At 41.2% G+C, this 72,089-nt stretch overlaps 2 protein-coding genes across 2 annotated transcripts in view; one reads left to right on the top strand and one right to left on the bottom strand.

Moving 5' to 3' along the window:
• LOC134875687 (homeobox protein aristaless-like 4) overlaps window positions 1-14,397 on the top strand; it is an 18,671-nt gene extending 4,274 nt beyond the window's left edge. The window contains exons 2-4 of the mRNA XM_063900284.1: window positions 4,753-5,066; window positions 10,589-10,717; window positions 11,319-14,397. Coding sequence (XP_063756354.1) covers window positions 4,753-5,066; window positions 10,589-10,717; window positions 11,319-11,639 — 764 coding nt within the window. The 3' untranslated portion in view covers window positions 11,640-14,397. The remainder of the gene's footprint in view (window positions 1-4,752; window positions 5,067-10,588; window positions 10,718-11,318) is intronic.
• Window positions 14,398-26,869: 12,472 nt separating this feature from the next.
• LOC134875171 (tetraspanin-18B) lies at window positions 26,870-56,934 on the bottom strand. Its single transcript, XM_063899634.1, has 9 exons — window positions 56,657-56,934; window positions 39,911-39,991; window positions 31,994-32,089; window positions 30,698-30,892; window positions 30,347-30,421; window positions 30,146-30,244; window positions 29,721-29,897; window positions 28,800-28,883; window positions 26,870-27,829 (listed from the first exon to the last, which is right to left on the bottom strand). The coding sequence occupies exons 2-9, from the start codon at window positions 39,911-39,913 to the stop codon at window positions 27,782-27,784; spliced, it is 777 nt and encodes a 258-aa protein (XP_063755704.1). The 5' UTR covers window positions 39,914-39,991; window positions 56,657-56,934; the 3' UTR covers window positions 26,870-27,781.
• Between the last annotated feature and the right edge of the window lie 15,155 nt (window positions 56,935-72,089).

The following is a 72,089-nucleotide window of genomic DNA, read 5'->3' as shown; positions in this document are numbered from 1 at the left end:
TGTCACAGGATATACATGTACTGATGACTAACACATTGTGTCCATGTTAACAAAAAGCCTGAATGACACCTGTGATCATGCCGCGAGTGTCTGTGAACCATAATAAATTTGAATATAAAATGAGAAAGCTTGAAAGGATGAATTCTGGCTTGTATAAATGTAAGGGTTTGTACAAATGTGTGACTCAGGATGTAAAGCTGCAAAAAACCTGACTTCCACTGAATGAAAAGACATCTAAGTCTTAAAACGGCTCTCATTTCCACTCAAAAACATGCGTATCTCAAGCTGTTTTGCAGAAAACAGCATGTTTTTCCTTATTTTCTGCTACCTCCCCGCCGCCTACCTTGAAACTGAATGCTTTGGAAACTTTAACCAGCTGGTAAACATTTTGACCTGTGCATTTCATTTTGAGGCTAGCACTGGTTCTTTACCTTTCAATTTCTTGATTCTTATCAATGACTAAATCTGACCTCTGCAGGAGTGAATAATGCAAACATTTGGTCACACAGTACTATGGGCAAAAAAGTTAAACTCTTTGGCCAACATGTAAAAAACTAAACTCTAAAAAGCCGACTTACAGACTGACACACAACATTGGAAACTATTGGGCAACACAGAAGCATTATGATCCCTTATTTGGTCCAAGACTACAATAGTTATTTTCTCGTTCTCAGCTCGCTTTCAGCAGAGTGAAACAACTAAATTCATTTGTTTGTAATTAAAGCCAGGGATGAAAAGTAGCCCAAGTCATCATTGTGTGATACCGCCTGCACCACAAACTTTCTTTATGCTTCTCTCTGAACAAAAGAGACAGAAATACCTCATAAATCTGGGATTCAAGACAGTATGAATGTGGTAATGGAACCAATTCATGACAACAGACAGGGAGAGACTAACACATGATTAATTACATAACGTATAATTGCTTTTGATTTCAATTTCTTGTTTCTAAACACTCCTCTTTTTACTTAATCTATATCACCAAATCTAAACTGAGTTGCAACCTTAAAAAGGTTAATGTTTTTGCTGAGGAAAGTCAAATTAAAAGTATATAACGTCATATTTCAAGGACAAACTGCTTGAAATATGAGATGATGTACTTTTAATTTTGGCACATACATTTGATGGAAACACTGAAAAAAAAACGTTTAAAATGAAATCTTGTACCATTTTACTAAGATACTCTAGAAGTTTGTTTTCCCTTACATAAAAAAAAAATGAATCCCAAACTATTTTTGAGCTGTTTGATATGAGACAGTGACAGGTATACCAAGGTATCCTGACAGTAGTGAGGTCATGATCATGTCAATATTTCAGGAGCTGAGGCTGAGCAGAGAGATTTTTTGGTTTCCCAGGGAATCTACATTCCTGCGTGAGCCGCTGGCATAGATCTCTCCTCAGGAACATCTGGGAGCCTCCCTTCCACTGAGGAAACAACAGTCAACATCAGGACTGTGCTCCGGGAAAAATAATCCAGCCCAAAGCGTGTCTGCGTCCAGCAATAAATACAAAATTGATTGCCACCAGAGCCAATGGCATATTTGACTTGATTTGTACCATATAAGGTGTGATGAGCGGAGAGCCATAGTTGCAGACTCCTGCCAGCCTCCAGTGTTTTGAGAGGACATTTTGGAGCACTCTGTTTAAAAGCATTCCCTTCCCTATTTAGTGTTTGGTCATTAACCCTTCCCCAGGTTACTAATTTATAGTGTTTCTTTTATTTGGCTTCACTTGACCCTCCCCGTCCTATTCCATAAAAACTGAGAGGGTGCCCTGTTGCTTTACAACCAGTTAAATTACACTTTGATGTTTTCTCTCTGTTTTCAGCAGTGATTAAATTGCTGACCCTATAAACATCTGACCTCGGCTAACTGAAGAGGTCTGCAGCTTGTCACAGAGTAGCTTTGGCAAATTGCGGGATCAACCAGTGGCATTCGCTGCATCTATATATACAGTGCATTGATGAATACTGAGGTAAGAACAGTCAAAAACACATTCCTATGAATGCCAAAAAAGTGGGGCCAATCCAGTGGAATCTTGGCTCCAAAAGAAAGTGTGTGATGGCTGTGTTTTCCAGAACAGCGTGCAGAAAAGACAGCTCAGCATGCGAGTTATTGGAAGATGTTTGTGGCAAAGGACTGTGTTGTTAGCGTGACAGAGAGAAATACGTTTGGAGTCCTAGACAAAGAAAGATGTTGATTAGAGCAAAGTAAATTCTTCATTGTGGTGACATACAGAAAGGCTGTGTAAGAACGAGAACCATAAAGAAATAGTTTAAATAGTTAAGACGTTTGAAAGCACTCTTGATATGTATATGAAGCTGCTTAGCTTAGAACAAAGACTGGAAACTGGGGGAAGCACTAACCTGGCTCTGTCTAAATATAAGAAAGTCTGACTACCAGTACCTTAAAAACTCACTAATTAACACTTTATGTCTTGTTGATTCAACTTTATTACAATTTTTATGGTGGGTTACTTGCCAAACAATTTTCTAAATCAAAACCAGTAACTACATTAAGTATCCGGGACAATAAAAAGTCACATAATGACAAAAATAGAAAACTATCAGCTATTTATGCTAAGCTATTAAAAAGTGGCTCAAAATAGCATCCATATTCACTGTACTGACATTAAAGTGGCATAATTCTTCTCATCCATCCAAATGTATTTCCTAAACTGTCAAACAATTCCATTAAACGTAACGATGCAGGTTCCAACTTTAAACATTTGCAACAACTATCCCACCATCTTCCCTTACAGGATACATGCTCAGGGGCATAACTGCATTTTCTCTCACAGATGCACATGCCAAGCAGGAACCTGCAGTTGACCTGTCTTGTTTCTCAACATTGCATGCTCCTGCCCAGGGGTGAAAAGAAAATATTGCACGGTGCTCCAGCATTAGAGGCCAGTGCAGGGGTAGAAGGTGATGTCAGTACATCTGCCTGCGTGGAGACTGTAAGAGGGTCTGACAGGTGGGCCACAACGATATGAGGTCATGAACTCCAGCTGGGCGAGCTGTGTTGTTCCATTAGCGTCTCTGTCGGGGAAAGTCTGAGCCGGAGAGCAGGGGGGGTGCTGCTGCAGTATCGAGAGGATGACTATTGACATCCCATTGTGGGACACATATCCAAAGGCGTAGTAATCCATGAAAAACAAACAGGCATGCTGTAGACAGCCACCGCCTAACTTCATCACCCTAAAACTATTCAGTCGTCTTACTAACCACTAAAACACTTGGCTCTGAGAGTCACCAGCGCCACAAGGTGTCAGCTCTCTTTCCCTTGCTGCGCTGCGTTTCTGAGAATGACAGCAGGACATTACTGACATTACTCATAACAAAAATGCAAAGCGACAAAGTAAAATGCCATCACTATTAATTTAATTATCTTCAAGTTGATAGAACTCAGAGACAAATGTTTTTAGAATAAAATGATGCTTGTGTTGCTCAAGACTTGCAGTCTGTTTATGTGGAGGAGACCATTATGTGCTGGTTTGGGACATACAGTTAAGACGGGCGCTCCCAGTGCCCAGTTGCAGGAAAGGCAAACAGAGACAACTGACAGAGCACACTGTTCCCACTGGCCCGCAACCAGACCCCTTCAGCTTATTTATTCATACAGCTGTTTGTTTATTGAAGGAGAAGGGACAGCTTTCTTCATCTCCTTAAAGGAAACAAAAAAGCAAGCAAGCGCTGACAGGAACAGAGCAAGGTCTGTCACAAAATGGACTCTCTCGAAATTGAAGGTGACAAACACAATGTTGTTTACATCTCAGGGGCAAGGCGGCGGGGCAAAGGCGGTCGTACACAAGGCCCGCCATACACGACTCGAGATGGAGCGGGTTTCAGCGTGGCTCGGGTTTCAGGTGGCGTGATTGAGAGATGTGAGGGAGAGGGCTTCAAGGGTTGTGTCACAGGTCAAGCCAATGTGTAGTGACATAGCTTTCAAACAGAAATAGACATTTCTTTTCTTGTTGCAAACAGACAGGGATTTTGAACCTTAAAGTAAGACATAACAGAGGTGATGTAAGCTTTAAGTGAATGTCATTTCGTGGGGATGTTGTAATGGGATGATGAGCAGACACACTCCCTGGATTCAACGTGAGGCACCATGAGATATTCAGACACTTTTAAAAGAAAGGACTGCTCTGCTGAATAGTCCGAGAAGTAACTCTGATTATAATACTATTACTGACAAGAATGTGGCCTTCTTGTTCTTGTTGTATCTGAAGCCACACTTAAACTGTTGAGTAAACTGCAAAGGTTGTTTTGATTTTGAAGGCTACATATGATTATAATTAGGCACACTTCAACTGAAATTGCACAAAAGGTCTTTTTCATATTTGAAACACAGTGTCACAACTAAACTTTCACATCTCAAGTGTCTGGTCTGAGTTTTTAGAGCAGTACTGTCAATCCACAGGAAATAATTAAAGGGGCTCATCAGTGATACAGATCAAAACTGATGCAGCCTAGACAAAATGTCCTGACTTTCATTTTCTAGCAAAGTCAAACTCCAGAAACCCTAAATCCTACATTTCCCACAAGGCAAACAGACAGGGTCATTCATTAAAGTCGCTTCTTTTAAACACCACATCTTCAGTTGGTAAAATAGGAAGTCTAGAGACAAGCTGAGGCATTTTTCAAACAATGGTCAAACTTGTAAACTAAACTTCCTGTGTAAAGTTAAGAGAACAAATTACAACATTCCACACTACCTTTTTGACTATTTCTTTATCTCATATTTACAGGAAAAGACAACAGTGGCCTGACAGATTCTGATTTACCCCCGAACGTCGACCCTCCCGGGATGGAGGGCAGCTACCTGAACCTGAAAGCACCAGGCGAGAAGGGGCTGAACGAGCGGCCGGGCTCTGACTTTTCCAGCCCTATGGACAAAAGTGAGGCAGAAAGCAACAAAGGCAAGAAGAGACGCAATCGCACCACATTCACCAGCTACCAGCTGGAGGAGCTGGAGAAGGTTTTCCAGAAGACACACTACCCAGATGTGTATGCCCGCGAGCAGCTGGCACTGAGGACAGACCTGACGGAGGCTCGTGTGCAGGTGAGGAAATCAGGCTACATGTGAAACTCCTTTTTGCTTGGATTAAAGCCTAAGCTTTAATCCAAAGCTGAAACATCAAAAATGTCGATGTTAAATGTTGTTGATCTGACAAACCTATGATTCAGTTTTGGTTAGGTTTTGGCACAAACACACATTGATAAGAATTATGGAAACATGGTGGTCTGGATTAAAAGTTACTACTTTGTAAAGGTTAGAGGAGATTTGCTGCCTTGTTTACAATAATTACCATTACAAACATGTGGTAAAGGAATAGGACAAACTGCATCATCCAGTGCATAACAGTCTGATTTCCTCCTTTGGTATCATCAAAATTACTTCAGGCACTCAAGAGCTTTGTCACTTCGTACACGGTATAGACGTAAGACATTTTGGTTAAACAACAAAAACTGTTGTTCCTTCATGGGAAGACTGTCTCCACAAGTTGTTTTGAAGGACTGTAGTTATTAATGTTGCGTGCTAATAAGCACTCATGAAAATGACAAAGAGGGCTGGGAGAGTAACGACTGGCATGCTGACAGAGATTGTTCGGAGCTGCAGACAGCTAGGCCTATTGTTCTTCCTCTCTCTTTCTGCCTGCCAGTTGTAGATCAGAGTGGGATGGGTGGGACTAAGGGAGTATTCTGCTCTTAGCTCTTACATGCTGCAGACTCTGTAAAAAAGGTCAGAGGCCAAGGGTTTCTCCCCAGCACAACCATGTTTAAAATACTTCACCGCACAACTCATGAGGCAGGGAGGGGGAAACACATGCAGAGGAAAAAAAAAAGAGTCATCAAAGCTATTTGGGGAGGATGTAAAAAACACTTTGAGATGCCACTTTCAATTTCCCAGCCTGGACCAAGACATAGTAAGGGACAGAGAACCTGGTCTGGTCCACGTGGTGGTACAGTAAAATAAGTACATTCAGGTTGCATTCACACAGACCCATCTATTCCCCAGATGAATGTAATTAACTTCCTTATATGACAGGCCCACAGCAGACTCTGTTGAGTCACTGTGAGGTTTGACCCATACTTTTAAAATCAGAACCTAAATATGTACGCAATCAAGACTAAACCCCACAATTTCAACCGAAGGTCTATCAAGACAAAGTCCAGGGATATCCAATTTTTGAATACCAAGGGGCACTCGAGGCTTGGCAAGCGCTTGGAGAATCCTTTTCATCTTCATAACAACAGCCATTGAAATACAAAATACAGATGTTTTCTGCCAAAATGCCAATGCCAAGGTCCTACAGCTTCATCCTCAGCTTAACGATAAATGTCTTGATAAAGTTGGGCGGCATTTTTCCATAATCACATCTGTGACTTTTGCTGCCACTCGTTTATTTAGTACAATTAGCTCTCAACCTCAGAATTGAACTTCACCACACTGCCTACTTTCTACTGAGAGGGAGACTGCGTGTGAGTGACTGCTGAGGCAGTCTATCAATCGCCATGGTCCTGGATGACAGAGATGAGGTGAGACGGCTGGACTTCAAAGCTGCTTTTGGAGTTGTGCACTCTGCCCTCCCTCTCTCCCTCTTCCTTTCTCTCTCCGCCTGCTGGCTCTGGAGCATAAATAAAGCTCTTTAATGGCTCTGTAAGCTGCCTTTTGCTGTCAACGTCTTTAGCAATTACTGTATCACCGCCAAACACTTTGAGCTCCGAAGAGCTCTGAGCCACCTTACTTGCAGATGTCTGCTAGATAAAATAAAGAAGAGCAGTAAGTGTTTGCAGTTGGCAAATATCCTTTTGGGCTTCTTATGTGGGATGCATCAGCGTTTACCATTTTTGAAGAAAAAAAACGTTCTGTGTTAATTGAATTTCTGCTTGTGAAAAAAAAAACACCCCTAGCTTTCCTTTCTAATGAACTTAGAAGTTGGGGAATAAGAGACGTGGAGCCACAGAGGACACATCTGACTTCATAATGTTCCTCGAATGATCTTCCTGCCAAACTATTTGGCTTGAGCCTCATTCAGTCTGCCGTTCAAAGGCAAAGCTACGTAGAGCAAACCCTCTGTGAAACATGACACACTCAGTACACCAGAAACCGGGACAAGGTCTATTTGTGCACTCAAACATTGTTTCCTTGTTTATAAAATGCTCCAGTAAGTGTGTGAGAGCGTCCAGGTTAAAAGAACACATTTGTAACTGACCGACTGGGAATCTTATATATACATATATATAACATTGTATGTAAATGCATGCGTTTTCTGTGAGTGTCTGTGCGCTCGGTCCGCTGCTCTCATCTGCACGCCTCCCAAAGGTCAGAGGGGTTAGCTGCGGAAAGCCAAGGGCTTAGGCGTCAGGAAATTAAACATGAAATGAAAACAAGCTCCAGTTTGAACATTCTCCCATCTCACTTTCAAATATCCCCACTTCCCCTTGCTGACTTAAAAGGGAGGAGGGAAGAGAGAGACATGGAGCGAAGGGTTGGCGGTGTGTTGGGTGAGGGGCTGGAGAGGGAGAGAAAAGAGCTTCAACAGAGAGGTGGGAGTACGACAAAGAGATTAAGAGTAGAGGAGTAAAGTTGGTCTATCACGGTCCATCACAATTAAGAAGACAGCTCGGTAACTGATACAACTTTACATTAGAAAGAACAGTGGAGCAGCTTTTAAATACTTGTAAATGTACATTAATCTTACAGACATTTACTTCATCCACAGTTTGCGTCTTTCATGTATGACAATTTCATTTGTGTTCGAGAGCTAATGATGTGACTTTCTTTTAAATACATTCCTGGTCATCTTTGAAAGAATCCTAAAAGACTGAATATAAAAGAAAAATCCATCAGCTACACAATAAAATACAATTCAGGGAGTCTGATATAACCTGTGCCTATGTCTTTTTTTTTTTTCAAACACAGGCATAAAAGTGCATAATAATAGCTGTATTTTAATAATATTTAACATTGAAAAATAAATCTCAATATATTTTATAATAAAGGTAACACGTTTTAACAAATTGAGCAAGGCTACCATCTTTTGTCTGGATTAGGGAAAAGAGTTGTAAACATGATAAAGAAATATGTGTTTGAGGATGGTTTTGTTGTTAAACCACTTTTCAAATGTTAATGTGTTTTTTGGGGATAGATAAGATGCTAAAATTGTTGTCTTGAAAGTAATAGTAAAACATTGGAGGCTACATTAACCTCTGACAAGTCAAACCCTATCGTAAGTTTCATAAACATAAGATAATGACTGTTAGTGAGTTTTGAATTGATCACTCTCAACATGGCCCTTTGTGTTGAGGATTATATTTAGAAACTTGTGATGTTATGAGCTCACATTACTGATGAAGAACCAAAGGAAATACATGACTAAACCTCAAACAATAATAGATCCCCAAATCCTCAGGGGAGCATAACATAGACTGTGAGCCCCCCTCTAAACATATGATATAATTCAAAGGGCAGCAACCCCTCACCTTGACATTGGGGTTCAGCCACAAGCTCGGATATCAGTTTACCACTTTTCAGGCGTGAGCTGTCCTCTAATCTCACCAGCTGACCTGAGGAATGTCGGAGTCAGACGGCATTTCTTTACGTCACCTTCTTACAAAAACAGCCAGCGGCTTTATGGAGGCAATTTATGGTCCTCTCTTTAATGACCCAGCTATATGTTTGTTTCCAAGAAAATAGAGGTTTGTGTGCATGCTGTGGCGCTAATAGTTGTGGTTACCTCATTTGATACAAATTCTCTCCTGCTCAGTTTAGAAAAGCTCATAATGGAATAATATCTTGGTACGACATTGCTCATGTTTGTCACTTGATTCCATTGTGTTTTACTTGATTGGGAGAAATGGTGAGAGAGAAAAAAGAGCAATGAGGGGGGATTTGAGGAGGTTGACTGAGGGGAAATTGCATGTCAGGACTGTGAAAACCACAAGCTGATTGGGCTGGGAATCAACCCACAATCCCAAGTTCAAACCCCCGAGTCGAGGCAGGATTGCTCTCTCTTTTTCTCTTTGAAGACGTTTGCCTTTCCCTCTTGGGAGGATAAGATTCAGACAACCAACAAATTCGTACAAATAAACATGTGGAGACATCCAGTACCCCCCGTAAGCTCCTCTATTCGCCTTTATAGAAATGTGAGAAAACTGTTGAAAAAAGCTTAGCCATAGCTACAAGTAATTATATAAAGGAGCAGTAGAGATGCATGTTAAGGAAAGGAAGATATAAAAAAAGGGGACACTACTGGCCCCAAGGAAAAAGCAGCGAACTCTCATAATTCAGATGTTGAAATAAACAAAAGTACATTTTTTCTTTAAATTCATGTTTGGCCACTTAAGTGTACAAATAGCTAATATTGAAAAAATATAAAGCCATTCGACACAAAGAAGAACTGAAACTTATGAAATGGCTTTTACAAAGCAATGCATTGTCGACAAGCTGGTTATATGTCTATATACAATATCCCAAAAATGTGTAATCGAGTTTATAATGTTACTGTTGCTCATTTTCATCTTAGTCAAATCAATTTTGTTTTGTTGTTTCTGCCAAAGCAGCAAATTTGCCTCAGAAGGATGAACCTTCTTTACACCATAAGAAACCCTCTACTTAAACCATGGACTTGAAAACTGGTCCAGAAACTTTAACATTAAAAGAAGTAGATATCTTACATACAGCAGCAGAGGGTAATACCTCTTCCAGGACAGTGTACTCCGTATGTAGGAGTACACATAAAAAAGAGCACAGTAAAGGACATTATACAGCATTGATGGAGAATATCAAGACCGCAGTAAAAATATTTCATTGTGTTTCTCTCGGGACGCACACTTAATCTTTTTTGCTCATAACACTCCTTTCACCATTTATTCCTGCATTGCCGTCCACTTATAGGTAGCAGTGGTCCAAATATACCTGCACCTGGTCTGTCAGCAGGTACTGAGAGCAGCCCACAACCTTCTGCAGGGTAGCAACATCCTTCATATAAACCACAACAAATACTTAATAATCTCAAAAGAAGGACAAAGAAAAAACATATTCTTGGTCAAAAGTTGAACTTTAGCTTCATGGATTATGAGGAGGGATTCCCCACTGTATCCCACTGCGCTGACATGTGGGGGAGAGCACACCTCTCTCAGAGTGATTTATGAATGGCTACAGGCCCAGATGTGGATCTGTCGACGCTGGCAGCCTGAAGGGAGGCAGACGCCTGCGTATCAAAGGGAGGAGCGGATCCGTGCAGCACCAGGGGAGACTCACCATTTTCACATCAATTGCACCATGTGGACGGCACTTTAAAGACACGTCAAGTCTTAAAACCTGGGCATGGACTTTCATGTGCAGCAGAATTTATTTGCTTCACTATCTTTATTTTATGTGGCCCAGTCTCTTACTTTGTCTTGCTGAGGGGAAGAGGATAGCTTTGACTCCGCCAAAAGAAAAAGTACTTGTGTTTGCACGTGATGTGAGATATGAGAGCTGTGTTTAACAGTTAATAATAATAATAATAATAATAATAAAGCATAAAGTCTGGTAGTGGCTGGTCTGTATATTCCTGATGGATTGTTTTCTTGCAGGTGTGGTTTCAAAACCGCAGAGCCAAGTGGAGGAAGAGGGAGCGCTACGGTCAAATGCAGCAGGTCCGGACTCACTTCTCTACTGCTTACGAGCTGCCTCTACTGACTCGGCCCGAAAACTACGCTCAGGTAAAAGGAACCACGCTAACTGAGCATAAGTTTATCCAAATCAGAAATGTAGTGTTCATTGTTAAACCAAAAATCCCAAGTCTAATATTACCTGGTCTCTCTTGAGAATTATTGAGAATAATATTGGACTCTTTATGCACTAAATGCACAACTAAATGCTCACTATAAGGACACACCTTTATCTCATTTCTTAGAGAAGCAGCCCATGTTACTAAGTCCTAAAGGCAACAAACCAAGTTCCAATCTCACTGGCAGCGATATGGTGTCGTCTCCTCCCTATCATGACTATACTAGCCAATAAATGCAACATAGCCTCTTTGAATGCACAAAACAGCCAAGTTTAACTGTGTTTAGGTGTCGAGCAGGTGATGTGTATTGAGTTATTAGCGCTTTTTTATTGAAAACAGTGACAGAAACATTACGAGAGTAGACAGAATGAACTCAGATTTTTAAGTTGTTTTCTTGATAACTCAACAATAACCTGAAACTTGCTATAATTCTACAAAAAAGGGTGAAACTGCAGATTCAGGTGCAGATTCGCTGTTCTTCACTCAAAATGACTCATGTAATCTTCATTGAAATCCCTTCTGTTCTCCTCCAGATCCAAAACCCTTCGTGGATCGGGAGCAGCAGTGGGGCATCTCCAGTGCCGGGTTGCGTCGTGCCTTGTGACACCGTCCCGTCCTGCATGCCGCCTCACCCTCACGGCCCCGGAAGCGTCTCTGACTTCCTGGGCGTGCCGAGTCCAGGCAGCAGCCACATGGGACAGACGCATATGGGCAGCCTTTTTGGTGGTCCCGGGATGAGTGGGGGAATCAATGGCTACGATCTTAATCTTGATCCAGACCGCAAGTCTTCCAGCATAGCTGCGCTGCGTATGAAGGCCAAGGAACACAGTGCAGCCATCTCTTGGGCTACATGATGTGTCAACCCAAGTCCACCCAGACCCCATTGGCCTTCTTCTCTGGAGCAGCCATCAGCGTGGGGGAGGAGGGAGTTTTCCTGAGAGCACTAAAATGATAACACAGGTCAAATGAACAGGGGGGAGACTGTGGAGATAACAGAGGCCATTACAGCGGCCAACACAACCAAGATAACAACTGTGACAGTCAGCAGATGTGAAGTGAGAGTAATCCTGAGGTGTGACGAAGAAGATGTTACCGAGACTTTGTGTTCATTCTTGACTCCTTGATTTCTCAGGTCTCATTGAAATATGGGGTTTAGTCCCTGATAAACTGGCTATCATTCACGATAGATATATAGGTTTCAGTAGAATAAGCAATCTAATAAATATGGTTTACAGGACTTGTTCATAAAAATACAAAAATTCAGTGCCAAAGAAAGCCATAATGCAGTATTTAAAAATCACACAAGCTTGATTTAAAACATGTAGTCCTTTATTTTATACCACCCATCCTGCCCCGCTCATTTTGTTAGTTATACTTTATAATTATTTGTAGAAATGAGTTCAAGTGCATAGCTGAACTTTAGTTTTTAAAAGCCCTTCAAAAAGTCCAAGCTCAGACCAAAACTAATAAGCTGAGAGTTTCTTTTCTGTGACTTGCCATTGCATCCAAAAATTGGTTAATAAGAAGCTTTAAAAGTTGTCTAAGGCTCCACTGGGTAGTTTATTTGCCTGTAAAGAAGGACAGAGGTTGAATGCAGTAAGTGAACAGAGACTAACTGAGTGAGAGCAGACATGGCCTGTGCCAATTTATTCTAGGAGGAGGGCAGGCACTGGATTGGCAGCAGTTTCAAACCAACGTGTCATTTCCTCCCCAGGGCTGCCTCCACAGGTTCCCCTGCTAGGCTCAGGCCTCAGGTTACAGGAAACACCGTCTCCACTGGCAGACAAGGCACAGCAACGCACAGCAGCAGCCTTCAACACCAACTAGCTCAGCCAGCTTCAATCAGCCACCAACAGAATAGACACACTTAATTAGCCTCAAAGTAAGCGGTAGTACATCACAGTGAGGACACACTGCACACAAAGTTCAAAACGCTGTAACAATCAAGTCATGCTTAGACGAGGGCTCAGCAGAGATGACTCTTGGATTTGTGGCTCGCTCACAGATTCGTCACATGCCAGAGACTGCAGGTCTGCATCAGCAGCGTTCTGCCATGTTTAGGTAATGTGATGACTTTAGAACTGGGCTGCAGGAATGTGTTGAATATGTCCCGTGATTGCATGGGTGTCTCTGTGCGTTACTCTGCAGGAATAAGTTTGTGACCAGAGCTGGGTTGCAGGCTGAGGCTAGAGACGGGATTCATTAGTCTTTTGGCTGATCTCTGTGTGACGCCCGCTTGGCTACATATCTGTTTCCGTTCCCCAGCAGCATGATGGCAAGAGAGTCTGTTTCTGCTCCTCAAAAGGTTGTTGATCATTTGTGCCCTTCTGCATGAAAGTAGGATTGCATTTAATGACTATTATTAGTATAGATTAAATGTGTGTATTTCCACCATTGATAGTTTGGTCTATAAACTGCCAGATAAACAGTGAATAATTACATTTTATCCAAGAGGGGACATCTTCAAATGTATTGTTTTGTTGCACCAATCCTCAAAATATGCTGTTTACCTTAAAAAAATTTTTAAAAAGCAGCCGAAATAAAAGGTTGGACAAGAGAATTTGCGCATTTTTGCTTGTAAGATTATTTAAAATTATTATAAATATTGTTGTTTATACATTTTCCGTCTACCCTTTATTGCAGCTCTACAGTTCCTCATTTTTTTCATAGGAATAATTCTGCTTTTTAAATAACTTATATCATCCAGTGTTAAAATGAATTGTTGTTGCCTTCAATTCAAGTTGTTTTCTGTCAACAGTAAGTAAATAAGGTCACAGATAACATGATAGTTATCATAACATGAGTGTTCATGCAGTTAATATAATTTCCAGAGAGGGTTTATTAAAAGGAAAAGACAAAGGCCATTAAAAATAAACCTTTGTTTGATGTGACGACTCAAAATCAAATACAATATCAGAGAGATGTTTAAGATAAAAACAGGATGTGGTCAAAATAAATGATTGCATCACTACGTGTGGGTGACTGAATTCCTACTTTGTGGAGTTGAGTTCGTCTCCTCGCTGGCTGGCCCTCAGCGCTCCACTCCTCTGCAGCTCCGTCCGTGTTGATACTACTGAAATAAAGCAATTGAAATCCATAGTTATAATGTTGTGTGAATGTGAACAATATAAATGATATTGTTCTTTTGCGTGTACATTTGTTTTGCTTATTTGTCAAATAATGGACCTCCAGAGATAAACCATTGAAGTATTACAGTAATGTTGCCAAGAAATGTAAAAATATGTTTTGTGTGTTAATCTTAAGAGTTGCTCTGGACTTTTACCGAGGTTGATATAGCTTTCTAATTTTCTTATGGCTTTAAGTAGCTTTTTGTATATTAATCAAGTATTTCCACTTCTGATTGTGACTTTATATAATGTGCCATTGCAATAAGTTATTGCACTTACAGTGTTTTTTCATTTTTGACTTCTACTGAGACAGTTGTCCTAACAGTCAAGAGCTGTCTCTTAAACCCGTCCTTATTTTTAGCACCATGAACAGTTTCACTAACATCTGTTCAATGTGCCCGACGTGTGTCTGTACAGAAGTAACTTGCTGTTTCTGTTGATTATGGTTTTAAATACATTTTCAAATAAATGAATCCCCAATGTTTGAACGAGTTCAGTTAGTCTTTTCTTTTCCAACTCTCTAAGTTACTTAATATAGCAACTAAAGTCCTACTTGACTGTCACACTATACTACATTTTTGGTCAAATACTCAACATTTTCCTGCATTTCACACATTGTGCCATTCAACAATTTGAAAAAACTGTGATTAAAAACATACCCATCGAAAACTACAACAGAATACATTAAGTTAGCAATCATGACATTAAATGTATTACGGGCGGACAAGACATATTTATTTATGTAATCTTGTTTGCACAGGTACAATACAGAAAAGGTACAACGGTATTGTGTGCATCTCACATTCCACATTAATATACACACTATGTAAAAAGGAAGAAATACTCCAATGAATTATGTAAAAATACACACTAAAACTTATTTCACTTTGAATGTTTTCAATAGAAATGATTACACAACAAAAGGACTTGGGTAGGATTATGTATAACTGTTATGTGATGTATTGTAGGGGGAGTATGTAACAATTGCAAGTGTCCATAGTGTGAATGAGTTGGGGATGTGGAATTTCCTTACTCTGAAAGGGTATTATTTTTAATTTCCTGCCCCTTGGGATCTCTTTATCGTAACAAAAACAAAACATGAGTTGTGTTGTGACGTTACATGGGATCCTGGGAGTTGTTGTCTTTACCATCACTTCCGTCATCTCAGTCAGTGGTGATTAAAACTGGTCAAAACACTGATATAGTTTTACAGTAAGAGCTTTTTTCAATGCGGTTCAGCAGTCGATACTGTTTCCTCAGTTTGTTTCTCTGAAAACTTAAGATCCAAAAGTTTGAAGATTAAAAATCGATCAATAATGTGAACATGTTAATGTGGAAAAGTCACATACTATATTACACCTTTAACGTTCTTTGCAATCAGTCTGACAGTGTGGAAAAAGCTTGCTTTGTAGGTGGGGATGCTTTCGTCCCGTTTGTGTCTCAGGTTATTTTCTGAGTTGTTCCACCTGAGCAGAGGATGATCTGGGTGGTGCTGCTCACTGAGGATGCTCTGTATTTTCCTCCTGCAGCGCAGTGTGTCTGTGCAGGGGAGGTCAGAGCAGATGATCCTCTGCAGTTTTAATGACTCGTTGAAGGGATTTTCTCTTAGCCTGTGTGGTGTTTCCAAACCAAACAGCAGGACTCTCAATGAATCCACTGTATGGTAAGGGGCTGACGCTGAGTTCGTCCTTCTTCAGCACTGTGAATTAAAAAAGTTGCTGCTGCACTTCATTTACTGTCAGATTTTTAAGATGAGCTCAGGTTTTCTGTCATGTGACGGTCTAGAAACGTGTGAATGTCAGTTTGTTCCACCTCAGTGGCCTTGATGGTGAGAGGCTGCAGAGGGGGACATAAGCTCTCTGATTGTGTCTTAGTTGTCTTCCTCTTCATAAACGGTTATTTGGTTCACCAGTTAATTGTATTACGAATCAAATTCCGATAATGCTTGGGGGTTTGTTTGACTTTTTTCAGGCCACTTTAAATCAAATGTAATCAAGCCACACCAATCTTAACAGACTACGTCATACTTCCGATTTAGACACTAAGACAGTAAGCAGGAAACCATATTCCAAACAGTTTTGTGTCATCGCTGACTGTTGCAGTGTCACCAAAGTCTCTATAAAATGTGAAACATTGCATTCTGGGATGGTTACTGTAGTAAAGTTTTGAGCACTCACATAAAAGATTTAAGTCACTTAAATAATATGTGAATTAGAAATATAGTTTACAATATATTTCAAATGGATTATATTTGGACACAGTTTGAGAGGTAAAACCTTTAAAGGATTAGTTCAACAGTCATTAATAAAAAGTTAAGACTACAATGTGTCATTTTTACAATTCCTATCATGACAAGATGGCAGATTATTTCCAAAAAGGTAGAAGTATTCCTTAAAGAAAGCAAGACTTCTATCCAAAACCTGGTGAATTGCATTTATTCCTCGCAAATTGATGAACAATGACTTAAAGAACTTCAAACGACAAACATGCAATAGCTATAGAAATATGTAATGTATCAATGACTAAAGATAAAAACATGCACATACAGTACATTTACATGTATGTGTGCGTGCGCCTGTGTTTGAAGGTAGATATGCGATCCAATTTCTTTTTCTTGCATCAGCAGCTTCCAGATGGGATGCTCTGCCGAAGCCATTAAGTCCAGAGTTAAGCCTAATAGTTTGAATGGGACTTAAATACCTCCAGGTGGTCTTTGGCTAACAGTGTACGGCCGGGGCGAGAGAAAGTTGTCATGCAATACAGTATGCAACATCGTTTCACACAGATGTTCTTTGTTTTTGCAAAACGAGCGCAGTCATGCAATAAAACAGGCCTCAGAAAAAACATTTCTAAATCACTTCAAAAAGTGTCTCCTACACAATGAAAACTACGTGTGTAATCAATCCTCCCTTTATTTCAAACTTTTGCTAAATATCATCCACAGAAGGCCCAACAACTTAGGACAACTCTCACGTGAGACAAAGGGGAGGCATGGCCAGGAAAAAAAGGTAACCTGTGCCAATTCACATCTTGCCATTGCTGTGGTCTCTGCCTACCAAGAATGTTGGAGCGCTCCCATCTCTGCTCGCTCGCAGCAACAATTGGTGTCATTTTCAGAGTTGTGCAAGAGTTTAACTGGAGCACTCTGATCGCATGAGAAAGGGAAAACTGAAAAGAAGCCTGCTGTCACCCACTAAAGCCTTCAGCTCCCGCACTGGCGATCATCAATAGGCCTGCAGAGAAAGAGTAGAGGAGGACCTGCTTCAGTGACTTATACACCAAAATATTTCTGTGTGCAATGGCCTTTTGTCACTTTTATGTCCTTCAGGATATTAATAACAATGGTACATTTTGAATACATAGAAAAATGTGTTCCATGCAGTGTGAAAAAAACAACCTGTTTCTATTAATGTTGTAGTATGTTTAAGTGAACAAATCTAAGAAAGAGACCAAAATTCAAAATGAAATAGTCCCTGTTTTAATACATTTTCGAATTCCCTAAAAAAGCTGGACACTATTTATTTATTTTTTAACAAACACGTCTTTTCAAATAGAAACTTGAGCATTGGTACTTTTTAAGCTGCAAAAATGGGGTTCATCCGTATTTACACTGCCTTTGTTCATAATGGTAAAGCACTTTGTAAGCTGGTGCAAGAGAGTGAGGTACTGGTGTGTGTTTAGTCGTTTTTGGCAATAGAAGTCTAAGCCACAGAGACATGAGCCATATCAGGTTTTAACCACATACTTGTAGGAAAATTAAGTGCTGAAAATTAAAATAATACCATCCTATTATCACTTCATTCTCATATCATTCATTCAACCACGATTGCCTTAATAACCGATGATAAGAAGCAAATAAAAACGGCTTAGGCCCCAATCATGCCTCCAGAGGACTGATACGATCGACATTACAAAATGGGCCACCAGTTAAAGAGACATTCCTCCTTCCTGCCTCTACAATCCCCTTCTGTCTGAAACATAGGTAAAGGAGATAACTAAACACTCACAGTGAGGAGGAAGAGCAGCCCACTCTGCCCTGAACAGCACTCATTAAATCTAATGGGTCACGCTGCTCCAGCCAGGCTCCACTGACACCCTTAATAGAGGCCTGCATGGTTAAAGGACCATGAAGACCATTAGGGCACTTCAAAGTTCACCCCACTACATTAGGGCCGTGCTGATATAGCAAAGAGGGGACAGATCCAATTCCTCATTCACAACTTTATTTTTCCATTGGTTGGCCTGTCAATCCGCCTGCTCCATAAACAAGTGGATGCTTGAGCTGCTCATTAAGGGTCTTCGTTAACAGGGCTAAGGCTGTAAATCTGCGATTATATCAGCTTCCAACAAAAAAAAGAAAATCTTATAGGTCATATTTTAGGGCTGACACTTTAAAACTAAAACTGTTAAGTGATCCCCTTTGATTTGAAAATAAAGTTGGTGCTTGCCCTGTAAATCAAATGTCTCCACTTACGTTGGGACCAATGAAGGGACTCCTGTGAACTGTAGAGAGGACTGGAGCCAAAAAAAATGACAAGCCCTGCTGACCAATAAAACAAAAAGGTCGCCTTACGTACTCAGACATGTAAATTCATGCAGGCCATGTTTTCTGCTATGAAACCGAAGTCTCCCTCACTCAAATAACTTCTAATGACAAGTTGTTGTAAATCTAAAGAGCCAGCAGAAGCATGATATATTGATGGGACATAAAAGGCCGAGCACTCTCCTGTCTCGAACATAAGTCAGCCCTGCACGGCTTTGTGGAGAGGAGCAGGCGGCTGGAGGGGAAGGAACACCTCATATATCACTTTGTCCAGTAAAACGTCCCTCATTACAACCGGCGGATGCCAGTAAACAGCTCACATTTAGCTAAGCTTCTGACACACATGACAAACCAATCCATAACAGATAGAATTGAAAATCATCTGTTTTTAGCAATATTTGCAAACACAGTAAAGAAGGAAAACAGCATGAGCAAGAGACAGGATGTTACAATTGTAGCTAAAATGCACAGTTTAAGACTTAACTCAGATTAACAGCGATAACCCAAAGTGTGTATTTGAATGTCACCCATGTCTCTGCATCACAGGATCCGACAGGTCATTGTGTCTGCAGTTGGATTTAAGTGTAGGAGGAGGACTTGGCTCTGACGTTTACTGAGAGGAGCATGGATACCTTACTTCCTGAGCTCTTTCTAATGGGCTCTCTGGCTGTAGGCCAGCCTGTCCTATCAATGTATCTACAACTCAACCAGATCACGTTCATCCCTTTTAATGCTCGTACTGTAGAGAACAGCTGCAGCTTTGTAAGTATACAAAATAAAGTGGGTGTACCTCATCGAAAATTACTTTCAGTAAAGTATGAAGACTAAATGGCTGTGTTCTCTCACTTAATATTCATGTAGTTAAGGACTGTCTTAAAACTGATATCTAAAGACTTCTGGGCTGTAGACCCGTATTGGACTTCAGGAACATTCACTTACCAGCTGTGACGGAAAAACACGATCCCCTAAAAATGCTTGTGATCATCTTGCGACAATAATCTCTTTACAAATTCAGTATAACTAGTTCTCTTAATCAAGTTTTGCAGTTGCAGTGTTCATTTTGGGTCTCATACAGTAAGTGACATTATATGAGGAAGAAAAAAATATATACATTTGGAGAAAAACCTACAGTTTATTTTCAGGCTTGTAAAAATCTGGAAATACACCAAAACCACCGCCAAGCTGTGGTTTAGTTTTCCGTTTGTATACATGACGTTACTGTATTTGGACACAACAGTATACTGTTTTAGGCTTTAATCCAAGCAACATTTGAAATACAACAAACTATGTGTTGTATATAGTGCTGAACAGATTTCTATTGTGCAATTGAGTTGTACACAGTACAGCCATTTAGTTCATACAATCATTTTTAAATTCCGTACTGTGTTTTAACAAGTCATTTAGTAAATAATTGTCTGCTTTAGAACTTTACATTGAGGTCATAAATATAAAAAGTCAATAATAATAAAATAAAAGGTAATCTCACTGAAAAATGTATACAAAATAAATCTGGTTATGATAATCATCCACTGATTTTATCTAAAGTACATTTGCAAGGACATTAGTATATCATCACCTCCTTAGAGCATTGAGAATAACATTAAATCTTAAGGAGGCCACTGTGTGAGAGTTGCTTGAGATATCCTATCTGTATTTTCTTTTTAATTGAGCAAGAAACCACAATGTTTTCTATCTGGTCTGAAGGGGCCGCAACAAATTGCAAGTTGTAAATATGAAAACATTCTGAGGTAAACGCAACCAGAAATGTGCAATTAGCAGTCACTGCACAAAGCTATAATAAAAAACTCAAACTATCTATCAGAGCAGGCATTTTGTCATGTAAAGGTAAAGGGTTAGAAAATGCCCGGCCAGCTGTCTGACAGGCATCACTGTGGTCTGTAACCATGGAGACAGCCTCACATCACTCACCGACTCCCGCTAGTAAAACTCCAGTTTATTAGTGTGGAAATGTCTAGTGTGGCTTTTTGACATGCTAACATAAACAGAGAGGGAAAGGATTTAAAGTGGTACTGACACATGGGTGAACACTGTGGATCTAAGCACTGGGTTAGTGGGTTAAATCAGCACTGCTCTGTTGTTATTGTACAGCAGCAGCACTGTTAAAAGTAACAGGCAAATATAAAAGTGAATATTTGCAGAAGCATGACAAGATTACTTGAGTTCATAAAAGCAGTCTTTATTTTTGTATTTACAAGAAGCATATGGCAGAACATCAATAATAGGACTGATAAAACATGCTTCAACTGTCAGCTGGCATGCTGTAGCAGTGAAATGACTCAAGCTGTTGATTCCTCACTTTTTCTGCCACTGACGTCACAGAAATCAGCAGCCTGTCCACTGATTTCCTCCTAAAGTCCTCTATCAACCCGTGTTTCTAACCCCATCAAGGTATTTGCTCCAGAGCAGCATTTTGTCTCTTCTCTTGGCAATGTGCTTCCAATTATGTATCTTGTGAATAAGGGGGCGCTGAAGCATCCTTGTGATTTATTGAGCATTTAAGTCCAGCCTTGTTCAGTGCATTTGCACTAGAAGGCCTCCTGCTGCAGAGCTCAAAAGGTCAGACACACACACAGCTGACCCCTCGTGGACTCATGTGCACGGGACCTGATTGACAGGCAGAGACGACGGCTTGACGGCCGAGGCCACAGGGTGAGAAAGTCTGGTGTGCAATAAGGAGCTAAGCACTGCATTAACCTCAAGCTGTGAGGTAACTTTGTAACACAGGGGGAACTGAGAAAGTGAAAAAGCAAGATAACTAATGAGGAAAAATGAAGTGACCTTTCAAAGTCACTATCACTTGGCTGACCACAAACGTTTCTCTTTTCCTTTGTAACCTTAGAGTGGTTGTGTCACAGGGATAGCTCGAACTATCTATTTGTACTCATCATTTAAATCAAGTCTTGTGGACTGAAAACACATGCTCCACAAGTGAGCCACAAAACCAAAGAGACCTCTCAAGACACAAGAGATGCCTGGCCTGAGAAACGAGCTTTCTTCATAAACTCATTTCCTGTCAAGTCCTCCTCACTTCCTGTTTCATGCTGGGTCACGGGCACCACACTGTGCGTCACATCATCTGTCCCGTCGAGTCCTAGTCCTTGTACTGTGGGACTCAGTTACTGTGGTTCAGATGCTCTACACCACAACTCAAGGCTGTTTGTGTGAGCTGAATCATTATTTGGTTTACAGTGTATCTTTTTAGATTCTCACATTTTCACAATGGGTTTTGCGGTCCCATCGCAGCAGATGTGAATGATCTGAGTTTGTTTTGAACGGTTCTCAGAGGGCTTCTCCGGGCCCTTCAACTCCCCAACGGACCTAACACCTCTCACACTGGATAAACACAACACAAAGGCGAAATGCAAGTTATTACATGCGGGAAAAAAGGACTCTCTAATTCCCCTGGGAGTCCAACTACTCATAAATCATCAAGCAATGAAAGTTTCCTCTCCAAACAGGGGGCTAAAACAAACTGAACACGGAGCCCCTCTGACACTCCACTCCCCCATCCCTTTTCCCTGCTAGGAATTTTTATGAGGAAAGAAGAAACGTAGTGGTGCACTAGAGCAAAGAGGTAGATACTACAACATCAATCCCCTGCACTGACCCAAAACTACAAAAAGGAATCAGATGTTATTTTAAGGGCTTTTGGGAGGAGTCCTATAAATGGAAACATTATAAACAACAAAGAAGCGTTCTTGAATATATTGGTCAGTTTCGGTTCTTCCGGTATTGAGCATCCAAAAGCTTTTGCAAGGATGTGCTGGTGGCCATTTCAAATCATATAAACAAATCGAAGCAGAATAAATCTTCTATTTGAACATTATTTTGGTCAAATGACAGTTGGCTTTAATGTGTATGATATAATAAACCATAAACAATCCTGACAGTATGTCAACACAGGTTGGTTTTTGCCAGATTTGAAACGGCTTTTAATTTAATTTTAGAGCATTGTTATTAAATAGCTGTTGGGGTATAACTTTGTTATGATGCCACGAAGAGGGTTGCACACTTAAGGCCTGTGTTAATATCCCTGGTGTGAGATATGACCGCAGAGAGAAACCACCAGGACCAGGAGCTGCTGGTACTGACCAGCAGTAACACTTGGCAGCTGTTAAACACGCACTGAGATCCTGACCTGAATCATGCAGACGCTTCAAATGAGAGGGGCGAGATGGAGGGGGGCTCTGACACATTGACTGCTACTGGTGCTCACTTTCTTTTGAGAAGGTCAAACACAAAATGTGCCTAAAATACCAAAAACACTCCGTTTTGATTTAAGGGTCCGGCCTTATAGTCAAGTCAAGATTTGCTTAAGTCAACAGTTTGAGTTTGCTGGATAAAAGTCTCAGACCTCTTGAGGTTGGGAATACTGAATTTGCTGAGTTGTTCAAACTTATAAAATGAGGAGCATGTTTGTAATAGACTTTATCATTAAATACTAAAAAGAACACCTAAAAATAAACATATGAAATACTAACACTTGCTGAAATCTTCATGTACATGTCACAGAGTGTCTAAACAAAAGGTTTCTTTTTGTTGATGCTATGAAGAAAATATACATTAACAAGCAGTGGATGGAGGGGTACTAGGACTGCTACCGCCCTCATGTGGTGAGTTGAAGGATTGTTAGCTCTTACTATACATTCATTGTTGTCTACTGATAAAAAATGGGCTCAAATTATCATAAATCATTTTATATTGTACACACCTGAAATGCTACTCTGGACAAATAGCATAGCATTTTAAGTTGTAAGTAATAAAGTTAGAAAGTGCAGCGTTTGTGAAATATTGCAAAGGTTGTCGGATTTATGATTAAGTTTGGTTACAATTCACAACCACCAAGGGTTTGTGACCATTACTGATTGCCCTGAACATGAATAGCACAGGAAGCGGAGCTGCAAATTTCTCTTTTATTTGAGCTGACTGTAATGAGCTCCAGTATATGGTAATGAGGCAGGAAAGCTAAAAGAAGTCAGCTGTGCACTGTTCGACTCACCTTGAGCTGAACAAGTATTCATACATTCCCAAAGCATAAAATTGTGTTCATTAATAAGCCTATTGGGGAAATTGTATTCACATGTTCTTGTTGCTCGTTCAGCCAGTTTCATAAAGTTTTATCTTCACTATTACTTTTAATTTGAGAAACACAGGGGAATGAACGTCGTACATTATTAACAAGTCTACTTTGGAAGTAAAGTAATCATTTTTATGTCGTGTTTAAGGATGTTGGGGTTCAGCAAATAAGAGGAAATTAATTTATAAAACACAAAAAAAAAGATTATTAAAAACAATCCCGGGCATGCCTGATTTTAAATTAAACAGAACCATAACATTAATATAAATATGCCAAAACATCTAGTGGATGAAAAGTTACTTGAGAATGGGCTACATATATCATTTAAGCCTATTATTTTACCAGTGTTTGAGAGAGATGCCTAATTGTTGTTGCAAGAGACGCATAATTATTGAGGATATTTAGTTAAAGAAGCAAACTTACTAACAAACTACCCCTTGAGGTGACAATAAATTGATAAAACAGTGTGCCGAGTCAGGTTTCACAGAAGTCTGTTAAAAGTTACTTAGCAAAGTTAGCAACAGTTGCTCTAAGAATAGTCTAAAGCAAGTCTGAAAGTTAAAAGTGTTTTCTTTAAAAGGCCTACAAGTTAAGACACTCTAGGTTTGGCCTTCCCAGAAATAAAAGCAAAAAAAAGTGTTTCCATTCAACAAGTCACATGCTGGCAAAAACCACCAATGATGTGACATGTGTTTTTTTAACTAAGTTTTGGATCCAACAGTGAGACTGAAAATAGAAAATAACAGACCCCAGTGACGTATTCTTCTGCTGCTCCTTGTTCACGCTTCAACAATGCTGAGCAGCATGAAGCTATAGCACGCCCTGTTTTTTTGTTTTTTGAAAGAGTCCCAATTTAAAGAAAGTAAACTATACCTTTATGGAGTATAGCTGAGAATAAAACATCTTTTTTAAATCTATAGACATAGTTTTTGTTAAATCTACGTATAAGATTGCCTTAATGTGTTTTTAATCAAACATTTCCAAAAGGGACCTGTCACCTGAATAAAATTCAAGATAGAAAACACCTACAGAGCACTGCGGTCAAGCCAGCCCCCACGTTGGACTGCGGTGCCCGTATTTCCTATGTATTACGGTGGAGGCATGTAAAAACTGCCTTCAAATTAAAATAGCTTACTCCTACTTTTTAACAACAAATATACTTAAACATACCTAAAAACATACCTAAAATATTCATATACTAGAGCCTAAATTAAGAAATATGTACTAAATCATGGAATCAATAATAATTTACCACCACATTATAACTGAGTGAATACTTTTTCAAATGTAAAACGATACATTTATGAAGACATATCTGATGATAAAATTGAACTTTCCATTTCCACTGGGTGACTAATTTCAATTGGTGTTGATGAGAAAGTCACTGCAAAAATAACATGACATTCTAATGTATGATTTCTAAATGAAAATACCATTGCCATCTCATACATGAGCTATCATCCGTCTGTTTTTGTCCATAATCAAAGACGTGAAAGTCATTTCACGTCCCAAATAACCACTCAGATAATATCAGGACATTCTGATGTACACTTTCCAAATAAAACACATTTGAAATCTCTATATGTGAGCTATCATCCCTCGTGCCCAACATATTTGCAGATACTCAACATTGGTTGTCCTAAACCCAAAGATATTAAGGCATCATTTAAGAGCTTACTTTGGGGTAATCCTTACTTATCTAGACAAAGAAAAATAAGCAACATGTTAAAGGTTGGAATGACTTTTAATCAGTTGTAAAAATCCCAGGTTTGTAATGTCACTGATTGTTGCTGTGAGTTGAGCAAATCCCTTGGAGTCAAGATAAACAAGGAGTTATCAAATGTTTACTGCTTTTATATCAAATCCTGATCCTATAGTATGGAGTTTGTTTCTTACCTAAGTCGTTGTTTTGCTCAATGAGTCACACGGGGCTGTTGCAAGCAAACAAAGATACACAGAAATAGAAATGCAGATTGAACATCGCACTTACATTCATTAGGTGGCCAGAGACATGACTCCAAATTAATATTATCCACTGAACGTGCAACATTTGTTCTAAACACGTCAGATTTAACAACTTTATCAGGCCTCAGGTGGCAGATGTGTAGGCCGACAGCATCCATCTTGTTTGAAGTTTTTCTGCCTCCTAGTGGCCAAAAGCTCCACCAGCATTACATTAATATAAAGATTTGTTCAGCACACATCTGTTGAAACTGCTCTGTGTAGTTAAGCCAGCATTATGTTTCCATATTCCATAACGTATGAATAAAAAAACGAATTTAAAGCACATTTGCCATTTGTCTTCAGGCTAATTCTGAGCAGTGAGTATGGCAGCAATCAGAGTCACCAGCCGACAAATAAAAAAAAAACAATTACCGCAGAGAGAGAAAGCAGACCACAGAGACGTATATTTCATTTTCCTCCAGTGTTTATCCTCACTTGTCAAAAGAACTTTTGACTGCTAAATTGTTCAGAAGACATAAATGTCGCTGCTTTGAACAAAGTGGGAGCCAAAACTCGGCCAAATCTTTAATTTAGTGACTTTATTTACGCCATACTGCCATAACTAGACAGGTTTACATAACCAACAGTCTGAGTATAACTGAAGTTTTTGTTTTAGTTTGATCAACTAAAAGTGTATTTTGTAAGACCACTTATGGTTAAGAAAATCAGGAGCATATTGTTTACCTCGGAAGCTGTAACTGCGTCACATTATAATTTGACATATCCACACCATGAACCTTAACTTATTCATTCATTCTTTGTTTTTTTTTATACACTCATCGTCAATTTTTCTTGCAGGAAAAAAAATCAATACGCTAATGCATTCAATGTGAAATTGAGTCCATTATCACAATAACACCAATGTGCTTTGGCTAATCGATAAATAACTCATATATTGTGTTTGAATACTTCAAAAGGTGCAGCAGAGATGAATGATTTGGTATTAAAATAGATCAATCACCAATGCCACAAGGATGCCGAAATTATTATAATAATATAATAAATAGTTTGGTTTCAAAATGTTACTATTAGATTATTTTGATGGGGCTTGAAAAAACTGTTTAAGATTTTTGTTTTACAAAAAATGTTTTTCTTTCTCTTTTATAAAAATGTAAGTGTAAATACTTAATTAATAATGCTGGAACAAACATAGATTCTGGCTAAATGTGTTTCCATCATGCTAGGTATGTGATGCATATTGATTACTATGTTGAGACACTACATATAAGGTTTATTGTACAGTATTTATGAACATGATCTGAAATTGTGTTAGAAGTGTGGGAAGAAAATAAAAACAAAAACACAAGGACAGTCATTTAGAATGCCATTTATGTCATTGACTTTTCAAGAATCTAATACAAATGCATACACATACATTTCACCACCTAATACCACATTATAACCACTACTGCAGTAAACAGCACCATACAGATAGAAAAAGAATCAGAGGTTGGCTTTCAAAGCTTAGGAGGGGTCATGAAGAGCCACGAGCTCACATGCTCTCAAACTATTTCATACACATTCAAAAAGAGCACCCAGTATGTACATAACCACACACACACACACCCACACTCTCACTCACACACACACACACACATACACACACACACACACCCACACTCTCACGCTCACACTCACACTCACACAGGGCTTATGTAACACAGCATTAAAGAAGCGTGGCTGTATAAAAGGCATATGAAGGAAGGGAGTGTTACAGTATACAGTATGAGCAGGAAAAGGGAAACAGCCGAAGTGTACATAAAACACGTTTTTTTTTTTTTTACAGTTAAGCCAACTTTACTTAATATAAATATTCTTCATCCAAAAGTCAGTGCAGTGCCTTCTGCTCAGGCTTCACCTGGTCCTCATGCCGTCACTTTACACCCAGTCTGTGCTAGACCTGGTCCAAAAAAATTACTGTTTCCACTTTACACACACATCTTTTTACATCAGTATTGTCTCCCCACTTTCTCTATGAGTTATGTGTGTGTGTCTGTGTGTGTGTGTGTGTGTGTGTGTGTGTGTGTGTGTGTGTGTGTGTGTATACATGTTGTTTTGGCACCCAGTACCTCAAAAGTCCAGCTGTGAAGTACCAGAGTTTGAAAGTTTGTTGTTCTAACAATTAGCCAATAGAAAAGGAGATCAACAAATTTACAAGTGTCCATTTTGTTCTTTTCTCCTGAATTCCCTTTTGAAAAAGAGAAGTTCATGGGTGAAGCAGCTCTATTGGATTCCCCTGAAGAGACACATCGCAAAGACCATGGCAAAGAGCTGATGAAGGAAGGAAAAATACATTGTTAACATGGAAAAGATATAGGGTTGTCTTTCAAAATTGTGACATGCATGTGAAACCAGCAGCAGTATATTTCTCATGCTCTGGATTACCATTTCCCTAATTAGTTTTAGAATATATAACATAACACACATGAGTTCCATCTTCAGACAACAGCAATTGATATGGATTCAATTAGAAAAGTTTTCATTTACTATGAAACACAAAATAGCAATCACCACATTTTTCAAATTTCATGTTTTGTTTTCTCATTCAAACTCATCTGAAACTGAAAAAATAAAAAATGTATTGAGCCACATTATTGTATAGTATATTTAGATATCCTACATGTATAGCGATTATGTATTTTATTGAACTGAATCTTAAAAAAAACCTTGAATAGAAACTAAGCCTTAAGCATTAGTTTATAAAACACATCATGAATACAGTAAAGAAGTGCGATTCGTTTTCTGTTAATAATGAAACCTTGGCTTAACCAAAAGCTAATATAAGGAAATAAGCAATACATATTGTAATGCTGTGGGTTCTTATTGTTGTTTCTAGGTCCTTTTTATTAGGTATTATGAGTGGCACATTTATCTGATGATCCTGATATTTCTATAACGTGTTTTGGTCATTAGGGCAATGTGGATGTGGGATTGATTGTTTGTCCAGGCTTCATATTGGTAATGAGAACAATGAAAAGAAAAACGTAATCCCTTTACAGAATGATACGTGCACAACCAATTGTGAAGTCTTATCTATGTTCCTGTAGCACCAAGTCTCACCACTAGATGGAGAGCTTCCCATACAAATAGCTTTTAAAGAACACTACAGAAATTCAGGAAAATATCCTCAGCCTAATGCAGAATTCCTCATTTCTAAAATGAATAATGAAAAACATCACTGGAGAGACAAAGAAAAGGCTGCATATGTGATAAATCTACTAAATTTAAAAGTCGTTCATACCTCAATGGTCAGCACCACAATGGCCAGCGCTCCAGCCACATATATGTACAGTTCGAAGTAGTCAACAACTGCAGAGTAACAGCCCTGAGGACACACAAAGAAGTGACGATCAGCAGGGAAATCAATGGGCTATAAACTTTCAGAATTACAGCGACAATTAAAGTAACACCGCAGCTTTAATCGAGGGAGACTCTGAACAAAGGCCTGTTTGAATGAGAGGGAAACAGGGCTCCCAGCCTCAATGCCTGTTAATGAGGGCTCTTTGTGTGAGTGAACAGAGGGAGACACACATTGTGGACATCTCTCATTGTTCTTGCGGTTTAAAGAGACAACAGGTGGGGAGTGTGGTAAAAACCTCTTCCTATCAGCTTCCACTATAATTACATTTCATTCCAAGTCTTTCTTTACACAGATGGATTCTGGGATGTGGGTGTGTATGTGTGTAACTGTGAAGCACAGCTAATTTTCACATATTCATACACTCATTATCCTCTATCCTTGCACACATATACAGTTCTTGAAAATTCCAATACACATACACACATACAAAAACACACACACACACACACACACACACACACACACACACACACACACACACACACACACACACACACACACACACACACACACACACACACACACACACACACACACACACACACACACACACACACACACACACACACACACACACACACAAAGATGCATACATTCACTGGTGCCTCCACACTGTAACACATAGTAAGATGGTCTCCCATGACACCCAAGAGCACTAATCAGCAATGGAGGAGTCTGAAAGTCCCTGGATGTCACCCCTCAACTGTCTCCCACTCTAATTAAGGCTGGAGGTTGTTTGGAAGGAGGGAGAAAGAGAAGACATGGGAGAGAGAAGGTGTTGTGGTAGATGACAGAAGTTACCTTGTTATTGCGGAACATCATATTGCCCGATAAGCACTGCTCCTTGCTGATATAGGCCAACTCCCCGGTCTGAGTGGCACGCTGGCAGCAGGCTTCTGGCACCATATGATTTTGGTTGATCAGCCTGAACAGACTGTCCTTAAAATCCTCTGGGCTGTTCACCCCACAGCAGTCAAACTAATGGGAGGAGAGGAGAGAATAGGAGAAGAAACCCTTATTTCTGAGTGCCTGTTTGTGCACTGGCCTGTGGTCCACTGTATGCGTGCAACAACCTAGCATGAATATTGACCTAATTGTCTAGGGGTTTTATGTATAAAATATAGTCTCTTCAGGCCAGGTTGCAAACCTTCCTGTTTCCACAGACTGAGAAAGCAATGAGTTGGTAAAAGCTACAAAGCTCTTTGCCATATGTGCTGAGGCCTTACTGTATTCATGATGGCGTTCCATGTGGAGGTGAAGACGTCAGTGTTGTTGTAGCCCTGGTGGTGTCTCTTCAGCTCCTTGGTGAAGTACTCCCTGGTCAGCTAAAGGAAATAGCCGGCGAGAGCACAGGTTAGTGTCACAGCAGGGAAGCTATCTCTTTCTTTCACATCAGAGAAGTTGAGGTGACTTCTGAGGAGACTTACATGCTCCCGGAAAATGAAGGCCAGGATGGCAGCAGCCAGCTCTGCAAGGAAGATGAGGAGGATGAGCATGAAGAACTGCAAAAAGACAAACCAAAAAAGAGAGAGTTGGACATGGTGGATGAGTGGCAGAAATATTCAGTCAGTAAAAATCACATTCTGGCTGTGCCCGCTTCACTTAGCATTAACTATGCATGAGGCCTGTGGCACAAAGACAAATAGAAAAGCATTTTGCTGTTTGGTGTTTCGGGCTTGACAGTCCAAAAACTGACAGACAGAATAATCAACACATACTGTATAAACACAAACAGGATCAGTTACAGAACTACGTTTTGAATTTGTCGGCTAACTCACAAAGAGGAGTAGACACTTGTTTTCGCGGATGGCTCCGCAGCAGCCGAGGAAGCCCAGGAGGAAGAGCATGCCTCCCATGCCCAGGATGATGTAGACACCAGTGAATAACAGGGGGTTCGCTGCCACAATTTCTCTGAACCCTGTGGGATCCACCAGTACCCACACTCCCACTCCCAGGAGGAAGGAGCCCCCCAGCTAATGGAGAAAAGGGGAAAAAGACAAGAGTTAGACAAAACAGGAACTGACTGCATTTTAAAAATTGATGGGAATTCAGTCCGTATCCCCGGCACACAAAACATTCAACAAGATGTCATATAATGGAAAATAAATGTGTGCTTTTTGCCTGGAAAATTACCAGTAATGCAAATCTCTAAAAGGTTGGGGCTGGAGTTGACGGCAGATAAAAGGGTAGAAATCTACAGAGCCATAATGCCTCAGTGGGGGGTTGGTGAAGGTATCCACCCTACTTTAACTAACCCCCCAACCTGCTAAAGAAATGCACATCACTGCAGCCCCTATTCTCTCCCATCCTCCCTTTCACTAAAACCCTATCTGTAGCAACTGTGGGGTGACTCATGTGATTAAGGAAGGAAGGTATTGAGGTAGGGGGTGGAAGAGATCTGGGCTTGACACACTTCCACTACAATCCCCTTTTTCCTGTCACAGGGAGGGACTCGGGTTTCAACAAATGAACACCACTTCTATCAGAGGAAGAGGTGATGGCGTGAGGAGAGGAGGAAGCCATTTCGGAAGCTCATTGGGTCTGATAAAATGCTGTTGTGTCTCATTAATGGCGATAGAAAGAAACAAAGGGATGTCAGTGCAAAACAGTGGTTGTTATTGAGTGATTCTAACCGTCAAGTTCATTCTTTGCTCTGCTGGTTGCATTATTACCCCGGCCTTGAACAACTGCGTCTGAGTAGAGTCTCTAAACGGTTTGGTTGCGCTTAATAAAGCAGGAAAAGAGACAAACCTTCTTACTTAGACCCTCCCCCCCTTTAAAGGCTCAGACTAACAGGATTACCCTTGATTGTCTGATCAGGGCTGATAAACTCAGGTGCCACTCACAAACTCTTCATGGCACGGTGCGCCTCAGATGCGTGTCAGCAAACTAAAATCTAATCAAAAGAGAATTTGATAGAATCAAGATTGCCTCCCCTTAATGAAATGCAAATGTGGTTCCATTAGTCAGTCGGTAAGGGGGCAGCCAAAAGCCCATTTCAAATCATTAGATTGACACTAACTTCGGAGATTGCCAGATTAAGAGTCGCTGAGAAAGAGATGAAAAATACTTACAAAGATGAGGAAATTGAAGACAAACATGAGGTATTTGATGCAGCTGAGACAGTCCCCCTCCATGGTCGTCCCACGCGCTGAAGCCTCTCCCTGCCCCTGAAAGAAAACAACTTAAACATTAAAAATGCCACTTAATGAATCCTGCCAAATGCTCACAGTATTCCCATTCTGCTGCGTTCTCGATAGGCATTCATGAACCTGCCAAGAAAATAATACTAACCTGCTCACATGTTTAATGAGTTCTGCCACTCAAACACACACACACACACACACACACACACACACACACACACACACACACACACACACACACACACACACACACACACACACACACACACACACACACACACACACACACACACACACACACACACACACACACACACACACACACACACACACAGGCCTGTCAGTTCAGTTGGACCAATTTCAGCTGAAAATCCTTGTTCTATCCCCTCAGGCGCACGGTATCAGCTATAGTCTCTCAGCAATCCCTAAGTAACTACAAGTTTGGGCGACACAATGTCACCGCAACCTGACACATCTCACCACACACCGTGACAACTTATGTAATTTTAAAATGTGCTTTCCCCAATCAGCACTTCCTATCTTTGGACAGATGGGGTCCTCAGGTTCAGAATGACTCGAGGGGCTGTCTATCTCGGAGGGTTTTAAGGATATGAGTCCTGACTGGGGCTCAAGGTGCATTAACGGACAACATGTGGCCTTTACCATAGAGCTTCTTCTACTTAAGGTAATGAGAAGTAGGAGCCCTGTGGTCCCATCAGCCAGCCTCTATCTGACATAAACACACTTTCCCTGATGAGGGCCCGTCCTGGAGGCACTCCTGTCTAATGAACATCGCCTCTCCTGCATTAGGAGACAACATAGGGGGCCTCAGTATCCCTGACCCTTTATACCTACATATCTTTGATGCACCACAAAGCCTTCACTCAAACATTTGTTTAACTTACAAAGCTTGAAGGAACAAGGTTTTTGCCTCAGGAAGAATGGGAATTGTCTAAGGCATCATCTCTACATAATATGCAAAACTGAAGAATAAAAAAAATCCATGGGGCGGATATAATTGCAGTCTCAGTGATAGAAGAAAATTAATTATTTGGCAGAAATGAATCGACACTCTTTGCTTTGTAGTTGTGATTATTAATTAGCTCTCCCATAGTGATAGCCAAGATTGAGGCTGCGTAACAAGCGGATTAAAAGGCGACTTCTCTGAGGAATTGTAAATAGGTTTACACAGCCAGGCAGCCAGACACAGTCATCTCAACTTGAAAACAGAAAAAGTGAAAATGGCTTTTTTTCCACTTCTTTTGTTTTTACTTTGCTGCACGTCCGTCCGATGTAATCTCATAATCTTCAGGCAGTTTCTCCCATGTGTGGGGTTGCTATCAGTTGACTCCGCTGAGCTATCTGTCTGCTTCTCTGAAACCCCGCTGAAGCTCTAGTTATGATCGACGCAAACTTTGATTTCTGTCTGTCTTTGAAGGGCCCCTGTCGCTCAAATGTAATCCAGCCTTGACCATATCGAGAAATTCACTTAACATGTACTTAACATGAATTTCTCAATAGCGTGCTGAAAATTTCACAGATGTATTGCAATTGAGGGAATAAGAAAGTCGTGACCCGTATCTTTTTCTGGCCTGTTTTTCTTTTATTATGGTGTGTTTGCACCGGTTTGTTTTTTCTCCTGAATCTAATTTCAATGTGATATGAGCCAACGTTTTTTTTGTCTTATTGTAGGCTTGTGTAAGTTGCCGTGACAATAAAATGTAACATTACTGGAGAAGGCGGTCTTTGTCTACTGTGGGAGCGAGCTAACGTAGAATGAGAACATTTCCTCCCCTTACCAGCCTGAGGGCTTATTATTTTTTCCTCTCCTCCTTTCCTCCCCAGACCCAAGGAAATTGATTTAGAGCTATGGTTTAACACCTCCTCTAAATCATAATGATATGCTTTGGTATTGATCATCCTCCTAGTGGTACTCTGAGAGCAACCAGCAGCCTCGTTGGCCAGGATGGGTTTTAATTAACCCCCCCCCCCCTTTCTAAGCCCCACTGAAACATCTAATGAGGGCACAGGGGGTCTTAATTGAGATTTGCATACATTATATTTATAGGGAAATAGCATTAGAAAAGACCCTTTCTCAGCCCTCCTGCTCGGCACTGTTAGTCCTGGGCCCCTCTGAAGAGTTTGAACTGTATTTATTGGAGCAGGGGATGAAGAGGCAGAATAAGGAGGGGGAGGAAGGGGAGGAAAGAGTTGGATGGAAAAACTCACAGGGCTCAGCTCATATCTCATTCTCCAAACAAAATGTCTGATTTCTCTTCCAGCTTCACCCTTTAGCTCTTCGCTCCCATCACAGGGTCAACCGAACTGTCAGATCTGGAGCCAATTTTCTCTTCTACATTAAAATGCATTGGATGCTTAAGAGTGAAGTGCACTATATGGGCTTTTCCCAGCTCCAACTAACAAGCCGATGGTGCAAACCAGCAAAGTATAAATCAAACTGCCACAGAGACCCTGGAGAAAGTGCAGAGTAAACAAACTGGTCTTTCCCATGAGTCCCATGGGATCGCTGGTCCTCATCGATCATAGGCCAGCTGTAGTGATCAGATCGCTAAGTCTCTCTGAATATTCTGCAGAGTGCGTTATGTAGACATGGGAAACGTGGTTCACACCCCAGGAGCTGCATGCCTTACAACAACATCGCCAAATTACCACTAGATTAAAGGCAGATCCTCCTCAGGTGTGCTGCTTTGCTAAGCCAACGTTGTGTCAAGATAAGGAGTCGTGTGGCACTGTGTTTGTATTGACTGGCTAGAAGACACCCATTAAAGACCATCAGGACCCACAGCAGTGACGATGACTGCACTGCTATATTTGCAGACAATGTGTTTGTTACCTGGAAATACTATATAGATGTACTCAATCTGACAATCTAAGAGGCAGTCTTTGCCCCATGCAAACCCTGTCTATGTCTTCAGGCTCTCTTGTTACTGACATCATGAAATGCCACACGGCTCTAAGATCCCTTTGTTTACTCTTGGCAGACATCAACCCACAGCCAGCTTGGGCCGGGGAGCCAGGCATGGTTGAGTTTGATAGTGGATTAATGAGAAGCGATCCTAAATTATCCTCACTGTACCGACAGAAGCCAGAGCCCTGTAATGAGGGCAACCCCATCTGACCTACATTCTTTTCAGTATGAATATGAGGAATTATGACACATTTACACAGGCCTGTTTTTGTGCTTAACTCCAGAGGTATGTTTCACCGGTGTCTTCACTATCATCCCTGATGGTCCTGTTAATTTACTGTGGTTAAGAGATAAGGAATACATAGAACCACATTAAGAGTGCTCCTTATATAAATAGGACACCCTTGGGTTGTTCTCCTTGAAGTTGACACGATTAATGAAGTGAGTCCATATTCCCTTGCTTTACCGGCCAACGCCCTGGACAAATGGATCAGCACGACAAGGACACTGCGGCTGCTCCTCGCCAAACTGTCGCCACCATCCAACCCCCCACCAAGCAGCCAGTTCACTTCATCTTGAGCGTGAGCTTGCATAAAAAATAACCATTAATATTAAGGCACTGTTGAGAGTGTAAGGGTTGGAGCTTGACCCCTTTAAATGCTGTTGACCCTCTAAATGATCACCTAGTTGAACCCTGGGGGAGGCACATTTCGTCCTCTGGCTCCCTGGTGTAGTGGGAGCAGGTGTGTGTTTTTCATCTACTGTATGCCACTCTAAAGCCCCCCCCCCCGGAGTGCACTAATACCCTCTGACAATGACACTAAGGGACCACACACATGCCAGGTCAGCCCTAATCTCAATTAAAACCCCATTTTCATATTTCTCCATGACTTCCTAAATCAGCCACAGCAAGTAAACATCCCAAAATCCGAATAAAGACTGCTCTCCTCTGGCAGAGAGCAGGGCTCCCCTGAGGCGCACCATGTCCCTTAATGAACCTCCAATTAGGAGCGAATGAGCCCTGGGCTGTGCTGTCACACGAGGAGCTTTGAAGTGTACTGAATTCTAAGCAGCTATAGCACCAATGCTGCTTTAGAGGGCATGCAGCTTGCAGACAACAGTGAAAAACCACAAAGACAAAGTGTACGAAAGAAGCTCAAAGGCGACCGGGCGAACAGTGTGTGTGGGTTGTAGCTCACACAGAAAGCACAGCGCAGAAAAACAGCCGGTAGGAAAGTTGGACGAACTGCGAGACTTGAAGCAAAGGTCCTAATGTTGGTTGGACGCTCTGGTGGAGACGTATAAATGCTGTACCCTCAGACCGGCTAAGCTTAATGAGTTTTCACAGTGCATTTAAAGGATTGGCGAAAAAGTATCTGCTTCTGCACATTCTCGGCATTGCTAGTTTACCACAAAAAAAAGAAGGCAGTCTCTGATGAATTTGCTCTGCCTTGCAATGCCATTTATCATTTCAGACCATTGTTGTAATACGTGCAGTGAATGCAAAGCAGTTCTTATCGGTGCCTGAGAGTGGCGCTGTCCTGAACCATTCAGCTTGGAAATGAGATCGCGTGAACCCCCGAGAGCAGAAGTCCTCTGACCAGGCAGCTGACACACTCCTGAACAAAAGGCTGATTAACGGAAAAGGCTCCCAAAACTGAACAAATGCACAGTCAGAAACTCACTGACCATGTGTTGTCAACTGCACTGCAGGCCACATTCTTGACATCCCAGCTGGGCATCAATCCAGCTGTTCGTTCAGTACTAACAGTTGCTCATACTCATACACTGGAATCGATTCTCCAGCTCCTTAGATAAGACAGAGTGGAGGGGGGAAGGGCCTCGATAGCTTCTTGGTTAACTCGAGCAGACGACATGTGATTGAGATGAGAAGATTTGGGATTCTTTTGAACACTAGTCTGTGTGTGTGTGTGTGTGTGTGTGTGTGTGTGTGTGTGTGTGTGTGTGTGTGTGTGTGTGTGTGTGTGTGTGTGTGTGTGTGTGTGTGTGTGTGTGTGTGTGTGTGTGTGTGTGTGTTCCCACTATCTCAAAGCAGAGATTCTCACTTAATTGTGTTGCCACTTCAATCGAGCTGAGTGTAGATACAAACTGGCTCTGCAGGCTGGATCAATACCAGACTCAGGCACATGGTCAATGATGCATTGATCCCCTGGAGTTCAGGCCCTTCGTCCTGTGGTTGTTGGCAGTGAGGGCATGTGGTAGTGGCACACAATGAACACATAAGCACCTAACTGCCCACTTCAACTCAGCTCTGTCTTTTCCCACAGGACGCCTTGGAGGATGAAATATTGCTGTTGGGGCTTTCCAGAAAAACGAGCTCTAACTCAATTCAGAACTAAATGCTTGATAATTACCATGAGGACAACAGGGAGAATTATTTCCCTGAAATAGTTTTTTATGCTTTTTTCTCTGCAAGTTCCCACAATATTAGCCAGAATCCTGTCAGGGTCACGATGAGTTGAATCAATAGCAGTTGGACAAAAAGTTTGCAAACCAATCAATAATCTCACCAACTCTACTCTGGCCAGTGTTTTGGACCGTCAGGCAAGAGACAATTAAAATGTAGGTGGTGTTCTCTCTGGACCTTGTTTTATACCACTCTAGTCAAGGTTGTTGTGTTTGCCAAATTTCCATATAAAGCGAGTTTACATCACAGATGGCCTCGGCAGAAGTAAACAATGGCACATTTTAAAAAAAAAGACAGCACTTTCAGCCTCAGGGGACTCGACACAAAAGGAAACTTAGGAGGGTAAACATGAGCAGAATCACTAAATACACACACAAGTGCTTGAACTTCACTAAATCCGCACCATGGACACAAGCATGTGCATAAAATAAATAATCAGAGTTGACTCTAACGGCTCCAATACACAATTTTGTGAAATCTGCCATGGGTTGTTTTTAGCAGATTTTGGAAACTCTCCAACCCTCCAATAAGGCCAATGGTCTCCAAGGCAACCCGGATATGTGGTGAGAGTGGCCTTTGTCTGCAGATCAGTGTTTGGCATCGCCACTTAGCACTAGTTCCTGTTAGAAAACAAAGGGGAGCAGGGCCGAGCACTTTACGACTGGTGGACAGCTTGGCCAGCCATTTGTCTAATGAGCGATCACTCACACCCTGTTGCAAGGCCATATGTTAGTTTGAATTCAGCTATTTCCCCTCTGTAGCCATTTCATCACCTCCTGATGATGACTTCAAGAAAGAAATCTCAAAACTGAACCCTCATTCAGTCAACAAAAGTTCAATAAAAGAGAAACAGCAAAAGGAAAAGTGTAACCTAATTTTTCTTACACGCACAACGAAAGGATTAAAATAAAAGCCTCGAGGATCAAGCTTGTGAATATTTGTGCCACAGATGAAAGAGATAACCTCATATACTGGAGGCCCCATTGCAAATAACAACTCCATAGAAATAAACCAAAAGTGTGTTAATGCCTGAACATGAACAGCAGCAGAAAATTCACAGTTCTTTGATCTCGCCTTGCAATTTGCTGCAACGGAGGCACCTTGTACTGTATGTGGTTATTAGTGTAACTCTTTGACTGTGAGACTGTGTGATTAAGTAGCAACAGGCTAACATCGTGCATGCTCTAATTATCAAAAGACAATAAGAGGAGTCCTTTGGTTTATTATAGGTTGGATCTTCTTTTCATTTATATCTGACCAAACAACCTACAAGGTCCATTTAATTGTTCTGAGGCTTTTAATTGAATCACCCACTCTTGCATATAGAGTTTGCTCATTTGCAATTGTGTGTAAAATGTTAATTTCCTTCTGAGGAGATCAGTTTTTCTTCAACTGCTGTTTCCAAAGTAAAGATCAAACTTGATCGCCATGAAAGAAGAACTGAGCAAACTCGATCTGATAAAGAAGTTTGTGGTATCAAAGCCACGGCCCATCTTTTGAGATCTAAAACTAAACTACAGTTTCAAAGCTTGAGAAGGCTTCTCTATTCTTCATAATCCATACTGACTATGAAGACACTTCATAGTCAGACGAAAAAACACAAACATGTCAATGGGCCAAACATCCAGCCAGGCAATCTAAATACTTATTTTTTTCAAACTGACCATCCACATGTTGGCCTGTAAACTGTATAGGACGTTTAGACCTTAAAGTTTGGGTAATATATGAACATCTGGCCTTTTTCCTCCTTAACCTTTGTTTCAAACGGCTATGGTCATCGGACTGCTCTTCCTTTCCAGCAATGGTGCTGTGTTAACAATTTGTTGCAACTCATTAGATGTTCTAAGCAATACAAATAAGTCTAACACTCAAAAAACAAGACAAACATTCATATAGGTCAGTTCTTATAAAATGAAAATGGTTAAATATTCTGGTTGTTATTTTACCTGTCACGTGCAGATGTAACACACATTTGTCTGCATGGCTGCCTTTATGGTTATGTGCTATGACTGATTACAGCTGATGTGTCTGGGTCTAAACTCCCCTTTAACCTTTCAATCTATACATGTCTGCTGCTCAGTCGTGCCTGGAATACTAATACTACAAATGCCAATGCAAATCAGAGGCTAACAAAGACCAGTGCTGGCCTGCTGTGGAGGGTAAAGGACAAAAGCACTTGTCTGCCTCTTAGCAGGACTGGCTTTACCAATGGCTCTCGCCTGCACCGCGCCTCCTGTTGAAGGCAACAATGGCTTTTGCGCCTTTGCTGTCAGTATCTTCCTGAAAAGAGACTGTCAACAAGCGCTTTCTGTTGTTTCTCTCGCTGATTTAACACATGTCTGCTGGGGTATATCACAGCTGGATTTGGTGGGATTCTTTCACATTACAGATGCTAAGAGCAGAAATGTGTTTCTTTACACTGAAGATAAAAGTTATGGCTTCTCTTCAATACCATGTGTGTCTAGTTATAGATAAAATAATACCATACCATGTGTATCAGCGTTTGTCTCTCCGTTCAGGTGAATCTGATGACTTCTCTCGGTTCTCTCTCCTCTCCTGTTTTCATGGGCTGTTGTACAGAAGCACAATGGAAGAAGCAGAGGTCAGGACTGTGCAAATGAGATGAATAAACAGCAAGGCCACAGGACACAGAGGTATGATACATTTGTCATAATATGCACAATTCATTAAAGCAGAATAAGACTGTGAGATTGAAAAAAGAAATCCCTCGGAAAATAAAATTCTGGGACACTTAAAATGACAGAGTTTGCATTTATTATGTATGAAGCACTCGCTCCCAGCAGCGAGCTAATTTAAGACTGCATCAGTGTTTTATGTGTGAATGTTTCACTGCTCAGCTGGAAGGCAAAATTAATAAGGAAAAGAAAAAAAGGGTATTGTCTTTAATAGCAGCAGTCCAGACGTTGTTTTTGGCAGGTAAAACTTTAATATCTACCTTGAGGTGATTGAATGTGTGCACGCTCTCACTAAGTTAATTATCCTTTATAAGAAGACCCTCCTCACCGCAGTCTCCTCATATAGTGTGACCTTGATGAGTCTCTGCACTCATGCATAATTCACTAAAAGAAGAATAACTTGCTTTCTTACTTGCTGTCTTAAACTGTCAATGAATGACGCGTCTCCTATCGACTGTGTCTAATGAGCATACACACTTGAAACTTTTTCCTGTTTCTAAACTGTTTTGCCACGGGTGTCTCCTATAGCTGGAAATAACGACATAGCAATGAGCGCCAATTAAATTGTTCCAGCCTCTATGTGCAAAAATAGTCAGCAGCACCGTTTTGACTGACAATACTTTGGAGCCGGATTCAAAGCAATGGCACAGATAACTAAAGCATCAAATATGGTGAGAGCTACCTACGGAGGATGAACATACTGCAGCTCCAGCCGCATTAGATGGTGATATTCAGACAGGCTATTCTCAGTCTGACACGCACTGTGGATGGAGAATATCCCAGGAGTATTCTGGTTGATAGAGCCAGCCACATCATCCCGCCGACACACCATATTGCCAGTAGACATCAGATTCACCAGGACGCTGAACCCAACTGGCAGCAGCACACCCTCCCCCATACACAACACAGAGGCTCTGATTGCATCCAAAAAAGGCAGTGAAAGCCTGAGTGAGGATACGGATGAATCCGAGAAGTGGTGAGATGCACAGGAATGATACACTCCCTTATCACAGAGCAGTGGATGCACAAGCTCTGGAAATCAATAGCATCTCCAGAGTGGCTACACATGCATCGGGAGTCAAAGGAAGACTCATTTTGAAAATATTCGCCATATGGTTTTGCAAACATATCCCCAGGCAGTACAACACTGTAATCACTTTCCTTTGTGTTTCAGTCTATTACAGCAGCAGCAGCAGCAGCAGCAGCAGCAGCAGCAGATAGGTGCATCCCTCTGTCTGTAATCTGGTTCTGAGTGGTCAGATTTCACCCTGAAGCCTGTTGCAGGGGTGTCTCTCCTGAAACAACTGTTTAGAGAGCTATTAGCTGTTGGAGAGCAACAGTGGCGAGGGTCTGCATTATTTTTTGGTTTCCATGGAAACACTTTCACTGGGAAAAAAATGGAGCACCAATAGGATCGCGGAGCCTCATTGAATCGGTTATGGGGGTGAGAATAGAGATCAGCGCAGACGGCTGAGAAAGCACAACAATAGGAAGAACCCTCGAGGGAGAGCAGAAAGGGCAGGGCGCTGAGGGTCCAACAAAGCGGGGAACGACTCAACACTAGAGAAAAGGTTTCCTCTGCGTTCGCTCAATGGCTTTCCCTTTAAAAGACATCTCTCCCACCAACTAGTCATTGACATTAAAGCTCACGAGCACTCTAGGCAATTCAAACATCACGGCAGCCGCTAATTGATTACCCGCTGCAGATATTTCAGGCTCTGACAATATTATTGCATCACCAACATCAATATAGAGTGTAATGCAGTACAACATTATACATTATGCTTTCCTACACACAGTAGCTACTGTAGTTATCCCCTGCAGTCCAATTCACAATAGATATAACAGAGGAAAATGTAGTGGCTGTAAGCGGATAACACCTGTTTTGTCATTACACTTCAAATATAATACTCGTCTGATTGTCAAACACTGTCCTTTTTGGCAACGGGGCCTCCAACATAATTTGGACCAGGTCTAAATGAATCATTTTGGGGTAATGTCTCATTTTACTGCCACAGGTATCAAATCTGTGCATCAACATGTCTGATACACTGGTAGATCTGGAAGGTATTTCACACCCTTTACTGCAGAGTGTTAAAAATAGGACGTTGACCTGCTGCAAGGCTCTGTTTCCGTTGATGATATTTTAATTTTTTTGTAAGATTTTACAGGTACCTAAACTGTAAAAACTTACTTGTACATGTCTTTACTTGGTGTAAGCAATACTCTCAAACTCTCATTATTCATTCTTCACACAACTATACTGATGCCACGCCTTGAGGAAACTTTAAGTGTGCACTGTTACAGTATCTCGGTCTGTACGCTTTTTGTGTCTTGTCTGACTGTTTCTTCCTATGTCTACAGCCATACAGTTCTTTGCCTTTTGATGTCACACGAACTTGTTCATCTCGAGTATACCTCAAACTTATTGTTCACTATTGGCTAGAGACTTGTCTTTTATGTTTCTCTCTTTGCCTGCATATGTCTCCATATCCTGCCAATGAGCTGGTCAACCTTGAATGATATGTCAGGTCAGAGAGCAGCAGGGAGTTTGATCAGCTACACTTCCTCTGGGGACAGGAAGTGGGCAGGAAAACGAGGGAGGAAGTGACAATTCTTCCATCTACACCTCGCAGCTGGGTTTGAACGTGAGTTGTCACCAATGTTGATAAAAGCAAACCTCTGAACTGTGGAATCAATGGAAAATGTTGTGACATTTACCTTAGGGGCCTTTAATGCCACCATTCAAACCTTTATGAAAAGAGGAAACCTAAAGATCTGGATGACAGCTTGCCCTGTGGATCTCCATGCAGCCCATATACATCATGGGATAATATTATAGAAATGATAAAGAGGGTAATTGCCGCTAGCCATATATCTCCCCAACAGCCGCTTTAATGAGGGCAATGCTGAAGCAGAATAATCTCCTCACCCCGTCTGGATTTATTGATCTAACAGTGAGAGTCAACCACCAGAGATAAAGATAAAACACCACGATGGAGAAACAATCCCCACTCCGATCAGAGGGCATCTTTCAATTAAATCACTCACTCTTTCCTCCCTGGCAAAAGATGAACCACTGTTTTCTTTGTTCTCTGCATTACAGGAGTTGCTCCTGGGTCACACGCCAGGGAAGAGTGTATTCACTCATTTGCAGCACACAATTATTTCACTAAAGATACAGATTAAACCCGTTACGCAGTCACCCGTTTTCTCTGTGTTAATTGCTTTGAGCTATATGGAGACCTGATAAGAAAGCAGCCCCTGGAAACGTGTCTGAAGGGTGCTATTTTGATGTCGATGAAAGCTGACATGTGTCCACCTCTTTGGTAAGTCAGCGGCAAACATTAAGCAGGCCTCTCTCTTTAGAGCAGGTTCCTCAAACAGCACAGCAGCTTGTATCTTCGCCTCCACAAAGATGCGTTCATCAAAGAATGGTGAGATGTGTCTTACAAGGATCCTTTCAAACATCTGCAACCTGCTTTTCTAATTACACAACACCAGCTTTTCTGTAGTGGCACCCTGATGAGGAACAGCAACAGAAGTACTTGTTGTTATTTTCTTTAACCCGTGCCTGTCAAACTTAACAAGCCGCCTTGTACACCACTACACTTTCACCATACTTCCCAGGCCCTCAAGGCTGGCCCCCCGCGTCTCTGAGGAGCCCGGGGCCTGAGGGGCAGCACAACCCCGCTTTGAAGTCGAGCGATTAAAGAGGAGAGACCTGTCGAGTTGGGATGATGGGGCTAAGGTTGAGAGAGGGGGAGGATCAGTACGAGGGACAGGAAGGGCTCTGAATACTGAGAGCTTGGGGCCCCATGGGATACAATTAAGAGCAAGGCTTTTTTAGCAAAGGGTTACAAAAACACAGCAAGGATACCAGTGGTGCAGCCTTCCAAACCAAGGTAAGAGTTCATTACTACAAACACAGAGGGGGCTGGGGCTGTTAAACTCTCACCAGTTTGTTTGTCGACCCCCACCCACAGGCCCTGCGAGCTGACAAACAGCCGCGTGATAACCATTTCCATCCTAGTTAAATCCTAAGTAAAGCTTGAGAATCACGCAGCTTACAGAGTCTCAAACTAAGAAAGGAATTGAGAGGAAGATCCAAGCTGCCGGCACAAAGAGGAAATCTTAGTCTTCCCTCAGGATGTTTTCCTCAGCTAAAACATCTCGAGTGCATAAAAGACATCAAACCAAATTTGTAGGCAAGTCGGATAAGAAGAATGACAGGCCCATGAAATGTTTGTAGAGCAAGTTAGTACTAGACTAGATTATTATCATTTAGCTATAATAGCAATCTCAATATTGCTAAAAAGTTTATGTCATGTCAGTTAATTCATTGATTAATAAACGTATCAGTTCAGTCAACCAGCACATAAGAACTGAGCCAAAACCTACTCACTGTAAACAAAAAAGACGCCCAGTATGTTTACCAATGTAAGTCAATTGTTATACTTTAAAGACTGAAATCCAGTGGGAAGAGAGCCTTTCGTACAACAAATAGTGTTATTGTTATTTCTTCCACAAGATATTGAGTGCAGATATGTGTAGCCACTGTTGTCCTGTAAATCAAACCAGCTACTTAAACATGTGTTAAGAACACATCTGGTAACCATTTCAATTTTGCCAAAATACCATAGTAGTTTCGGAATATTTGTTCAAAGCAGATTATGCAGCAAAGACCAATTAAGTGATGATCATTCCTTATGAAAAAAGGACATATCCTCTACCTGTTCTGTCATCTGTCATTGTGAATCTTTGTCCTCAACATACCCTCAACTTTTCCCTGCATAATACTCTTGAAAGATGTTTGACAAACAATGCAGTAAACATCCGTCTGCAGAAGATACACAAGAAGTGGAAACAGATCCTCTGCTCAGTGGTACCAGATGCAACTTATTTCCATAATTAAAACCAGCAGGGGGGCTTTGAGTGTGGACTATTCCACAAGCAAAAGTCGCTCTTTGAAATAGCAATTTTTGCTTAAATGCACAAAAACACTTTGCCAAAGCAGTGATGTTTTGCTTTCAATTTCACTCTGTGACTACTTGGGGAGTGCCAGTGCAACACATGGCAATGTAAATGAAACACAAAAACTTTGACAAAACAAGCAAAAGTACAAAAAACAAATCTCCATTAAGGGGCAGTTGGATTGCTGCCTGGTAGTTACACATCAGTTTGGACAAAACTCTGCGGTACATTGGGTCTGGTTCTCATTGCTGAGAGTTTTCACTGCATACCGTACTGTGCACACCCAACCGAAACTAACTACTTCATTCATGCAGCATTATTAAATTAAGATAATATTGGCGACTGACCGTTATTGATTAATTGATATTTCTGTTTGGCATATTTGAGGCGTAGAATTAATGTTTTCGACCATGTCCAGACAATGTAAAACAACACTGTGAAGCCTGGGATGCAACAACGCACTGACATCCTTTGTTTACGAGAACAAACATGTGGGTCACATTATTCTACAAGAGTATAAATAAGCATGGAGGAAGAAGGCTGCATTGCTGGCCAGTATATATACAAAGTCCGATGGTATTTTTGGTTTGACAACTTTGTCATGGCAGTATTAAGTGTTGCAGTAATACAGCCAACATCTCTCCAAAACTGGACCGTTGGAACAGACATGAAGCAACATGTTGCCTAATCTGGCAAAAGACTCATTGAAGACAAACTTCCTTGGAGTTTCCTGCAATGTTTTATAGCGGACCACCTTTTGCTCACATCCTGAAAAATCAATACACACAAAATAAAACATCTTCAGGGAGTGATAGCCCTACATACATTAAATGAGCAGGGCTATCTATTAGTAATACTTAAATAAATTGAAAACAAGATGCATTGAAATCTGGGTGTCTTCCATCTTCGCTAATCAATTCCCTGGGGAGGGATCCTACTTAGAGAGTATACCTGAAAGAATTGCAGAAGGTATTAAAGCAGCACCTTATGAATCAATATTATATCATATCAGGAGGTCCCCGATGATTGCAGCCTCACATTTAAGTGGTTTACAGTATAAATCAATAAAGTTTTGATCTTATGTGCAAACTTAAATCAATTTCTTGTGCCTCAAGTCCATAATAAAGAAGGTACGTCCAATTTATTATCCCCCAGTTGAACCAATGCTACCACTTGCAACGCTAACACCCATCCATAAATTAATGTCTGCATTCATGGCGGTTATTAGAACTTAGATCAAACTGTTAGGTGGTTTCTCTGACATTTGTAAGGTTGTGTTTGTTTGTTTGTTTGTTTGCTTGTTTGTGTCCTCCAGCAGGTTTTCCTATTTATAGTACCCAAAAGGAAAAAAAAACTGCAGTAATATAAAACATTGGCTTTGTATAATACTTACATTCAGGTGTATTTATGTGTAACTATGTAAGGCACTTTGACTGAAAACATTGTTTACCAAGACTCAAGTATGCATAGAAAATCAATAGGAAACAGCACTTCATTAAAGAGTTGCAGCACACAGAGAAAGATGGTGGTCTGCGTCTTCGTGGATTTTGCAGGGGGCTGTACAGTGGCAGCAGGGCAGGTGTCCCACTGGGTTACGAGCCCCAGAAGCTTTGCATCTGGATCATTTCCTCAGCCCAGAGGGGCTCCACACTGGGACCTCCTCATAAAGCTGCACATGTGCGAAATAACCCGCAATCCCTCCGAATACTTCATCTATGTCAGCCTGTATGTGGCAGCTGCAGTGATAGCAGGTAACAAGGCTGAGACAAACTCAACACAGAGGGAGTCAGCAGTGAAAACGACTCATGCTTTTAGTCTCTCACACTGGCAAATATGCTCCCACTAATGGCCAAATACCCTAAAAATGTTTTTCTGCAGGAGGTGAAAAAAAGTGGTTTTATTACTTGTGTTCCTCAGCAGAGTAGGGTGGGACTGACGGCAAGAGGATTACCGGAGTAGGAGAATATGAAACCAGAATAGACAGGAACTCTGAACGGTGAAAGTAGACTTCTGCCCAATCCCAAAAACGTAAGGTATGCTCCTTTCCACATGGGTTCACTCTAAGCTTGATACTAAAGGGATAAGGAGTTGAAAGTTATCCTTTGAGGAGATATCCTGCATTGTGAGTGAGTCCCAAGAGGAAGCCAAGAGGGACTGAAATGTGGAAAAAGAGGGTTTGACATTTTCCATGGTACAATCTTATGAAAATGGAGGAGTGCTTTAAGAAACATTCCTTCGATAGGCTGAGGGAGCCACAAGAGGCGAGACGTCAGGAGAAATCATGCTTGGCTCAACACAAAAAGCACTCAGAGAAATGAGATTTAATCTGCAGAGCTTAGAGTGTATTAGCCAGATGTAAACAGTCAGTACCAGCTGTGAGAAAGTTAACTTCCACAGCCCTGCTGCCTGGAAAAACATCAAACAATACCAGCAAAAGATCTCAGATATTTAAAGTATACATTAAAACTTTCACAAGCCCAAGACATTGTAGTTATGGGAGTCAGTGGGTTAAGGTTAACTGGCCTCACTGAAACACTCTCTCTCTGAGAATATTCTGCCTCTAGGCCCAAGCTGTGGGAAAGGGAGTTTATGCAATTACATCACATTGATTTATGGGAGAAAGAGGAAAGATGGGGAGAGGATGGAAACTGAGCTGCTTGGAGGCGATCCAACATTTGGTCCCTGAAGGAACACAAGTCAATAGGTTTACACCACAAAACATGATGGATCTGAGACAATTGTGTAGGGATGCATGTGGTCAGAGAAACACTGGCAGCACAGCAAGAGTCAGACCCATCTGAAGTTATTAGTTTTGATTTACGACTAAAAACACACAAAACTTGGAAAAGGCCACAATTGTAGAACAGAAGCTTCTCTGTGAACCTGCTTATGGAGAACATGCAGAGGACAAGTTCAGAGTAACAAAAACGCTTCTGCTGAGCGTTATTTAAATTCTCCCAACTCTGGGGAGCTGATCACTGTCTCGCACTAACAGATGCTGCTGATGCCGCCTTGAGTATTAATTGGCTGTAGTGATGAAATTGGGAGTAATGAACTCAATCGTACACTGCAGCGTTAACGCGGCAGAATATCTCCACCAGCCAACCGCAGCCTAAGACTTATAAATAAACAGTCCATTTAATGCTCTCCACTCCTGTAACAGGACCACATGAGTGACCACAGCTGGGATATTTATGGTGAAACACATTACTGCTCTTCTGCTTATTTAAACATTTGCATGCGTCTTGAGTTTGAAATGCCAAACAGAAAAATGCTCTCTTCCTTCCACTTGTCTAGGAGATGCACGTACTGAAGTCCTGTGAGCTGAAGCCAAAGCCTCTGTGTGACTGAAGTGATAATCACCTGGAGCGTTAACTAAAGCTGCGTTCATCAAATTGCCACAGATGAATGCTGCTAAAAGAAATCAATGCCCCAAGCTTAGAGTGATTCAGGATTGCTATCACAGTTCAATCAGACAACATACGAGCGCTACACAACAAAGAAAAAGAGATACATTTTCACCACATGAGACTTTGATACCAGCCACCAAATGGTAAAGATATGAACAAAGCAGGAGGAGAAAACTGAAGCAATTCAGTATAATGAGCTGTGGAGTTACCGTAAGAGATATTAAATGGTTTTGTGATATCTCCAGCTGTCTGCAAAGTCTCGAGCGTCTTGGAAACACAACAGACCTTTGGCTCGAGCCAAGAGAAACAGAATAAATATATACACGGGAGAAGCTGGCCAAATATTTGAAGGGGGTGTTTTGAAAGCTCGCAGAATAGACTGAATTATCAAGGGTGGGTGGCTGTGTGAGGCTGGGGTTGCTCTAGATGTGGCAAATGTATGGAAAGCTGATGTTTTGACTAAGAAAAGAATGGACATCTGTTTCTTATTACAAAAAAGAAAAATGCTTGTCCAATCCCAAACTGCCTGCAGAGATAAGCAAAAGTGGTTTTGGTAATTGCTCACAACATTAGCTTTCTCCTTCTTCATTGTTGCTTTTGTGCCATATTTTAATGGGGAGAGATCAAATGAGATCATGTCCGGTTATTGACCGTGACTCAATTTTTTGAGGAAGCAGTCTAATAGCTGTTTTTTCTCTGTTAAATCCTGTTTTGTCATCTGTCCAATTAAAGTGCCAGATTGGAGCCACCAGTTACGAAAAATGCTTTATGGCTTGACAGATAAAGCAAAAATAACCTTACTAGTCCAGGGCTTACACAGAGACACCCACAAAATCACTTCAACTTCAACATTAGTGCTGAGACATTTCACAGGGGCTCTAAATCCTGCCAAGTGTTATCGGGAAAGATGATCTGGGCGCATACTCTTGGAGAAATGCCTGACCTGTCTGTTTTTACATAAAAACACTTCACAGTTCAAGATGAGGTTGGATGGCTTTGGTGCTGGCCTGTCGTCCTGACGTGGGACAGGTGACAAATCAATGGGAAGCCATCCAAGATTACCTGATGTCGCACTGAAAATAAAATTCCTTGGAGCATCTGCACTGGGTTAAATCAATGAACACTGAAGCCAATTTAATTTCACATACCGGAGATACCTGCCGTGCCAGTGCTATCTCTGACAAACACATGTGAAGGTGATCCCTGGATTCTGTCAGACACATACGGACTGAAATACATTTTGATGAAAATTCCTTTAATATACTTCAAATGGTTAAACAGAGGCTAGCTTTTCTATGCCGTGGATTTTTCTTTTTTCCTTAAACTTCGAAGAAAAGAAGATGCAGCGAAGTGAGGATTAGGGAAAAATGGAATTATGCTTCACGGCGTGCATGAGTTTACCCTAATAACTATTAGCAAAATACTTTTACAGTGAAGAAAACACCACATATCTATTTTTGCTCTTCTCCTTTTAGAAAACCATAGCTTCTTAAGAATTTCTTGTTAAAGTTGAGCCACTGAGCACAGTAATGGCAGTGTGGTTTGCTTGTGGTCGCAACACATCGCCTGGCATTGACCCAAAGGACAGAGCCCGTGTTTTTGTGCAGTGACCCGAAAATGCAGTCTCGAGGAGCAATTTCTAAAGTGGCAGTGGGCTAAAAATTTCATAAAGCACCATCAAATAATCATGAGCCAGTGAGGCGCTCGGTCTTGGCTGTCTAATTGTTTTCCCCTTTAAGGAGTAAAAATAAATGTCTACAGCATGCACATTTGAACTGCTGTTAAAAAGCATCACCATAAGAAGCAAAAAGGGAAGATGTCCAAGAACTACTGCTGAAAAATCTTCACACACACAGGTCTGGAGCGCTGGAGGATGCCGGGGTCGCTTCAACAACCTCAATTAGCTTTTAAGGCTGCATTGTCAGTAATAGTTCAGCACCCTTTTGTGCTTCAGTCTTCAACCACATGTGGTCTAACTCTGTGATGGTGGGCAATAAACCAAATGACAATGGATGAACACAAGCAGAAAATCCTGCAAAAAAAAAGCAACACCTGTGTCGCACTCTAGCAAAACAGTATTTTATGTGCCGTAACCACAGGTGAGATTAGATAACATTATCACTCAAGTAAAGCAAACCACAAGAGAGGCTCTAAATGCAAACAGACAGATGGCCTCATCTACACTGCTATTAGTTTATAAGCCCTCAAGACTTTTAGTTCCTGTTCTTTAACAAGCTGGAATGAAACACAAGCGTCTATCTCAGAGGCGTGTGATCCTAGCAGGAGAGACATCATTAGACCGCCCTTCCCCCAAGTTTCCCCAGGTAAAAGTTGGACCCCGCAGTGGATTTTTTTTAATCAAACACTGATCTGTTCCCCTGATGCTGTGGAGGCTGACAACTATCCCATATGTCTGATAGACCTGTGGTGAGTCTCGCTCAGTGGGAGTGACTGTAACATCAATGTTAACCCACAGGAACTGCAGGGAGCTATGCTGTGGACAAGGTGTGTGGGCTTCAAACACAGCATAGCCAGCCAGTCTAGCGGAAAAGAAAAATGATGGGTTTTTTTCGAGGCATTTACTCCAATACTGGCATTATATTTAACAATAAATGCACATTTTAAATTGCAATGAAGAAAAAGGAGAATTACATTAGCCCAGTTAAATCTAGTGAAGTTAAAAACAAAGAACATTTCTGCTTAGGGAAGGTTTTTCTGTGTCATACTATTCCATGCAAAACATTTAGCCTAGATTCAAGCAGATATGAGACCCATATACAATAAATATATAACAACCCCATTTCAAGTTGAGATCTGTGTGTGTGTGTGTGTGTGTGTGTGTGTGTGTGTGTGTGTGTGTGTGTGTGTGTGTGTGTGTGTGTGTGTGTGTGTGTGTGTGTGTGTGTGTGGGAGAGCTTCATGTACATTTCTGTTTGTGTATTTGAGGTTTGTACGGTTATCACTGAATGGAACGGCAAAGTGTTATTAGCAGACCGGGATGCAAACCCAATTCACGCTCAAAATAAATCTGCAAGTAGGTACTCTATAATTCAGCCATGGTAAAAAAAACAAGACTGCATCATATAAACCAACTAACAGTCGTCACTGTGTCCATAAATCTGACGTAGCACCATCTCTCCACAGCTCCCAATCAGGAGAAAGCGAGTTAATGAGCCAACATCAAGCTCCAACTCCCGACATGCACTCAATTTGTTTTAAAATAATAATAGGATAATTATCTGGGTCAGCATTACCAACCTACTGTCCATTCCTACAACAATTTGTGGACTCTACATTACCCAATTAATTTGTGGTGAGAGCAAGTGTGTGTTTTTGTTTGCTAGTAATAATTACCATATCACGTTACACTGTGTAGCCCATCATCAGTGATTAAAAATAAACAGGATATTTAGAGGGTCTCTAAGCTGATGAAATAAAAACACACCGCTGATCAAGTAATGAAATAAGTCACGTTAAAGAAAAACAGCCCTAGACGAATAATGAGGGCATTCCTAAAAAGCTATTTTCTATCATCAGAGAAAAGTGGATGGAAAGAGCAGAAGGGCTCGAGAACTTGGTAATAATGAAGGAGTGAGAGGAGCGAGGGGTGGTGTGAAGGAGAGTCGGGACACAGTTGTGGCTGGGGCAACAGAAAAAGAGAAAGACCAGAAGCTGGGAGAGAGTCCCATTTCATCAGAAAAATGCCTGAGTCAGGAGAAGAGAGAACCATTAGGCCAAATGAGTCACAGGGAGAGGCTGAAAAAACAGATCTGAGCTGAGCTCTGCTTGCAGTACCATCCCAGAACAAAGACCCAAAGACAGGCAGAAACAATGGCCCAAAATGAATATATATAATATATTTAGTGATGTCTTCATCAGTCAGAGACTGATAAACACATTTTGCGTAAACGTCTCTGCAGATCTACATGAAAAAGGGAGTTATGGGTAAGAGAGGTTTGCAGAGTTATTTTAATCATCTCTGAATCTGAAGGGTTGAAAAATCCTGAAAAGTTTCCTTAGAGAAATGGACAATTTAAGATTGCTTCGTAGATTCGTGCAACCGATTTTCAATTAACAATTACTTAAAAACAGAGAAAGAGTTTCCATGCAAGCTGGACCCAGAATATTTTAGGACTTTTGCTTGAATAATGGCTTAAAATAACACTACAAATAAAATCTTTATCAACTAATGGTATGTTGACTCTCATTTGTAAAGTGTGCACTTTGAATCTCAACAAAACCTGCTATTAACAAAAAACATTGGTGGAGCATGTTTAAAGCAGATTTGGACATGTTAACATGATCCCCGACATCTGTATAAAAAGGGCATCTCAGAATGACACTGGTGCCCAAACATGGAGTCTAATCGTACTGTGTTCTGAATAAACAACAGTGACGATCTTTATCGTATACACATGCAGTGATTCACAAACAATGTACAATCCTTCATTTGTGTCGATAAATGATTCCTCTGAACACTAAGTCTTTATCTAAATCCTTAACAGGGACCAAGCAATTTACACAAGATATCCAACACAGAGCTCTTTATCTATAAAATGATAAAACTGTGACCCAAAATCATCCATAGTGAAAAGCTCCGATGTTAGTCAGTGAGTGTGGGAAACAAACACACATCCATAAAATTAGCCCTTCCTCCCTGGTGCTACTGATTTTCTTTCCTCTCGCTCAGTCTGACACTGTTCCCAATGTGAGTCAACCCAACGCTATTGTGTGAACTTACTGGTAAAGAAGTGCTTGTTTTTCTGGCAGACACACAACAACACCTTCATGTTAACCCTGTGTGCTGCTCTGTCATAACTTCTGTTCCATCTTCTTTTAGGCACCAATGTGCTTAAACTTCAGCATCATCCAGCGGTTCAGAGTTTTGCTAAAGCCAGGCAGATAATCTCCCCACATGTCCGCCCTGTGTCACACACCTATCAGTGCCACACTCCCCAGCCAGCCTAAGCTCCTCTCTGAGCTTCGACTATATCCGAGGGATGAAAAGAGCACAGGGTGAGGAAGAAACCCTGCGGCAAAGGCACAGGGATTTACCGAGTGTGCTTGTCTGTGTAATGACCAACGGGTACTCATGGCAGCCTTTAATGGACACCTGAGTGACACGGTTTATTAGTTCTGAAAAACATTATGCAGAGTAAAAGATGGCTAGGGGGGTATTTCAAGATAGATGTGATTTGAACATCTCAAGATGGGGCCGAGTGTACCCTCAACTAAGCGCCTAGCCGAGAGCCCGTTTGAGAGTCCGCTATCTGCAGAGCCCAGCTTGTCAAATACATAACTTTTACCTCATTACCTGCTCAGCACTGCCATTATTGAGGGAAATAGGGCCAACGCAAGATAAGCACAAAGAATTCTTGGGTTGAGCACAAACAGCCGGCCTGCTTCCTCCTGATAAAAAGGAAGCATCAGCAGAGAGAGGCCCCTCAGCATCCTGCCCTCTCTTAGGTCATTCACTACTTCCTGGACTAAATGGCACGCAATGGCCAAAGGAATGAATGAATGCATGAATGTGTGAATATAACTGGATTATACAGCATTTTCTTTTTAGTTAAAACCGCTCTTCAGCAGACCACATCAAACCACGGGTTTGGACAACTCAGTGCTGACATGTTTAATAATAACACACACCTTCATGGCTTTTAAACAGCTGATGAAAAATACACCTTTCAGAGAGTAAATCATTTTTGCCAGCTGAAAGGCAAATTTAATTTTCTCATGTCTCCTGACAACAAAGATGCTGAACCCATTACTAGCTCAGGCCTCTGCATCACACACATTAAATGAAGGGTCCTCTCGCAATCGAAAAAAGCAATTTTCTCATTGAGCCAATAGATACTCCATTTAGTTTCGGGCTCTCTGCGGACCGCTGCTGCTGTAGTGGGGCTGATACAAGAGAAAGCGAGCGTGGAGTGATGACCCGGTCTCGTTTTCCCCGCCTTGCTGCTCTGAACCCATCGATACAGATACAGACGTGATTCACAGGTTGAGTGAGGAGGGGGGGATAAAGACAGGGAAGATGAGAAAGGGTGGGGACAGGAGGAAGAAAGAATTATAGATGAGATGATACAGAGGGAGACAGATAGAGGAGGCTGCGGTGAGGCAGAGTGTTCAAGGATGTGAAATCAGGGCCGGTGATCAAATGACGGGCCAAGGCAACAGCAGTGTTATTTTGGAGGAACATCAGCTGATATTAAGGGACGAGTGAAAGTGTGAGAGGAGCAAAGAGACACAAATCGGAGGCACCCAACCATGTGGAACCGCAGATTGATTCATTTCAGGCCTTAAATGAGCGGTGTTCTGCCAGGCCAGGCGGCATTAAGTCAGTCAACCTCTCAACAGGAGCTGCCACACACTGAAATTCACACATTTCTAGTTCTGCATAAAATTGAGAGACTGAGGAGCAGTGAAGTCACCACGCACATACACATAACCTCCATTTAAATCTCTTCCTCACACTTAATTTCTTTCCTGTCCATTTCTTTTTTTGTGAAAATGAAATCACTGGCACTGTGAATGTGTGACTAAGAGCAACACATTATCAGAGGCACTATTAAAATGAGGGCACTGATCACCAGTGGCAAGTCTCACGCCAGGTGTTTTGTGTCTGTAGGCGGAATAAATACCAGCTTGGCTCGGAGATTTAAATTCACTCAAACATGCTCTCTCCTAATTGCTACTATCCGCATTGTTGCTGCCAACCTTTATTCCCTGTATAAATTACAATGTAGGTTTACATACCCTGTTGTTTGCATTAGTACTTATCCCACAGACAACACTTGTGTGTCTCAGCAACAAAATTATTTCCCAGCAGTCTAGTGTATCAAGCAGAGGACAGAAAGGCTTCAGGCGGAGTTTAGTCATCCGTTTTGGCAGCTGCTCTAAAAGCATCAATACTACTGTTTCTTTCCCTTTTTTTTCTTGACAAGGCAAATGTTCACCCACAACATAGTGAACAAACACGCCTCTGTTTCCAGTTTGCTGCTCTCTCTACGAACTGATAACTCCCAAGTCGTTTAGGGTTGGGGAGAAAAAAAAGAGGTTGGAAAATAAGAAAGCGAGAAATCTTTAAGTGATGCAGGAGACAGTAAAGTGGCCCGACTTATTAATCAAGGCAGGAGCTGAACAGTCAGTGTGTCCAAGCTGGTGGGGCATGATATGATTCTTCTCTCCTGACACACCAGCCTCAGGGAGATGGAGAGCTGGAGTGAGTGGCTGTGACTGTATAACTCGAGGCAAGAAAATCCAGCACACTCACCTGGACACTGGTGTGAGCTAATGGGTCCCTAGGAGCCAATCTCCTCAGGCGGAATCTGATTATAACCTACTTACAAAACTGTTACTCTAGAGAAATTGGTGAGTAGAAAACTTTTGAGCTGCACAAACTTTTGAAATTAACCCTGAATTCACTCCAAAGCTAGACGAAACTGCGAAAGAAAAGCATGTTAACAAAGTATTGACTTTTCCTTCAGAGCTTTGAATGTGTCATGCACGCTTCAGTGGATATCAGACAGACACAGGGAGAGATGAGGTGGTTTTGGATGATGTATCCCTCTGATTAATGCACTCTGACAGTGAACTCCTGCCCTACAGCAAAGGTAGCGCCGTCAGAGACATCCATCTGGTGACCCCATACATCTCTGCAGCCAGCCTCCTCCTGGAGCCCCGTGGGAAGGATGCCAGCTTTGAGACTGACACACATCACCCCGGATTCCCCCTGATGTTAGGTTTCTCATACAGTAACCCATTATTATCCTTAGACTGCATATTAACCGCATTTCACTGACTGATTCATGACACATCCAATCATCTGAGGATATTTAGTTTTTGTGCATTAGTCTGTTTGATTCCTAAACGGGGAAAAAACACACTGACCTGATCTGAACTTAGCTCAAGTCTACATAAACAGCTAAGTAAACAATTAGAGATTTCTCCTTGGTTCATTTAATTCCTGCAGCTCCCCTAATGGGAAACTTGAAGCAACAAAGTAAGCGGATTTTAAACACATAACATCGCCCCTTAGACAATCTGCAGTAAATAACGTGCCCGATCAAAAAGAAAAGAGGGATTCAAAATGTGATCACTTCAACACACAGCATTTAAATTGGAGACTTGTAGCAGCGACACGTTTCTTACCTCAAAACGCAGCTCAGGGTCGAAACCTCTCTGTGACAAGACCCTTGGAAAATGTTTCTAAAAAGCCGATATGAGAAGCCTGGGACTGCTGCAGGAAAGTAGTCAAATAAAAGAGCAAATGTCGATCAGCTGCGGAGTCTACCGAGAGGAATTATGCCCAGCAGCGTCCAACTAATAAAATCCACCGCTCCTAGATTTGCGATCCAAGTTTGGCCAAGCACGCAGTGTTGAGGGGAGATTGGTATGCAAACAGTTTTGTGAAGTGGCTGAAAGAGGAGCGCTTCACCCAGCAGCCTGCTCTGCTGTGGGGGCGGGGCCTCTCTCTGGAGGACACACCTCCAGTTTACCTTCTCTATTGTCACTCCGGTGTAGTAAACAAACTGGGTGCTGCTGAAAATATGAATTATCTGTATCAACAACAGTCAATCACTGGAGGCTCATTACTAAATGTTTCCCAAAAGGAATGAATGCATTTGTTTCATTCAGTATATAGTCATAATAAATGTTGTTTACAAATTGTAGAAAATACAGTTGCAGAGAGGTAACCTTAACTGGCTGAGAAAATGTAAACCAGCAGCCCATTACATCATGTCTTCCATAAGCTAAAAAAGACTGGAAACAATTGTACTAACTACAATTTATTAGACAAACTGAAGTGTAATGTTATTAAGAGTACCATTTTTCAATATTGCAATTTGTTTTTACATACCCACTCAGATCAACTGGACTCCAACTTCTAGTCACAAACTCCCAGCCTTTATTTTCCATCACCCCAAAAAACAACAGATACAGGCTTCTCTGTTCATAATAATGGTGGAGCATAAAATGTCTCACAAAAGTCCCAAATAAATAAATGAATGAATGTGTAGAGTATATTGGAGTCCAACAGTGTGCAGGGTTTTCTTCAGTCATGTAACACTCACTCAGCAATAGATTTTGACTTGAGCTGCTTTAATCTGTAAAGTGACCTTGTCTATGTGTGTGTTTACTTACTGCTTGTCTTGTCTATATTACTATTAATTAAAGTCAAAATGTGTTAATCTTTTAACTGAAATTTTCACTTTAGTTGCAGAACCAAAACTATTTTAAGTTGAATTCTAACTTTAATCTTTTGCTTTGAATACAGACTAAGATCACAGAACTCAACATTTCTTTTCGTCTGTGTCTTATCTTTCTCTACAGTGTGTTTTATCAATGGGAAAGGGCTTTTTCTTTGGAAGTGTGGCAAGTAATCATCACACACGTCTTCATGTTTATCTTTGTGTGATCTTTTACACACACACACACACACACACACACACACACACACACACACACACACACACACACACACACACACACACACACACACGCGCACACACACGCACGCACACACACACACACACACACACACACACACACACACACACACACACACACACACACACGCACACACACACAGACATGATGGAAGACAACATCTTATTTATACAGATGAGACAAGATGCATTCATCAGCTGTTTGGAAACTAATGAAAAAGTACAACAAGTGACTGCATCTAAAGAGTATCCTTAGGCACAAAGTAATTGTATCTGTGTGAGAGTAATGATAATTGCTTCCTTGAGAAATTGGCTTATCACTGTTTTTGATTCCAGCAACAGATAAGTGACAACTCTCAGATAGGCAGCTGATAGTTATTGTTTGTCCCTTGTTAATTATTCATGCTGTGTGCTTCTCTCACAGTCAGAAAACAAGAGGAGTGCTTTTGTTTTGGCTTCAGAGGGGGTGAGAGAGGGGGAGCTGAAGTGTTTTCTACCCCTCTGTGCTCCTCGTGTCACAAAATCTACTACAGATGGAGGGCAAGATAAGCACTCCAGAGACTGATCTTTTTGCCTTCTCCTCTAAGGTCGTGACACTGACATTCCCAGTGGCATACGTGATACTTACAACCCCCCAGTCCTCTGATCCCTTTCTTATTGGCCCTTAGGAAGTCTGCAATTTTAACAACATTTCTTAAGTCAACTATAAACGACAACGAGCAGCTTAAAGTGAAGTTGGAAACAAGGCAGAGATCAGCGTATTGGATTCAAAGACTCGTCAGGAGCTCGCTTCAGATGGAGAGACTCCGCCTGTGTAAGAAAAGTATCAGAGGAATGGCTTGGCTGCCGAGGGAACAGCTGTGAGGTATTTTCTTTTTGGCTCCTTGGATATTTTCAGAGGGCTCAGAGTAAAGAAAGGCTGAGGTGAATCACTGACTGAAACGCCACCTCCCCCCACCTTTGAGCGCTCACATGGATCACTGGTGTTGGGGAGAGGACCTCTCTTTAGGCCCTGAGATAGTTAAGTTAAGATATTATTTGTTTTTCTTAGCTAATCAGTGATTGATCAACAAATGCAGTGATCTTAAAGCCCAATGGGATGTACAACACAAGAAAAAAAATGTGTTTACAGACTCATGGTCTTGACCTTTAAGTGATGATGTTAGTCACTTTGCAATAAATCGAGGACACTTTTAACTTGAATCAGATATTTACAAAAATGTTGGCATGAGAAAACCATTTGATAACTCAAATGAGGTAATGAAAGGTTTTCCAGGGAATAAGCAGGGCAAACTATTTCCAATAACCTGTGTATTTTGAAGCACAGGGACATTTGGATGTGTTTTTTATATGTGCAAAAATCATTGAAAGGATGACCACTTAGCTAAGGCCTTCAAACCTAATGCTGAACGTCATTCCCACTGTTTCTCTTTCTACAGCTGTTTTCCAAATAAAGGCAAAAAGTCCCCCTAAAATACATTTCACACACTTTCTTTCTGGCATGATATGGCATATAGCTCACTTGTTCTACATCCATGCTGCTGGCAATAAAACATAATCTTGTGTTAATCACACACAGTCTCACACACACACACACACACACACACACACACACACACACACACACACACACACACACACACACACACACACACACACACACACACACACTGATAGGCAGTATATGCTAGCTTACATGCCCTTCTCCCATGCACATTCTTATCGCACACATACCCATTTAATTCAATTTACACAGCCTGTGCTTCAATAGCATCATACCACATGCTATCTCATTAAACAGGCTGTGGACATGCTTCTCACAAAGTAAGCCTTGTTGTGCACACACACACACACACACACACACACACACACACACACACACACACACACACACACACACACACACACACACACACACACACACACACACACACACACACACACACACACACACACACACACACACACACACAGGGGATATAGTCTTATAGAATTTCCCCGGCAACAGCATAGGAGTCATTTAATATCACATTTTTTGGTAATGTGATGCTGGATTGTTTTGCCTCAAATGTGTATTTTTTTTACTATGTAAATTCTGAGTTCCTGTAAACAGGAAATGTGCATTTACCATTCTTTGGCTGTTGCTCGGAGATGAAAAAATATATTTTCCGCATGATGAATTGTGGTTCATGTTGTGCAGGTTAAAAATGGCCCACAAGCTCTGTGCAGCCCCTTTTCTATTGACACTGACTTGAATTGTGTTAACACAATGCTTAAAGTATATATATATATATATATATATATATATATATATATTACTAGCTTAGCATGAAGACCATTGGCCAGACACAATGCTAACTTGTGAGTTTCCATAACTGTAGTTGCCTGAAAACCTCTCAATGACCACCCAACTTCACAAAGACTTGAACTGATATAACCTTAAACCTGTCTTTATTTACAAATACAGCTATTGTTGACATTTAAAAAACAGACTCATTGATTGAAAATAAACTTTGCGGATTAGGCTCAAGTTAATAAAAAGGCAATTAAAAATTAGATTAATAGGCTTGAGCAAAAATCACAGAAGCAGGATCAGTCACAAAACACTGATGATTGCTTTTTATGATTCATTTATTTCAGAATTAGTTTCAATCTGCTTGAACAAGTAAACAAAGCCATGGAGGTTTCTGTCTCCAACTGTGTGATTTGCCTGACATTATTTTGATAAATGCAACATCCCTGAGACCCTCGCAGACGTACACACAGAAAGACGTCGAACACATTGTCGCAGCCTCAATCTGTCAGGGGGCATCAGCCAGCACCCAGGGGAGCATGCCATCATGTGTCATGGCTTCCTGCCCCCCCTCCACTCCAGGACCATGATCAAACTGTGAGACATGGTGTAGACCGGCAAGACTCATATCCTGGAAGCCCTGTAGGGGAACCACACACACACATTTGGTTACACTGCCATTGAATAGGCTTTGAGTCATAAGTCTGTTTTCCAGAATTTAACTTCAACACTTATTTGTCTTGAGGCTAAGCTTTTGAAAATGATGTCTCCTTAACATAGATAATGAAGCAGAAACCATCCTTGTGAGGCAAGTGGCAAACATATTTCCCCTTCAAGACTTTGTCTGAGACACCAATCAAAATCAGCAAGCTTTCGCATGAAATCATCTGTAAATTCATGCATCTCCATCTGGCTTAGTGGGCCTGTCATCGCCTGTCACACAGCCAGGCTGACGGAGAAGTGGGTAGAGTAAGGTGACAATCAAAATGACATACTTAAACTGGAAGGTAGTTAAAAAAAATGTTTTATTTAAAAACATCCTTATTTTAACAACTGATGATGTGTGTTACCTGGCTGTAACCTAGCAACAAGCCCCTAACACTGTTTAGAGGAATAATTGTAAAAATCCGTAGGAGGAGGCTTTAAGAAGACAATTACAATATTAATAACACGCTGCAACTGAAATTAGAAAGCTTTTAGGAGAATATTTAACTCTTTCTGTCTTGAACACTGCTTTCAGAATGCTCCACACTGTGTTTCATTTTTAGTTTTTCTGTTTCTGAGTGCATTCCCCTGCTTGGAAAACACCTGTAGGCACTTGTGTGAGCTTTTTCCCCTCCTAAATAATTACGGTTGTCTACCTGCTGTAGCTCAGGCAGTGACAGGAGCCCGAGGACACAAGAGAGAGCGAAGGAGGGAGAGTGGGAGGGAAAGTAGAGGGTAGAGCGAAGAGATGTATGTCAGTCTGATATTTTATACACCAGGAAAACACACAACAGAAACATCTGCTGTGTCTGGGCTTAACCAAGCAGCACAAACACAGGAGGCACTGGGCTGTGGAGCGAGAGAGGAAATGGAGAGTGTAAAGATGGAAATAAGGAATGGTTGGATCATTTTGCCCTTGTTTCCTCTTTATGTACAGTAAGTGTGCTAACTGACTCTCCATCCCCATCCCTCCCCCCCCCCCCCCCCCATGAGTGCAGCCATTACTTTGCTGTCTTGCAATGACAAGTGAAGCGTGGCTGAGCTCCCTTCATATACTGCACCTCCAGTGTTCCCAGGAGCATCTACTGGCTGTTGAATGGAGGAAAGTAGGCCAGGGGAGCCACCGCTGCATCCCCTCCTCCCCGAGAAATCTGATTCAGCAGGCGGGAGAGATCTATTTGTCTGTCACACACAATTTCTCTCCTTCTCGGTTTCATTCCGGGATTTTGTTAACCTCAGAGAGAACATAATAATAATAATAATAATAAATTAATTTTATATAGCGCCTTTCAGGACTCTCAAGGTCGCTTTACAAAGAGTGTGTGTGTGTGTGTGTGTGTGTGTGTGCGTGAGTGCGTGCGCGAGAGCGAGTGAGGGTGCAAGTGCGCAGGGCGCCAGGTGGGGTTGTGAGGGGGTTAAAGTCCATAGGCCTCAGAGAAAAGGTGTGCCTTGAGGTGCTTTTTAAATGAATCAACTGAGGGGGCACAGCGGATGTGTGGGGGGAGTTGGTTCCACATGGTAGGGGCAGACACACAAAAGGCCCTGTCCCCAAAAGTCTTAAGTCGGGTGCGGGGTACTGCCAGCTGGTCCTTGACAGAGGACCTGAGGGACCGCAGGGGGGTGTAGGGGTGTAGGAGGTCGGAGAGGTAACGGGGGGCAAGGGCGTGGAGGGACTTGTAGGTGAGTAATAGGATTTTGAATTTGATGCGGAATTTGACAGGTAACCAGTGGAGCTGCATGAGGGTGGGGGTGATGTGCTGCCAGGGCTTAATGCCAGTTAAGACCCTAGCAGCAGAGTTCTGTACATATTGCAGTCTGTCCAGGGTTTTTGAGGGGAGACCTGTGAGGATGGCATTGCAATAATCCAGGCGGGTGGAGATGAAGCAGTGAATGAGGGTTTCGGTTACTGAGGCTGAAAGTGAGGGTCGGAGTCTTGAGATGTTTTTCAGGTGGTAGAATGCAGATTTAGTGATGTTGTTAATGTGGGACTGGAATGATAGAGTGGGGTCGAGAATGACACCCAGGTTGCGGACAACGGGTGATGGGGTGATGTAGCAGCCATCCACTTCCAGGAGAAGATCCCCAACCTTCCTGAGCAGTGGCTTGGGCGCCACAACCATGAGCTCAGTTTTATTGCTGTTGAGTTTGAGGAGGTTAGAGGTCATCCAGGTTTTTAGTTCTTGCAGACAGTTGATGAGTGGGCCAGGTGGGAGCAGAGTGGAGGGTTTGGTGCTGATGTACAGTTGAGTGTCGTCGGCGTAGCAGTGGAAACTGAGGCCGTGGTGACGAATAATTTGGCCGAGGGGGAGCATGTAGATGGTGAAGAGGAGAGGGCCGAGCACAGATCCCTGGGGTACGCCATGATTGACTGGGGCCAGGATGGAATTGGCATCTTTCAGGGTGACATATTGTTTGCGGTTGGAAAGGTAGGACTGAAACCAGGCGAGAGCTGAGCCCCTGAGGCCGATGAGCTCAGTGAGACGGGAGAGGAGGATGGAGTGGGACACTGTGTCAAAGGCTGCAGAGAGGTCGAGGAGGATGAGGATGGAGATGAGGCCATTGTCGGCGGCAGTGAGCAGGTCGTTAGTGATTTTAATGAGGGCGTGCATATTTTACTCTGTAGATCCTTTTCTCATATACACTCTGCTCCTTGAGGTGTGTTCTGACAAGACATCAGTGTTTAATTCAACGCAAACAGGTCTCAGTCTCGTCTTTTTGAGTACAGTAAGTACAGAGGTCTGTGGTTATTGGTCAAGCCCAGACACATTTTCTGGTCTGGTAGTCTTGGAAGTTAGAATCGGGGAATTTGGATTTGGATTTGGGTGTTGTGGCCTGGTTCCCCCAAAAATAGTGGGAGCTGGTTAAACTTAAAAGGAGCGATTTGTTTAAGGAAGATTTATTAGCAGAAATGTAATATAATATTCATAACTATGTTTCCTTTATGTATATTCAAAACAAATAGATTGGAGTGATGCCTCTTCAACAGTGTCAACACTCAGCTGAGATAGTAAACAAACTACAAACTGTAGTGCGTGACAATGCATCTTTTTACCATACTGAACAAAACCTTAATGTCAGCAGAGTGAATTTCCATCTCTTAAGAATGAAAAAGCTGCAGTGAGGTTAACATGTTGAGGTCATTTGTGTTGTTACACTGACATACATAACAGTCAATTTGCTTTCCACTTACATCTTGTCAGTATGAAGGGTCTGTTCTTTATCCTCCTCAAAGTATTTTTTGTATCAGCGCTAGGATAAAGACAACATGTGAGATTGCTCCAACAGTGTTTTAGTAAGGTGTCAATGAGGTTAGGGACTGAAGACAATACTTGCCATCTAGGTTATCATTGGTTGTAATATTATCGAATTAAACAAACATGGCATATCTAATGTGTATCAAAAGGCCACAATTTATCATGTATATTTTCATCAAACTACTAGAAAAAAGGTTATGTAAAATCAAATGTATTTAGCCTGTATAACATTGACTTGCATCATTCTGTTTGGAAGATGATTCACAAAAACAGCAAACAAGACCAAACAACATGGCACAGAAGGCAAAAGAAAGCAAAACGTAACTATTTCAACCTCAAGGTAGACACTGTAATAAGAAAGGGTTTGTGATTGTGTCACTAAAAACATTATTTGTTTTAGGTAGTAATACATTTTAAATAAGCCAGCATGAAAAAGAGAAGTGGTCCTCGAATAGAGCCATGATGCACACCTTTTTGGCAGAGTTGACAAGATTTACACCTTTGTAACACATTGACTTGTCTCAGTCAAGAAGATGCATGGTGAAGAGTCTGCTAATATGCTTAACATATTTTCTTAAAAACCTAAAGTATTATTGTCTGACGTTTTACAGTACACTTTTGTGGTACGGCTGAAAAGGCCAGATTGTTTCAAGGGCGTTTAACTCTAGTGCATTAACCAGGTGTGGAAACAAAACTGTGATGATGGTGGTTCTTATCCTGCTATAGATCCGCTGACCAGAGTAAATGTGGAAACCTGCTACAGTACGAGATGGAGACTTTCAGAATCATAACTCTTGCTACTGTCCTATCCCACCACTAACTTGTTTTCTTTTTGTTTCCACAAGCTGATAATGACATTCCCAGTGTTTATTTTGGACCTGTTTCACTTCACGCAGCCTATTTTACAGATGCCCAGGTCATTTTCCATCTTCCTTTCAGAGAGCCACTATACATAAATGAAATATGGATGCAGCTTGAAATCAACTCCAGCGGCATCAAATCTCTTGAATCAACTTTGGGGATGTTTCCCTGCCAAATCCTGCTTAGATACCATCACTTCCTTAGCAACTACATGCCCAGTGGCTATATATGTGCATTTAATGCTGACAGGAGCTGCAGGGCTCAGCTGTTGATGGAACACAGTTATCCTTTTTCTCATTACTGTCTACTCTATGTGAGCTTCACCAGGCCTGAGGACGACAATCACGGATTTACGTGTGTGTGTGTGTGTGTGTGTGTGTGTGTGTGTGTGTGTGTGTGTGTGTGTGTGTGTGTGTGTGTGTGTGTGTGTGTGTGTGCACAGTGTGTGCACAGTGTGGACAATAAGGAGACGAAACCCTCTCCTTGGAAACACCTGCCCAATACTTGCGTACACACAAAGGACTTTTTCTCATCACACTCCAGATGTTGTCAGATAGAGGTTTAATCAAAGCCTTTTGACAGAAATAATAATTGGTAAAACATGTTTCAGGTGCCAGAAATTGCGAGCACAATTTCATTTGAGATCATAAAAAACGAATCAGGTGCTCCCCTGTGACGGCAATATTTGCTAACCTGTTTCTACATGCACAGGAGCTGAAGTCGTGCTTCCATTGACAAACACACAAGACAGGGAATACCCAAAAAGCAGTGCCCAAAACAAAACCTACTGGGCTCAAAGGATGTTTATTTTGGTCCTGTTTCCATGGATAGATGAAAACACTTCAGGGTGGAGAAAAGGTGACATCATGCTTAGAGAGACACCTTGATATTTTTTGTTTAATTTTGATATTTCTTTTCACCCGACAACAAGTTGCAGTTCTTTAAGGAACAATACGGCGTTAAAAGTTGGCACATTTTCCCTAGCTCAGAAAGGGTTATGGTGCTTGCCAGCTGGTGAAAGCCAACCCTAGATTTATTAATCTTTTGGAACGAGTTCTTTAGGCTCGGGGTTTGCTCTGCCATTTTTCAGCCTCTTCTTAGATGCGTGCTTATGATCAGGAAAACATTTAAAGAAAAAACTGAATAAAGGCAGAGGGCAGGATTAGCTACACACACCTCTATTGTTTGGTATTCTAAACATTGTTTAAAAAAAAGAGGAAAACCTTCTTACTGGGCCTTCAAATATCAGAGTATGCCTATACAGTCATTCAAAAGAGAGAGAGCATCATACACCCTGTATCTCTTTAGTGATTCCTTTCCCCCATAAATAAGTGGGCTCCACCACCAGCCCCTTATGGTCATCAAGGTCAGCAGCACTATCTTTAATCACATGTAAATCCCTGCAGCCAAAACATTGGATACAAAAGCAGTCGGCTTATCTCTGTGATGGAGCAAATACATCCCAATGATGGGTTTGTGCTTATATTAAAACCCTTTTCATGGAACACAACATTGCTCTCAAGTGCAGGAGGAGTATCACGCTTTTTACACATCTTCTTCCATGCAATGACAAACTCAAATTTACAATAAATAGGACAACGTAAATAATCTTATTAACCGTTGTTGGGCCAGATATAGGTGACGATTAGTTCAATACATAAGTGATACAACAAATGAAATATCTATTTAGAATTCATACGAACCTTAAAAGTTTATAATATGTCCTTGGTTTGTTGACATCGTGTTTCTTGAGCAACCACTAAGCCGAAATCTCCCAGGTTTGAATATTTGTACCCAGGCCATAAAGAAAATATATTTAATTGCTTTTTTCCCCATTATGTCCTCCAGATGCTGGATCCCAATGAGTTAAATCCATTATAATGCTTACAACAACACTGCCTTGGCTGCATCTATCCAAGAATGATGTATATTATAAAGTCATTATGATATTCTAAAATTTGGAAAGGTCATGGCCAACAAGTCGGTTACAGAAACAGTATTGATGAATAAGAAATGGACGATTATTTGTCCATCAGGGCAAAGACGATCCCTTCACGTCTGAATGATGTGACACATTAATTTACTCATAAATCTCAGCATTCAACAGTCTGATTTGGCGAACACAGATAATCCAGTCGATTGATTGGTATGGTCTATCGTGAGAAATGGAGGCACAAAGGTGTAATTACTTCCACAAGGACAAGACAAGGGGAAGGTGGAGAGTCTGATGGAACATTTAACCTTGGATCACCCTCAGTGGTGTTTCGAAGCTCAGCCAATGAGCTGCGAAATACTGTCATATCAAAGTACTACTTCAAGATCTATTTGTTCCAGCATCAAAGAATAAATGTCACATAGCATATGAAACGGAGGACTGACTGGATATGGTAAGCAAAGACGGGGGTTAAAAAGCAAAAGGGAATAGCAGAGCATGGAGGTCGACCCTTATTTTCTTTCTCATGTCAAAACTCAGCAGGCGCTTTCAGGGGAAACACCTGACTGCCGACTTCCATCTAAATGCTCATTTTTAAGTCATGAGCTCGAGTCCAACAGAAGAGAATTGCAGACTGAGTCAGTTTGCAGTGTACATTTCCCTAATAAGAAAAGGATCTGATTCTTTGATGTGATATTTATATTCCCTCAGGATGCATGTTCAATTTGCTCAGACTCCCCGATACCACTCTGAAAGTGACAGATACATGAAACTTTAACGGCCGATGTGGATCAGAGAATACCGCGCACATAAAAACACAAGTCCTCTCCATCTATTCTGTTTTCACTCGGTTGAGATTGAGAGTCTTGTAAATCCGCTCCAACCAATCACCTCGAATCAAGAGCTTTCAACTCTTCTGCTGCTTTACCTTTATTTATTTAACTGTCTATCCTGAAGAAAGGGCATTAATTACTGCTAACAATTTTTTTTAAATCACAGCCTGAGGACTTTGTTCAATAATAAAAAGCATTTTCCTTTCCCCTGGCAGGGATGTGTCAAACTGCAAACCGTAAACTGAAAGTTACCGTGTTGTTTTGTGTCAAAACTCACAAAGCATTTTGACATTTTATTTAGGATTAGTTTGACATTTTGGAAAGGGATTATTCTTTCAGTTGACAAGTTAAATGAAAAAGATACACATTTTCAGCTGATGAACAGCTACACAGAATACAAATATGAGATTGACACCAATTTCAATTAAGATGAAGCTACAACCAGCTGGTTAGTTTAGCTTAAATACTAACACTGCAAACTCAGAAAACAGCTAACCTGGCTCTGCTAGTGGTATTTATATTAAATGTATTACAACACCTATCTTTAAATCCTAATTGTCCTTTTTAAATGTTAAAGAAGATGATGTCCCTGTGAAAGAAAAGTGGGAATTGTGATTGGATATATTTGTTCATAAATTGTGATGAGAGTTATCAACAAGTTGCCACAAAGGTATTGAAAGTTGTTCATGAATGTTTAAAATAACAACAACAACAACAACAACAACAACAAGAGCTCTGGTGTTGGCAGAAGCATTGAATGACAGAATATTGAACTTTCAAGGGGTTATCCATATTAGAAAGGGAAAAACGAGGCAATGAAATTATGAAAATCCCAATGACAGAATATCTAAATATGATAACAATGCAGACTGAGTATTAAACAATATTCTTACCAGTTCTTTGAATGACAATCGGCTGTAAGAAGTACAAGGACTGTTGTGGGTTTGAAAATACATTTGAACTTAGTGCTCAGTGTCACTGATTGTTCTAGTCCTATACTAACTCTATCTTTAAATAATATAGAAAAATAAAACTGTATGCTGAGTCTTGCTTTGATCGGGCTATAATTGAGCCTTTTGGGAGCGCTCCTTTTGTTTTTGACTAATGCTTTTAATGAAAGAAAAATACTTTTTTGCAGCAGAGCGAGGGCACGATGGAGAGTAGACTCAGGCTACAGCCTTCATTCCCTGTGAACCCTCGTCTAATGGCTATTTAATTCAAAGGACTAACGGATTATCAAAGCCATTTAAATGAGTCATTACGGAGAGGATAGATTGGGAGACAGCCATGGGAGGTGGGTCACGTTAACTAAAAGTCCTTGAGGAAAGATGAGAATAGCATGCAAATGAAACGTAAAAAAGGATAATTTTTCTTCTCTCCCTGTTGATCGTACAGCTTCTGCTTGTGATTTAATCTGCTATAAAGCTGAGCCCACTGTGGGACGCCCTCGGGGAGGAGCCCCGCTATTCTATACTTTTACCAGAAATAATGTTACAAATTCAAGAGGTTCTTAAGAGAAAGAGCGGGGACAAAAGAAGATGTGTTTGTCAGAGAACAAAACTGGAAAGAGAAAAATGAATCAAGGCGACGTGCATGAAATACAGGCTGCACAGAAGCCAATAAAAAATAGATTCCTAACACTTGAAGTGACAGGGTGACCTTGCATCCGGAGAGTGCCACTTATGAAAAGCTGGAAGGGGGGGGGGGGAAAGTAAAAGTAAATACAGTTATGTTGGACTCTATTCATCTTATGGCAGCCTGCATTACTCTTTCTGTTCTCTCTCTCCGTCTCAACGTTGTTTGGTTTAAGCATTTTCGAGTTGGCTGGCCTCACAATGAAAGAAAAACTTTCATCTGGTTTCTAAAAGAAGTATCAGTATAAGCAACATCAGAATTTAAACATCAAGGCTTTTGATAAATAATCAATAGGTCAACATAAAGGGAAACAAGATTATTTACATTATTCCTGAATCTTATATGAGAAGCTTTCTACACTCTTGTATATCTATGTGATAAATGTACAGATTAAACAGGCAGTTAGCCTAGCTTAGCATAAAGAGTCGAAGCATAGGGTAAATAATCTAATGATTCTCTCCATTGTGAGTTAATCCATCTTTACTTTTTAATCCATTTCATTCAAATCCCCAACACAAGTTTTTTCATTTAAGATGGCATCGCCACTTTGTCTGACTTAAAGGCCTAATTAGAAAATATTATTATTTACTCTTATTGTAATTAAGAGTGATGTAAAAAAAGATAAAAACAGCAAATGCTTACATTTATGAAGCTCAAGTCTGTAAATATATTGTATTTAGAAGCGTAATTTTATGACCTAATTAACAAATTCATCAACAAATAATTCCCTTTGTTGCACTTTAGTGTTTGAGCACACAGTAACCATACTGCAGTACAGCGCTCTGTAAGAGAGATTAATGCTTCTAATATACAGCATCAATGGAGATCAGTGAGATTCAAATGCATGCAAAATACAATGAAAGCCCTGTTGCTGTGTTACAATCAAATCCTACAATATTATTCCTGCAGCCATTTGAGATTAAAGGGTGCTGAGCGATGCACTTGTGCGTCCACACATGAGCACACAGTCACAGTCGTGTGACACAGAGCACTTCATCAGCTCATGTCTCCGCGCACCGCAGGCCGCCACTCTCCTCCGCCGTGAAAATATCTTCCAAACCACATAAATATTTATGTCCATTAATAGTAAATAGGCAGCACGAGTAGATGCATAATGCTCTGCTACTGGTCTTATTTCCAAGGAGATGCACTCCAACTGCCTCAACGTCTCTGTCGCCATGACAACAGAGTTCAGCAAGCGAGCCGAGCAGGACTTGGCCTCTTCAGTCTGCTACGACGAAAGTATAGTGCTATTCTCCTGGAGAGCGGGGACAATGTGCGCGCTAAGTATGCTCCAGTGAATGTCATGACATGCATGTTAATGTTAACTTGTAGTTACCAAAATGTCACAAGTACACAAGTTTCTAGCAGGACAGAGTATGCACAACACGCCTCAACGCTGCCCCTGTGAATACCACTGATGTCAAGATGTGGATATGGACATGATTAGATGATCTCAGGCCAGTTGGAGACATTGTTACCAAATAGCAGGAGCCACAGAATACTTTGACCATATAAAGATGTGGCCGCTTATGAGGAGAGCAGATGTGAGGAATTACAAGCTATCACGTTCACATTCCACAGACCAGTGTGTGCCTGAGTCTAAAACACTGTCTTAACAAGGAGCCAGAGATTTACTGCACTCCTGCTTTCAGATGCTAGTCGATGGGGTAATTTTGAAAGTATCATTATGCATATGAACACTATCACTCATGTAAACAAATAAATAATTTCAGCCTTACTTCACTTCTATCCGTCTCACACACATTGTTGTTACTGGCGCTGTGGGCTTTGGCCTGTCAGAGCATTGAAGTTTTGTGATCATGCACATGATTTCTCTTTGCACTGACATCTCCTCTGGGAGCAGCGACTGCTCTGGGGTACAAGATGCATGGAGAATGAAGGGGGGGTCTTTCCAGCTACAGCTGGTGGATGAGAAACAAATGAAAGACAGGAAGCACAGATAGAGCTGAGACGTGTGTCAGAAAACAGAAGCGGAGGGTTATTAAAGTGTGTTGAACACAGCAGCTCCATGAGGATTTAGGAGGCTCAGCAGCAGCGATTTGCTGCAGAGAGAACAGTTTACTGACTTGCTGCTTTCAAGGTAACACTGCTTTTTACTTTGAGAATCAGCATGCATGCATGCACTGATTCTATGTGCCTCCTGCAAGATTAACAAGGATTTTTTCTCATTGTGTGATAAAAATACATAATATCTTCCACCAGAAGACGGAGCTGGAAAAGTTGAGGTTTTTTTTATGAAAAAAGCTTGTGAGGTGAGGGTTTGCATCATACAGTTAGTCATTTTCCACATGATTAGAGAATTCCTCTATAATGACAAGTGTCTATCCCTCAAGCCGTCCTCAAAGACTTTTACTTTCCAGCACAGAGATGACCTCATGAAGGAGTCAGAGAGTTATTCTGAATAGCACCTTACACCACTGAAAGTGCCCTTTCAAAGCACATAAAAAAGCATTGAAAAACACAATCAAGTCAACCAGAGTAAACCAAACATTTTTTAAAAAGTTTTGGGTGGTTTAAGCCTTGGTCAATTCAAAGGAATCGTTCACCCACAATACTATCATTTGTACTCTTAATCACTCATCCCGTTTCTTGATTTC

This window comes from Eleginops maclovinus, chromosome 2, assembly GCF_036324505.1.
Source record: "Eleginops maclovinus isolate JMC-PN-2008 ecotype Puerto Natales chromosome 2, JC_Emac_rtc_rv5, whole genome shotgun sequence".
NCBI lineage: Eukaryota > Metazoa > Chordata > Actinopteri > Perciformes > Eleginopidae > Eleginops > Eleginops maclovinus.
This window is presented reverse-complemented; position numbering and strand designations above follow the sequence as displayed.

Bases quoted from the DNA above. Each gene is read 5' to 3' on its own strand.
- LOC134875171 (XM_063899634.1), bottom strand. The intron at 30,893-31,993 runs GTAAGTATTTTT...TTTCTCCATTAG, and splicing joins TCTTCAATTTCCTCATCTTT to CTGGGGGGCTCCTTCCTCCT. The intron at 27,830-28,799 runs GTATGAACGACT...TTCCTTCATCAG, and splicing joins TTGTGGTGCTGACCATTGAG to CTCTTTGCCATGGTCTTTGC.